This window comes from Staurois parvus, unplaced genomic scaffold, assembly GCF_062004578.1.
Source record: "Staurois parvus isolate SC_StPar_1 unplaced genomic scaffold, SC_StPar_1.0 ptg001529l, whole genome shotgun sequence".
Lineage (NCBI taxonomy): Eukaryota > Metazoa > Chordata > Amphibia > Anura > Ranidae > Staurois > Staurois parvus.
In genome coordinates, this window is record NW_028319325.1 from 124903 (window position 1) to 196991 (window position 72089).

General features: G+C 51.3%; 1 protein-coding gene across 2 annotated transcripts; it reads right to left on the reverse strand.

Annotated features, from left to right (window-relative positions):
- Window positions 1-8414: 8414 nt before the first annotated feature.
- Window positions 8415-54845, reverse strand: LOC149435359 (protein delta homolog 1-like). Of its 2 annotated transcripts, XM_089662732.1 has the most exons (6): window positions 54447-54843; window positions 50311-50399; window positions 35179-35239; window positions 25382-25512; window positions 16919-17060; window positions 8415-12746 (listed from the first exon to the last, which is right to left on the reverse strand). In XM_089662732.1, exons 2-6 carry the CDS (start codon window positions 50390-50392, stop codon window positions 12041-12043), a joined length of 1122 nt encoding a protein of 373 aa, XP_089518858.1. In that variant the 5' UTR covers window positions 50393-50399; window positions 54447-54843; the 3' UTR covers window positions 8415-12040. The 2 variants fall into 2 exon arrangements, with proteins under 2 accessions (XP_089518858.1, XP_089518859.1); XM_089662733.1 differs by lacking the exons at window positions 25382-25512; window positions 35179-35239 and having other exon boundaries at window positions 54447-54845.
- Window positions 54846-72089: the final 17244 nt, after the last annotated feature.

Consider the following 72089-nt stretch of genomic DNA (forward strand, 5'->3'; position numbering starts at 1 on the left):
CGTAAACGCACACAAACGCAGCCAGATAGGATAAACGCACACAAACGCAGCCAGACGGGCGTAAACGCACACAAACACAGCCGGACAGGCATAAACGCACACAAACGCAGCCAGACGGGCATAAACGCACACAAACACAGCCGGACAGGCGTAAACGCACACAAACACAGCCGGACAGGCGTAAACGCACACAAACGCAGCCAGACAGGCGTAAACGCACACAAACGCAGCCAGACGGACATAAACGCACACAAACACAGCCGGACAGGCGTAAACGCACACAAACGCAGCCAGACGGGCATAAACACAGACAAACAAAGCCAGACGGGGATAAACGCTGACAAACACAGCCGGACAGGCGTAAACGCACGCAAACGCATCCAGCCGGGCATAAACGCACACAAACACAGCCAGACGGGCATAAACGCACACAAACGCAGCCAGGCGGGCATAAACGCACACAAACGCAGCCAGATGGACATAAACGCACACAAACGCAGCCAGACGGGCATAAACGCACACAAACACAGCCGGACAGGCGTAAACGCAGACAAACGCAGCCAGCCGGGCATAAACGCACACAAACGCAGCCAGATGGACATAAACGCACACAAACACAGCCGGACGGGCGTAAACGCACACAAACGCAGCCAGACGGACATAAACGCACACAAATGCAGCCAGCCGGGCATAAACGCACACAAACGCAGCCAGCCGGGCATAAACGCACACAAACGCAGCCAGATGGACATAAACGCACACAAACGCAGCCAGACGGACATAAACGCAGACAAACGCAGCCAGACGGACATAAACGCACACAAACGCAGCCAGACGGGCATAAACGCACACAAACGCAGCCAGACGGACATAAACGCAGACAAACGCAGCCAGACGGACATAAACGCAGACAAACGCAGCCAGACGGACATAAACGCAGACAAACGCAGCCAGACGGGCATAAACGCACACAAACGCAGCCAGACGGGCGTAAACGCACACAAACGCAGCCAGACGGACATAAACGCACATGCAGCCAGACGGACATAAACGCACACAAACGCAGACAAACGCAGCCAGACAGGGATAAACGCTGACATTTCCGTGTATTCATGTGTGAAATTCTAAGGGCTAGAATAGGTGAATTTCCTGGCCAATAGAATCCATTGGCACCAACCACGCGGACGCACATAAATGCTTGTGAAAGTCGCGGTTTTTCCTGCGTTTTGTTTGCTGCGTTCAGCCTGTAAGGATCACATGAAGCTCCGGCTGCAATACGCACCTACAATCCTGAGATGTCCCCTGCACTACTTTTGTCCTCCACAAGATGTCCTCTGTCTTCTGTGAATCTCAGCCACTACACAACCTGGAGGACTGAGGTCATAGTGGGCGTGTACAGTGACATGGACCCGCCCCCGAGGAGACGTTCACTCTGTAGTGACTGGAAGGCTGGAATGAAGACGCTCTCTCAGGGACTGGCTGGTGCGGTAGAAGATCGGGAGAGGAAGGGCATCCATGTGACCGGCCAGAGGACATCGGTAATTCTATATATATAGTACAACCAGCATAATATACATACGGGGCCCCTGGGGGTGGGGCCCCTGGGGGTGGGGCTCACGGGGGAACACAGGGCCCAGAGTTGGACTTTTAGCGTAGCTGCAGCATTTGATGGATGGCCTTCATGGCTCACTGATCAGTTCCCCTCGGGGCCCATTCACACCAAGCCAGAACGCATGGATTGCACCCTGCCGGTGTGGGCTGTATGACGCATCACAGTTTTTTTTATTTTTTAACTTTATTAAACCTGACAACCTGACAGTTCATTTAGCAATGTGTGGCAGTGCGTCGCGTTGGATCGTGATGGCGCATTGGAGCACGATATATAAACACACAACACATCCTGTCCTCCAACGTCCTCTGATGTTCTCCAAAGTTCTCCGATGTCCTCCGATGTCCTCCGATGTCCTCCGATGTTCTCCGATGTTCTCCAAAGTTCTCCGATGTCCTCCGATGTTCTCCGATGTCCTCCGATGTTCTCCGATGTCCTCCGATGTTCTCCGATGTCCTCCAACGTCCTCCGATGTTCTCCGATGTCCTCCAATGTTCTCCGATGTCCTTTAATGTTCTCCGATGTCCTCCAATGTTCTCCGATGTCCTTTAATGTTCTACGATGTCCTCTAATGTCCTCCAATGTTCTCCGATGTCCTCCGATGTCCTCCGATGTCCTCCGATGTTCTCCGATGTCCTCCGATGTTCTCCGATGTCCTCCGATGTTCTCCGATGTTCTCCGATGTCCTCCGATGTTCTCCGATGTCCTCCGATGTTCTCCGATGTCCTTTAATGTTCTCCGATGTCCTCCAATGTTCTCCGATGTCCTTTAATGTTCTCTGATGTCCTCCAATGTTCTCCGATGTCCTTTAATGTTCTACGATGTCCTTTAATGTTCTACGATGTCCTCTAATATCCTCCGATGTCCTCCAATGTCCTCCGATGTCCTTCGATGTTCTCCGATGTCCTCCGATGTTCTCCGATGTCCTCCGATGTTCTCTGATGTTCTCCGATGTTATCCAATGCCCTCCAATGTCTTACGATGTTCTCCAATGTTCTCCAATGTCCTCCAATGTTCTCCAATGTCCTCCAACATCCTCCAACGTTCTCCAACGTCCTCCAATGTTCTCCAATGTCCTCCAATGTTCTCCAATGTCCTCCAACATCCTCCAACGTTCTCCAACGTCCTCCAATGTTCTCCAATGTCCTCCAATGTTCTCTAATGTCCTCCAATATTCTCCGGTGTCCTCCGATTTTTTCTGATGTCCTCTAATGTTCTACGATGCCCTCCAATGTTCTCCAATGTCCTCCAATGTTCTCCGATGTCCTGCAATGTTCTCCGATGTGTCTTCCATTGTTCTCCAATGTCCTGCAATGCTCTCCGATGTCCTCCAATGTTCTCCAATGTCCTGCAATGCTCTCTGATGTCCTCCAATGTTCTCCAATGTCCTGCAATGCTCTCTGATGTCCTCCAATGTTCTCCGATGTCCTCCAATGTTCTCTGATGTTCTCCAATGTTCTCCAAAGTCCTCCATTGTTCTCCAAAGTCCTCCAATGTCCTCCAATATTCTTCAATGTCCTCCAATGTTCTCTGATGTCCTCCAATGTTCCCCAATGTCCTCCAATGTTCTCCAATGTCCTCCGATGTTCTCCAATGTCCTCCGATGTTCTCCAATGTCCTCCGATGTTCTCCAATGTCCTCCGATGTTTTCCAATGTCCTCCGTTGTCCTCCAATGTTCTTTGATGTTCTCTGATGTCCTCTAATGTTCTCCAATGTCCTACAATGTTCTCCAATGTCCTCCAATGCTCTCCGATGTCCTCCAATGTTCTCCAATGTCCTCCAATGCTCTCCGATGTCCTCCAATGTTCTCTGATGTTCTCTGATGTTCTCCAATGTCCTCCAATGTCCTCCAATGTTCACCAATGTCCTCCAATGTTCACCAATGTTCTCCAATGTTGGTGTGAACCAAAGAAATACGACATGTCATCCAATGTTCTCCAATATCCTCCAGTGTTCTCCGATGTTCTCCATTGTTCTCCAAAGTCATCCATTGTTCTCCAATGTCCTCCAAAATTCTTCAATGTCCTCCGATGTCCTCCAATGTTTTCCAATGTCCTCCATTGTTCTTAAATGTCCTCTAATGTTCTCCAATGTCCTCCAACGTACACCAATGTCTTCCAATGTCCCCCAATGTTCTCCAATGTACTCCAATGTTCACCAATGTCCTCCAATGGTGGTGTGTACTGAAGAAATATGACATGTCGCCTTGTCTGTACGTTGGGATTGCACTGGTGTGAATGAGCTCTTAAATGCGTTGAACATGGCAGATTCTAGTCAGGGTTCAGGTAGACAATGGCACGGCAGCACTCACCTGGAACAGGTACAGTACCTATATGTGCGCACACCTGAACAGGTACCATGCCCGGCATGCTCTGCCAACGTTTGGCTCTCCGGTGTGATTTACGGGTGCGATTTGGGGGCCGTATATTTTGTGTTGATTCAGTGAAAATGCCAGATTTTTGTTTATTGGCTCAGAGCTTGGAATGCGTGGCTCCGAAGGTGGAAAAATCCAATGTCCTCCAATGTTCTCCTATGTCCTCCAATGTCCACCAATGTTCTCCAATGTCCTTCAATGTTCTCCTATGTCCTCCATTGTTCTCCTATGTCCTCAAATGTCCACCAATGTTCTCCTATGTCATCCAATGTCCACCAATGTTCTCCAATGTTCTCCAATGTCCTCCAATGTTCTCTGATGTCCTCCAATGTTCTACAATGTTCTCCAATGTTCTCTGATGTCCTCCAATGTTCTACAATGTTCTCCAGTGTTCTCTGATGTCCTCCAATGTCCACCAATGTCCTCCAATGTTCTCTGATGTCCTCCAATGTTCTCCAATGTCCTCCAATGTTCTCTGATGTCCTCCAATGTTCTCCAATGTCCTCCAATGTTCTCTGATGTCCTCCAATGTTCTACAATGTTCTCCAATGTTCTCTGATGTCGTCCAGTGTTCTCTGATGTCCTCCAATGTCCACCAATGTTCTCTGATGTCCTCCAATGTTCTCCAATGTCCTCCAATGTTCTCTGATGTTTTCCGATGTCCTTCGATGTCCTCCGATGTCCTCCGATGTCCTCCAATGTCCTTCAATGTTCTCCAATGTTCTCTGATGTCCTCCAATGTTCTCCAATGCCCTCCAATGTCTTACGATGTTCTCCGATATTCTCCAATGTTTTCCGATATTCTCCCATGTTCTCCGATGTTCTCCCATGTTCTCCGATGTCCTCCAATGTTCTCCGATGTCCTCCAATGTCCACCAATGTTCTCCAATGTTCTCCAATGTTCTCTGATGTCCTCCAATGTTCTCCAATGTTCTCCGATGTCGTCCAATGTTCTCCGATGTCCTCCAATGTCCACCAATGTTCTCTGATGTCCTCCAATGTTCTCCGATGTTTTCTGATGTCCTCCAATGTCCTCCAATGTTCTCCAATGCCCTCCATTGTCTTCTGATGTTCTCCAATGTTCTCCGATGTTCTCCGATGTCCTCCAATGTTCTCCAATGTCCTCCAATGTCCTCCAATGTTCTCCAATGTCCTCCAACGGTCTCCGATGTCCTCCAACATTCTCCGATGTTGTCAGATGTTCTCTAATGTCCTCCAATGTTCTCAGATGTCCTCTAATGTTCTCCGATGTTTTCCAATGTTCTCCAATGTCCTCCAATGTTCTACGATGTCCTCCAATGTCCTCCAATGTTCTCCGATGTCCTGCAATGTTCTCCAATGTTCTCCGATGTCCTGCAATGTTCTCCAATGTCCTCCAATGTCCTTCAATGTCCTCCAATGTTCTCCAAAGTCCCCCAATGTCCTCCAATGTTCTTCAATATCCCCCAATGTCCTCCAATGTTCTCCAATGTCCTCCAATGTCCTCCAATGTTCTCCAAAGTCCCCCAATGTCCTCCAATGTTCTTCAATGTCCCCCAATGTCCTCCAATGTCCTCCAATGTCCTCCAATGGTGGTGTGTACTGAAGAAATACAACATGTTGCCTTGTCTGTATGTTGGGATTGCACTGGTGTGAATGAGCCCTGAAATGCGTTGAACATAGCAGATTCTCGTCATGGTTCAGGTGCGGTGGGTTCAGGTAGACAATGGCACGGCGGCACTCTCCTGGCACAGGTACAGTACCTATATGTGCGCTCACCTGAACAGGTACCATGTCCGGCATGCTCTGCCAACGTTTGGCTCTCCGGTGTGATTTATGGGTGCAATTTTGAGGCCATATTTTTTTTGTTGATTCAGTGAAAATGCCAGATTTTTGTTTATTGCCTCAGAGCTTGGAATGCGCGGCTCCGCAGATGGAAAAATCTCTCGGCTCTGTTCTGCGAGTCTTGCGACACCGTCCGACGTCATCGCAAAAAGTTAATGACCTTCTTTCAACATCCATACAACGTGGGAGCAGAAACATATGCTGAATGTTTATTGCTCTAAGCCTATAGATTGCGTGCAGCCAATGAGACTGACGTGTCCCGGCCCCCTCCCCCACCAATGAAAGACAACCACCAGAGCAAGGAAAAATCAACCAATTTACTCTTGTCTTGGAAAAATCGGAATTGCAGAATTGTATTTTATTCTGCATCCTAAAGAGGAACTCCGAGCAGAACATACACTAAAAAAGAGATTGCCCCTCCCCCACTAAAAAAGAATCACCAGTAACCACCTGAAGAAGGATCTCCCCTACCCCCTGAAGAGGAATCACCCCTACCCAACCGAAGAAGGATCACCCCTTCTTCCCTGAAGAAGGATCACCCCTACCCTCTGAAGAAGGATCACCCCTACCCAACCGAAGAAGGATCACCCCTACCCCTCTGAAGAAGGATCACCCCTACCCCCCCTGAAAAGGGATCACCCCTTCTCCCTGAAGAAGGATCATGCCTTCCCCACTGAAGAACAATCACCCCTACCCCACTGAAGAAGGATCACCCCTACCCCACTGAGGAAGGATCACCCCTAACCCGCTGAAAAAGAATCACCCCTACCCCACTGAGGAAGGATTGCCCACACTCCACTGAAGAAGGATCACCCCAAACCCGCTGAGGAAGGATCACTCCTACCCCACTGAGGAAGGATCACCCCTACCCCACTGAAGCTGGATGACCCCTACCCCACTGAAGAACGATCACCCCTACTCCACTGAGGAAGGATCACCCCTACCCCCCTGAGGAAGGATCACTCCTACCCCCCTGAGGAAGGATCACCCCTACCCCACTGAAGAACGATCACCCCTACTCCACTGAGGAAGGATCACCCCTACCCCCCTGAGGAAGGATCACCCCTACCCCACTGAAGGATCACCCTTTCGCCCCTGAGGAAGGATCACCCCTACCCACTGAGGAAGGATCACCCCTAACTCACTGAGGAAGGATCACCCCTACCCCACTGAAGCTGGATCACCCCTACCCCACTGAAGAACGATCACTCCTACTCCACTGAGGAAGGATCACCCCTACTCCACTGAGGAAGGATCACTCCTACTCCACTGAAGAAGGATCACCCCTACCCCACTGAGGAAGCATTAAACCTACCCCACTGAGAAAGGATCACCCCTACCCCACTGAGAAAGGATCACCCCTATCCCACTGAAGAAGAATCACCCCTACTCCACTGAGGAAGGATCACCCCTACCCCACTGAAGAAGGATCACCCCTTCCCCCAAAGAAGGATCATCCCTTCCCCACTGAGGAAGGATCACTCCTACCTCCCTGAAGATGGATCACCCCTACCCCACTGAGGAAGGATCACCCCTACCCCTCTGAAGAAGGATCACCCCTACTCCCCTGAAGAAGGATCACCCCTACTCCACTGAGGAAGGATCGCCCCTACCCCACTGAAGAACGTTCACCCTACCCCACTGAAGAAGGATCATCCCAACCCCCTTGAAGAAGGATCACCCCTACTCCACTGAGGAAGGATCGCCCCTACTCCACTGAAGAACGTTCACCTCTACTCCCCTGAAGAAGGATCACCCCTACCCCTCTGAAGAATGATCACCCCTACTCCACTGAGGAAGGATCGCCCCTACTCCACTGAGGAAGGATCACCCCTACCCCCCTGAGGAAGGATCACCCCTACTCCACTGAGGAAGGATCGCCCCTACTCCACTGAAGAACGTTAACCCTACCCCACTGAAGAAGGATCACCCCAACCCCCTTGAAGAAGGATCACCCCTACTCCACTGAGGAAGGATCGCCCCTACTCCACTGAAGAACGTTAACCCCTACCCCTCTGAAGAAGGATCACCCCTACCCCCCTAAAGAAGGATCACCCCTACCCCCCTGAAGAAGGATCACCCCTACCCCCCATGAAGACACACGGGATTGTGCAATAACCTGCATGTTCTAATGTATACCAGCCCTGAAATGAATGGATTGTCAAAACTGGACCAGACGGGAAAGTGCGGGAAAGTGCGCCTTCTCTAAGAACCGCCCTTTATAAGAGAATACAAAAGACTGGGACAGCAACATTTTATAAAATGTATCAAAATGATGTCCAAATCACTCACCAATCATGTGACTTCAGTCATTCCAATGCTTTCCATTGGCGCTGATGCAGACCCTTCAGTCCTTTTCAGCGCCGTGTTGGTTGAAGAGCTCACAATCTCACCGTTTTTTTTTTGGTGGATGAGTTGGACTTCGTTTTGTACATTTGATACAATGTTGATGTCACAATGTTTTGTATTTCTGCATTGCGTCATATTCATAGATTTCTATTTATGTCTTTTTTCCTGGTGATGATTATTTCGTTTATATGAATTTCCTCATTTCATGATTTTAATATTTCTCTGACATCATAAAAGGCCAATAAACACCCCGAAAATGTATTTAAAATAGTTTTTTTATTAATATCGATTAATAAATCTGTCAGACTTCCAGGAAAGGTTTTACAATGGCGTTGTGGTCGTTGGGGACAGATCAGCACTGCGAATGTCTCTCGTCTTCCATGGAGGGATGACACTTGGTGGCACATTGTTGCATTTGTAGTCCATATATGGGGGTCACTGATCCTTTCTGGGTCTTTGGGCGGGGGGGGGGGGGCGGTAATAAATCTCAGATGTATTGATGGAGGAGCTTACAGGCAGAAATGAGAAAGAAAACACAAATAAGTTCTGTAAAGCGAATTGTCTACCTTCGTGTAGACCTGAAATTGTCTGCATGTGGAACGATCGATAGAATTCTTGTTTTGTTCGTTTTTCCAGCCAAGGATTACATTTCCACATCCAGTATATTTGTACCTTCGTTTACATCTGTATACAGGTGACCACAGACGCACATTTTCCTGGTTTTGGTCAACAGATCTGAATGCAGCTCAATTCTTCTGATCTTCACACGTTGTATAGACACCTCGGATCTGTACACCAAAAACGGGAAAATGATCTTCTGTGGTCACATGTACCTATACACGTGTAAACGCACATACATGTATATGTATCTTCATGGATAATATAGTGCTCTGCTTATAAATATACCACATTATTTAACTGGACTTGACATGGCCACCCACACAGCTTCTTTCCCTCTCCCTGGCCTCCCCTGGAGGAGGAGAAGCCATGCAGGGAGATAGTGAAGGGAGAGATAGAGAGACTGCCACAGGATGCTTTGGCAGTACTGTGATTGAAGACATTGGAAGCCAGAGGAGGGCCCCACCCAGTGCCCAGGGGTACAGAGGAGAGCAATGATTGGTTGCAGGGTTGGTAGACAAAGCCTACTGGAGCATGGGAAAGACCTCTGGGAGCCAACTGGAACTATGGTGGATGTAGTCACCAGGAGACAGCCTCTATCAAGCCAAGTACTGGATGGGACTACAAGACCAAAGAAGACGGTGCAGCAAAGGAGGAAAAATAAAGAAAAGCCAGGGGCTCGGGGCAGTCTCACCTAGGAAGTGAGAGGTGATGAATGGAGAGGGCTGGTAAGATGGAGACACTGCCTGCTGTGGGTGTTTGCCACGGTGCCAGAGAGATGCTGGAATGTCACATTTGCATGGAGGTCACAGCTGTTAGAGAGATCCAGTGAGCTGGAGGAATGGGGCAGCATTGGTTCTGTAAGAGATCACCATAACTGGGTCCCAAGACTCCACCAAGGCCATTGGTTTTGGACTCCAGTGACCAGGAGAAGGTTTATTTACAGACTGCATAATGGTGAGAGGCCGCTGGCTACAGCTGCATTACCTACTTCCCAGGGACAGTGTCACTTTACCTTTAGATATAGTTTGGGAATGTATGCCTTGTACCATGAGATCCTAAGAACTATGGGCCTAAACGGTTAAAACTACACTGGCCAGTGGGAGGGGTTTGGAGAAACGGAATGACCCTTTAGCGCCCAGTACCACCCATTTAGTTAGGGCCCCCTCCCCCAGATCCAGGGTTCAGGTGCAGAGACACTTGGTCCTCTCATTGTTTGTGGTATTGTACAAATAAATTTGTTTTATCGTTTATTGCTGTTGCCATTAATTTCCTGTTGTTGCCTCGAAGGGTGTTTATCCCAAATAAATCCTCCTTCCTCAGCCTTTGTGTTCTTCAGAATGTGTGGCATTGCCGGAAGGGTCATTGTCATCCTGAATCAGGGGACCTATCCAATCAGGGGACCCATCCAATCAGGGGACCCATCCAATCAGGGGACCCTACCAATCAGTGGACCCAACCAATCAGGGGACCCATCCAATCAGGGGAACCCATCCAATCAGGGAACCCATCCAATCAGGGGACCCATCCAATCAGGGGACCCGTCCAATCAGGGGACCCAACCAATCAGGGAACCCATCCAATTAGGGGACCCAACCAATCAGGGAACCCATCCAATCAGGGGACCCAACCAATCAGGGAACCCATCCAATCAGGGGACCCAACCAATCAGGGAACCCATCCAATCAGGGGACCCAACCAATCAGGGAACCCATCCAATCAGGGGACCGTCCAATCAGGGGACCCAACCAATCAGGGGACCCATCCAATCAGGGGACCCATCCAATCAGGGAACCCATCCAATCAGGGGACCTATCCAATCAGGGGACCCATCCAATCAGGGGACCCATCCAATCAGGGGACCCAACCAATCAGGGGACCCAACCAGTCAGGGGACCCATCCAATCAGGGGACCCATCCAATCAGTGGACCCAACCAATCAGGGGACCCAACCAGTCAGGGGACCCATCCAATCAGGGGACCCATCCAATCAGGGGACCCATCCAATCAGGGGACCCCCCATCCAATCAGGGGACCCAACCAGTCAGGGGACCCATCCAATCAGGGGACCCATCCAATCAGGGGACCCATCCAATCAGGGGACCCCCCATCCAATCAGGGGACCCATCCTTCAGAAGGTTTAGCGTAGTATAACAATTTTGGTGGTTACATAAGACATCTATAAATCCATACTAATCAAAAGGACAGCTACAAAGGAAAGAGAAAAAGAGAAAAGAAACCGAGGGATTCGATGCCAAAGAGGGGCAAATTCCGAGACAGTTGGGTGCTCCGGGGTTATGATTGTCACAGGACAGGAAGGCACAGACACCAATACACATATCGATACGAGTGGTAACTTCTCCACACTCTACTAAACTTGTGTTGTTGGTGGCCTCATGGAAGAGATTTCCTACCACTTCCCTCTTGTCCTGACAGGAAGTCAAAGGAAATCTCCTCATTAGGCTCCACGTACACTAGAACATTCTTCTGCTGGCAACAGAAAAACGCTCAATGCAGCAAAAACGTGTGTGAACGCGATACCGCGTCTATCACTTGGACGTTCTGTTCAATTCATTGGCCAGAGTTCTTGCCATTGAAATGAATAACCACCAAAGAGCTAAATGCGGTGAACGCTTAGTCGTGTTTACACGCCTTTTTGCCGCGTTTGGCGTTTTTTGGCCCCTAAACTTTGCTGCTGTTAACCTCTGATAAAAGTCTACGTGTGCATGGACCAGGGGCGGACTGACCATTTCGAAACTTGGGCACTGCCTGAGAGCCCGGGGTCAGTAGGGGGCCCCATGAGATGCCCCTGGTACCTTTTTCATAGGCTTTTTTGAGTTTGGGCAAGGACACAGGGGCCCCGTGATCCCCTATTGCCCGGGGGCTCAGTGAGTTGTCAGTCCACCCCTGGCATGGACAAACAGGCTTTTCTTGAGCTGGGTTCAGGGGTTTTGGCAACAAAAACGCCAAAAGTTCTGGAACTCACGCTTACGAGCGGCAGTGGACATGAGGCCTTGTAGTTACAGATGGCAACAGAAAGTTGTCATTGGCTCTAATCATTCTGCACTCCATCCACGATGAAGTTAAACACTGAAGAAAGTATGACATGATTTATCTCATCACACCCACTCATGTCTGAAAATATCCATTTTAGACAGCCTTGCCCTTCCCCCAATACACTATTCTTGTTCCCGGTATAAAGTACGGCAGTCACAGAGATGAAGATGAAGAACATCAAGTAACAAGAACAGGTCCATGTTCCCTTCTATATCGTAGTGTAACTCCGGCTGTAGTTTGCCATTTTCACCTTTTCAGGAAAGATTATTTTGAGCTCATTTCCGGTCTCTCGGCTCGCTTTCACGCAGAAATCTTTTTCCTTGTGAATCAAGTGCCTGTACTTGGCGTTGGCAAACCACGTTTTACATTTGGAGATGAAGACGATCCCTATGGAGATGAGGATGATGAGACAAACGATGAAGCCGAGGATGATGAAGCATATGATTTCACTTCGGCTGATGAGAAGTTCGCTCTTGTGGATGGTCTCCTTCATGATGATCTTCAGGACCTCGTGGGCAGGGTGCTGTAACCCCTTGTGGTGTGGTGGGAGGTTATAGCTGGGCTTATTATTTCTCTTTGTAGGAAAAGCACAGGTGGCGCCTGAGTATTGTGGTGGACAGGAGCATTGGAACCTGTCCGGCTTTTCATAGCATGTTCCACCATTGGTACAAGGGTTACTGTTACACCATGAAAGACGTTCAGAGCAAGAACGACCACCAAAGCCAGCTGGACAATGGCAGTGAAAGCTCGGGCCAGTGTCTGTGCAGGTTCCTCCATTAGCACAAGGGTTGGGGCTACAGTCATCCTTGTCCAATTCACAGTAGTCACCTGCGAAACCATCAAGACACCGGCATGAGGCATGTCCAGAAAAGCCATTATTGTCCATGCATGTCCCTCCATTTTGGCATGGAGACCTGGAACAATATGCAAAGAAAATAGAAAAAAATGTAAGGAAGATTATTCAACACGCTGCTAAAGGCAAAGCATGAGGAACACTTAAGTGCAAGGAAACATTTTTTCTGTGCCCCCTCTGATTTGGTTTCACCTTCCTACGAGGACCTATAAGGAGGAATGGGTTACCACAAGCATACCTGCCCTTAACTCATCCTTTGCTATATATGTTCCAGTATGGAGACTCTGAAGTATAAGGGTTAAGACTGCTCTTTATGGAGGAGCCGTGGCAAAGCAAGCTAGCTGGTAGGTGTGCTGGGAAAATGCTTGGTGGAGCCATCAAGCAAAGGAACTCTGGCCTCATGGACAGGGGGGAGGGAGTAAGTGGAGCCATCAATCAAAGGAACTCCGGCCTCATGGACAGGGGGGAGGGAGTAAGTGGAGCCATCAATCAAAGGAACTCCGGCCTCATGGGCAGGAGGAAGGGAGTTGGTAGAACCACCAAATCAAGGAAACTCCGGCCTCACTGACAACGTTGAATAAAAGCCAATGCTGATCTCAGGAAATCAGAAATTCTATTCTTATGTTTGTCGGGTTCAGTGGTATCTAGCAACAATTCTGACCTCATGGAGAGTAGAAATGGAGTAGGTGGAGCCATCAAGCCATTGAACTCTGGCTTTATGGACAAGGGAAAGGGAGTTGGTGGAGCCGCCAAGCCAAGGAAACTCCGGCCTCACGGGCAGGAGACAGTGAGTTGGTGGAGCCATCAAGACAAGGAAACTCTAGCCTCATGGAGAATAAAAATGGAGTAGGAGGAGCCATCAAGCCAAGAAAGCTCCGGCCTCATGAACAGCAGGAAGGGAATCGGGGAGTTATGAAACCATGGAACTCTGGCTTCATTTACAAGAGGAAAGGAGTTGGTGGAGCCATCAAGCCAAGGAAACTCTGGCCTCATGGACAGTAAAAATGGTGTAGGTGGAGCCATCAAGCTAAGAAAACTCCAGCCTCATGAACAGAAGGAGGGGAATTGAGGGGTTATCATACCATGGAAATCTGGCTTTATGGACAAGAGGAAGGGAATTGGTGGAGCCACCAAGCCAAGAAAACTCCGGCCTCATGGACAGGAGAAAATGAGTTGGTGGAACCATCAAGCCAAGGAAACTCTGGCCTCATGGAGACTAGAAATGGAGTAGGTGGGGCCATAAAGCCAAGAAAACTCTGGCCTCATGGAGACTAGAAATGGAGTAGGTGGGGCCATCAAGCCAAGAAAACTCCAGCCTCATAGACAGGAGGAAGGGAGCTGAGGAGCCATCAAACCAAGGAACTCTGGCTTCGTATACAAAAGGAAGAGAGTTGGTGGAGCCATTAAGCCAAGGAAACTCTAGCCTCATGGAGAATAGAAATGGAGTGGATGGAGCCATCAAGCCAAGAAACTCCAGCTTCATGGACAGGAAGAAGGGAGTTGTTGGAGCCACCAAGCCAAGGAAACTCCGGCCTCATGGACAGGAGGAAGGGAGTTGGGGAGTTATCAAACCATGGAACTCTGGCTTCATGGACAAGAGGAAAGGAGTTGGTGGAGCCATCAAGCAAAGGAAACTCTAGCCTCATGGACAGTAAAAATGGTGTAGGTGGAGCCATCAAGCAAAGGAAACTCTGGCCTCATGGACAGTAAAAATGGTGTAGGTGGAGCCATCAAGCAAAGGAAACTCTGGCCTCATGGACAGTAAAAATGGTGTAGGTGGAGCCATCAAGCTAAGAAAACTCTAGCCTCATGAACAGAAGGAGAGGAATCAGGGGGTTATCAAACCATGGAACTCTGGCTTTATGGACAAGAGGAAGGGAGTTGGTGGAGCCGCCAAGCCAAGGAAACTCCGGCCTCGTGGACAGGAGAAAGTGAGTTGGTGGAACCATCAAGCCAAGGAAACTCTGGCCTCATGGAGACTAGAATTGGAGTAGGTGGGGCCATCAAGCTAAGAAAACTCCAGCCTCATAGACAGGAGGAAGGGAGCTGAGGAGCCATCAAACCAAGGAACTCTGGCTTCGTATATTATTATTATTATTATTATTATTATACAGGATTTATGGCACCAACAGTGTGCTCAGCGCTGTACAATATAACGGGAGACAATACAGTAACAATACAGTTCAATACAAGAGGGATATGAGCAGGGGCGGACTGACAACTCATGGGGCCCCCGGGCAATAGGGGATCATGGGGCCCCTGTGTCCTTGCCCAAACTCAAAAAAGCCTATGAAAAAGGTACCAGGGGCATCTCATGGGGCCCCCTACTGACCCCGGGCCCTCGGGCAGTGCCCGAGTTTCCAAATGGTCAGTCCGCCTCTGAATTTGAGGGCCCTGCTAGTGGCAGTAACTGTGGGGGATGGACTGGTTGGAAGAGTAGAAGATTCCAGTATTAGCTGAGGGCAGGATAGGCTTTCCTGAAGAGATCGGTTTTCAGAGACCGCCTAAAAGTGAGCAGAGTAGGCGATAGTCTGATAAATTGGGGTAGAGAGTTCCAGAGGATGGGGGAAGCTCTGGAGAAGTCATGGAGACTAGCATGGGAGGAGGAGACAAGGGAGCTAGAGAGTAGGAGGTCTTGCGAAGAGCGAGAGTACGGTTTAGGTGATATTTAGAGACAAGATTGGTGATGTAATTTGGGGCGGAGTTATAAATGGCTTTATACGTTATTCTTAATGTTTTGAATTTTCTCCGTTGAGCAATTGGAGGCCACTTGAGGGATTGGCAGAGAGGGGTGGCAGATACAGAACGGTTAGTAAGGTGGATGAGTCTGGCAGCAGCATTCATGATAGACTGAAGAGGGGATAGTCTCTTGGGGAGTTGGGGAGCTATCAAACCATGGAACTCTGGCTTCATGGACAAGAGGAAAGGAGTTGGTGGAGCCATCAAGCCAAGGAAACTCCAGCTTCATGGACAGTAAAAATGGTGTAGGTGGAGCCATCAAGCTAAGAAAACTCCAGCCTCATGAACAGAAGGAGGGGAATCAGGGGGTTATCAAACCATGGAACTCTGGCTTTATGGACAAGAGGAAGGGAGTTGGTGGAGCCGCCAAGCCAAGGAAACTCCGGCCTCATGGACAGGAGAAAGTGAGCTGGTGGAACCATCAAGCCAAGGACACTCTGGCCTCATGGAGACTAGAAATGGAGTAGGTGGAGCCATCAAGCCAAGAAAACTCTGGCCTCATGGAGACTAGAAATGGAGTAGGTGGAGCCATCAAGCCAAGAAAACTCCGGCCTCATAGACAGGAGGAAGGGAGTTGAGGAGCCATCAAACCAAGGAAACTCTAGCCTCATGGAAAATAGAAATGAAGTAGGTGGAGCCATCAAGCCAAGAAAACTCTCAAGGCTCAAGGCTGCGTCGGTGCTGGTCATGTGACTCCAGACTGGCCATTCAAATCATGTGACTAAATGGCTAGGCTTTTGATCGTGTGACCATCACTGGAGGGAGTCTAGAGCAGCATTTTTCCAGGAAAAACAGGTAGATCATCGCATTCCTTTGTTCTTCATTAGATTTTCTTGATATGTACGGTGAATAGGGTAGGCGGGGGGTTAGAACCTCTGGCAGGTTTTTATTGTCCCCGGTGAAGATATTCACTCTCCTCTACTTGTTCTGGTGTCTGTGGTCACTGAGACAGAAAGTAAAGGGGAACCCAACATTTGACACCAGAACAGAAGACGAGGGTAAATTCTCCGATGAGGACGCCTGTTCTGGTGACAGTCCTCCAATGGAGTCCTTCCTTCTTGCAGCGATTTCCGCTCTCACTTCCTGTTACAGCGTCAAGTAAATGGACAGAAACAGCCAATCATAACCTGGTGGGGAACCCTTCCTTTCTCTATACTATGCCAGTTCTATACAATCACGTATAGGAATCCATTTATAATTAATTTGCTGGAAGAATGTCACAAGTATTTGCCCGGCCATGACGCCTTTTCTCTGTAATTTCTCAACGCCCTCTATTGGCCATAATGCGGTATTTTCCTGAAATACCTTTATCAGGTGATATACCATGTTGTGGCCACTAGATGGTGCAGGTGATCATAGGAAATAAACCTATTAAACAAAACAAGAAGGACATTTGTCAGATGGGAAATGTTTCGTCAGGCAAATTCTGGGGCGTAGACGTCTGTTTTAAACCTCACCAGATCTGACAAAGAGGGAAGCCAAGAAGCTGATTACCCATTGGTGATGCAGGGCCCGATTTTAACCAGACAGTTCTTTCCGGTAAAGCCCGGAGCGCAGAGACAAATATATCCGCCGTCACCGGTCTCAATGCAGGTGGAGTTGCTGGAGCACGGGTAAGCCGCACACGGGTGGATGTCTGTGGAGATACAACGCACACTTATTGTTACCGCCCCACCTTATGTCATTCTTATACAATGGAATGGGGTCACCTGGGGAACGCCCGTTTGTTCACTTACAGTCAGGTCCATAAATATTGGGACATGGACACAATTCTAACATTTTTGGCTCTATACACCACAATGGATTTGAAATGAAACAAACAAGATGTGCTTTACCTGCAGACTGTCAGCTTTAATTTGAGGGTATTTACATCCAAATCAGGTGAACGGTGTAGGAATTACAACAGTTTGCATATGTGCCTCCCACTTTTTAAGGGACCAAAAGTAATGGGACAGAATAATAATCATAAATCAAACTTTCACTTTTTAATACTTGGTTACAAATCCTTTGCAGTCAATGACATCCTGAAGTGTGGAACGCATAGACATCACCAGACGCTGGGTGTCATCCCTGGTGATGCTCTGCCAGGCCTTTACTACAACTGTCTTCAGTTCCTGCTTGTTCTTGGGGCATTTTCCCTTCAGTTTTGTCTTCAGCAAGTGAAATGCTCCATCGGATTCAGGTCAGGTGATTGGCCATTGCAGAACATTCCACTTCTTTGGTGTCTTTTGCAGTCTGCTTTGGGTCATTGTCCATCTGCACTGTGAAGCGTCCAATGAGTTGTGAAGCATTTGGCTGAATATGAGCCGATAATATTCCCGAAACACTTCACAATTCATCCGGCTGCTTCTGTCAGCCGTCACATCATCAATAAATACAAGAGAAGCAGTTCCATTGGCAGCCATACATGCCCACGCCATGACACTACCACCACCATGATCACTGATGAGGTGGTATGCTGAGGACCATGAGCAGTTCCTTCTCCATACTCTTCTCTTCCCATCACTCTGGTACAAGTTGATGTCGGTCTCATCTGTCCATAGGATGTTGTTCCAGAACTGTGAAGGCTTTTTTACATGTCGTTTGGCAAACTCTAATCTGGCCTTCCTGTGTTTGAGGCTCACCAATGGTTTCCATCTTGTGGTGAACCCTCTGTATTCACTCTGGTGAAGTCTTCTCTTGATTGGTGACTTTGACACACATACACCTACCTCCTGGAGAGTGTTCTTGATCTGGCCAACTGTTGTGAAGGGTGTTTTCTTCACCAGGGAAAGAATTCTTCGCTCATCCACCACAGTTGTTTTCCATGGTCTTCCGGGTCTTTTGGTGTTGCTGAGCTCACCGGTGCGTTCCTTCTTTTTAAGAATTCTCCAAACAGTTGTTTTGGCCACGCCTAATGTTTTTTCTATCTCTCTGATGGGTTTGTTTTGTTTTTTCAGCCTAATGATGGCTTCACTGATAGTGACAGCTCTTTGATCTCATCTTGAGAGTTGACAGCAACAGATTCCAAATGCAAATAGCACACTTGAAATGAACTCTGGACCTTTTATCTGCTCATTGTAATTGGGATAATGAGGGAATAACACACACCTGGCCATGGAACAGCTGAGAAGCCAATTGTCCCATTACTTTTGGTCCCTTAAAAAGTGGGAGGCACATATGCAAACTGTTGTAATTCCTACACCGTTCACCTGATTTGGATGTAAATACCCTCAAATTAAAGCGGACAGTCTGCAGTTAAAGCACATCTTGTTCGTTTCATTTCAAATCCATTGTGGTGTATAGAGCCAAAAATGTTAGAATTGTGTCCATGTCCCAATATTTATGGACCTGACTGTATATTCCTGATTCATTGTGACCCCCATGTGACTGCCTTGTGACCGCCATGTGTCTGCCATGTGACCGCCATGTGACTGCCTTGTGACCTCCATGTGACCACCATGTGACTGCAATGTGACCGCCATGTGACTGCAATGTGACCGCCGAGTGACTGCCATGTGACTGCAATGTGACCGCCATGTGACCGCCGAGTGACTGCCACGTGACTGCCTTGCGACCGTCATGTGACCACCATGTGACCGCCATGTGTCCACCATGTGACCGCCATGTGACCGCCTTGTGACTGCCTTGCGACTGCCATGTGACCACCATGTGACCGCCATGTGTCTGCCATGTGACCGCCTTGTGACTGCCTTGTGACCGCCATATTACTGCAATGTGACCGCCATGTGACCGCCATGTGACCGCCCTGTGACTGCCTTGTGACCGCCTTGTGACCGCCATGTGACCACCATGTGACTGCCTTGTGACCGCCATGTGACCACCATGTGACCGCCATGTGCCTGCCTTGTGACCGCCATGTGACTGCCATGTGACTTTTGACTGCCATGTGTCCACCTTGTGACCGCCATGTGTCCACCATGTGACTGCCATGTGTCCACCATGTGACTGCTCTGTCACTGCCATGTAACCACCATGTGACCGCGCTGTGACCACCATGTGACCGCCCTGTGACCGCCATGAGTCCACCATGTGACTGCCATGTGATCGCCATGTGACTGCTCTGTCACTGCCATGTAACCACCATGTGACCGCACTGTGACCACCATGTGACCGCCATGTGATCTTTGACCACCATGTGACTGCCATGTGACCTCTGACCTCCATGTGACCGCTATGTGACCTCCATGTGACCGCCATGTGACCGCCATGTGACCGCTATGTGACCTCCATGTGACCGCCATGTGACCGCCATTTGACCGCCATGTGACCGCCGAAAAACTTTCACACAAAAAACCTTCTTGAGTATTATTGCTCAGCATGTCGCTGTAATCCATTCCCTTCTGTTGATCCTGCCAGAAATCTGGTGAGCTCCTAACATCCTTAAGGCTCCATTCACACCTCAGCATTTTTGGAATTCACACAACATCGCAACACTTTTTTGCGTCTTTTGCGTGTGCGATTTTTGCCGCATGCATGGGCAGCCTATTGATTTCGATGGTCAGTCGTAGGTGCGACAAGAGATCAGTGTAGCTTTTTGAGTGTTGAGCTTCACGCATTGCGACGTGTTTGAGGATCGTTTTTCATCAAGCGGCGCCGTGAATAGCACAACCTGTTTTCTGCGTGTTTCATAAATGTGCGATTTTGTACGCTTTGACAAAATGCTGAGTTGTGAATGGAGTCTAGGTGGGAGGACATGACGTCCTGTGCTACTGAAATCCCAAGCAGTGGTGTCAGCCCTGCCTGACTCTGCCTTGCTGGTCTACAGACATCCTCCCCTTATGACGTAATGGAGATGAGGATTCTGTAATCCAGCTGGGCAGAACTCAGACTTGGGATTTCAGTGCAGCAGAGGCAGCCTTGCATCCACCGCCGGCATGAACACACTACAGGTGAAGGAAGCATTTTATATTGCAGGTATGATGTGGCCGGCGAGGTTGGGGCCCAATGTACTAAGCCCACCTTTTGTCTTTGCGCCGGACCCTCAGGTTTTTGATTTGGGGAAGAGGCAGTAATCCAATTGCCATAATAGGGGAGATTTATAAAATAGTGGAAGAATGAAATATGATTTTGTGTGGCAGCGAAACGTCTCATCCCCAAATTTATATCAAATTCACAACCAATAAGTACTGCCTGAGCTGCACCCGCAGAGCAAAACACAAAGATTGGAGAAGATAACCGATTCGTATCGGATAAGAAATATATCTGAAATATATTTTAAAAATATTCTTCCCAAATATATTGATAATTATTTGTAATGCTACAATTTTGGTCATATTCAATATATTTCACAATATATTTTAATAAATAAATAAATATATATATATACACTGTATGTTGAAATGAGTTTTTATTACAAAATATATTTTTCAAAATATATTATTTTAAAATATATTCCTCAGATTTTTTTTATACATAGAAAAAAGTAATTTTAACATATATTTGTAAATGCATTCCAAAATGTAGATTTGTATTTTTAAAGACATTCAGTATGTTTGAAAATGTATTTTTAAAAATATTTTTCATCTATTTTGTAATAAAAACTCATTTCAACATGCAGTATATATATATATATTTTTAAATATATTGAACATGGCCAAAATTGTAGCATTTCAAATATATGTCAATATATTTGGGAAGAATATTTTTTAAATATATTTCAAATCTATTTTTCTTCCATGTGGGACAACAAGAACATTTCCAGAACTGCGAGGACCAATCAGGAGAGCGGGAATTTTTCCTGGAGAAGAGAGATAATAAGGAACCGTAGGAGTCACTGTATTATCCTGTCTGCACACCGGGGGGAGCTGTTGTCATTCCTATCTTCTGGGATCCCATGAAATAAAAGGGAATAAAGCGATCGCCTCTGGATGAAACGATTGAAACGATTTTATGCCAGTCGCTCTAAGGGCCCATTCACACCGGTGCTCACAGCTACGAGACACTCGACATTAAAGGGTAACTCCACTTATTATGAAAAAACATAACAGATGAATAATATATCGTATATGATTGGTACACAAGGTGGGGGTGGGTGCGGGGCCCTGGGGGTAGGTGTGGGGCCCCGAACTTACACCGTCTGTATTCAGGGCCATGCAACCTCACAGCTGTCAAAATGGGAGCAGCAACTGTGTGTTTGCAACCGCTGCGTCCCAATGGACGTGAATGGAACTGCGTGCACAGGGATGCATGGAACACCGGAACATCCCCGTGAGGGTGAACACGCCCCTGCATGGGTGGAAGAGGAACAAACCGTGACAACTCAGTAATGGGAAATTAATGAGCTCCCTGAAGGAGTCCTGAAATCAAGGGAGAGCCAAACAAGATGGCTGAAGGTGGCAATGCTGGAAGAAGACCAAATGAAGACGACTGAGGATCTCACAGATGCTGCATCTCCGGAGTATAGAATTCTCTCGTGTTGAGTAATATTAGGATTCATCTTCTACCCCGGCCAGATCATCACCATGAGGGTACGGCTAGGATCGGTAGTGAGGGTACGGCTAGGATCGGTAGTGGGGGTACGGCTAGGATCGGTAGTGAGGGTACGGCTAGGATGGGTAGTGGGGGTACGGCTAGGATGGGTAGTGGGGGTACGGCTAGGATCGGTAGTGAGGTACGGCTAGGATCGGTAGTGAGGGTACGGCTAGGATCGGTAGTGAGGGTACGGCTAGGATCGGTAGTGAAGGTACGGCTAGGATCGGTAGTGAGGGTACAGCTAGGATCGGTAGTGAGGATTCGGCTGGGATCAGTAGTGAGGGTACGGCTAGGATCGGTAGTGAAGGTACGGCTAGGATGGGTAGTGGGGGTACGGCTAGGATCGGTAGTGAGGTACGGCTAGGATCGGTAGTGAGGGTACGGCTAGGATCGGTAGTGAGGTACGGCTAGGATCGGTGGTGAGGGTACGGCTAGGATCGGTGGTGAGGGTACGGCTAGGATCGGTAGTGAGGGTACGGCTAGGATCGGTAGTGAGGGTACGGCTAGGATCGGTAGTGAGGATTCGGCTGGGATCAGTAGTGAAGGTACGGCTAGGATCGGTAGTGAGGGTACGGCTAGGATCGGTAGTGAGGGTACGGCTAGGATCGGTAGTGGGGGTACGGCTAGGATCGGTAGTGAAGGTACGGCTAGGATCGGTAGTGAGGGTACGGCTAGGATCGGTAGTGAGGGTACGGCTAGGATCGGTAGTGAGGGTACGGCTAGGATCGGTAGTGAGGATTCGGCTGGGATCAGTAGTGAAGGTACGGCTAGGATCGGTAGTGAGGGTACGGCTAGGATCGGTAGTGAGGGTACGGCTAGGATCGGTAGTGAGGGTACGGCTAGGATCGGTAGTGAAGGTACGGCTAGGATCGGTGGTGAGGGTACGGCTAGGATCGGTAGTGAGGGTACGGCTAGGATCCGTAGTGAGGATTCGGCTGGGATCAGTAGTGAGGGTACGGCTAGGATCCGTAGTGAGGGTACGGCTAGGATCGGTAGTGAAGGTACGGCTAGGATCGGTAGTGAGGGTACGGCTAGGATCGGTAGTGAGGGTACGGCTAGGATCGGTAGTGAGGGTACGGCTAGGATCGGTAGTGAGGGTACGGCTAGGATCGGTAGTGAAGGTACGGCTAGGATCGGTGGTGAGGGTACGGCTAGGATCGGTAGTGAGGGTACGGCTAGGATCCGTAGTGAGGATTCGGCTGGGATCAGTAGTGAGGGTACGGCTAGGATCCGTAGTGAGGGTACGGCTAGGATCGGTAGTGAAGGTACGGCTAGGATCGGTAGTGGGGGTACGGCTAGGATCGGTAGTGAGGGTACGGCTAGGATCGGTAGTGAGGGTACGGCTAGGATCGGTAGTGAGGGTACGGCTAGGATCGGTAGTGAGGGTACGGCTAGGATCGGTAGTGAGGGTACGGCTAGGATCGGTAGTGAGGGTACGGCTAGGATCGGTAGTGAGGGTACGGCTAGGATCGGTAGTGAAGGTACGGCTAGGATCGGTGGTGAGGGTACGGCTAGGATCGGTAGTGAGGGTACGGCTAGGATCCGTAGTGAGGATTCGGCTGGGATCAGTAGTGAGGGTACGGCTAGGATCGGTAGTGAAGGTACGGCTAGGATCGGTAGTGGGGGTACGGCTAGGATCGGTAGTGAGGGTACGGCTAGGATCGGTAGTGAGGGTACGGCTAGGATCGGTAGTGGGGGTACGGCTAGGATCGGTAGTGAAGGTACGGCTAGGATCGGTAGTGAGGGTACGGCTAGGATCGGTAGTGAGGGTACGGCTAGGATCGGTAGTGAGGGTACGGCTAGGATCGGTAGTGAGGATTCGGCTGGGATCAGTAGTGAAGGTACGGCTAGGATCGGTAGTGAGGGTACGGCTAGGATCGGTAGTGAGGGTACGGCTAGGATCGGTAGTGAGGGTACGGCTAGGATCGGTAGTGAAGGTACGGCTAGGATCGGTGGTGAGGGTACGGCTAGGATCGGTAGTGAGGGTACGGCTAGGATCCGTAGTGAGGATTCGGCTGGGATCAGTAGTGAGGGTACGGCTAGGATCCGTAGTGAGGGTACGGCTAGGATCAGTAGTGGGGGTACGGCTAGGATCAGTAGTGGGGGTACGGCTAGGATCGGTAGTGAGGTACGGCTAGGATCGGTAGTGAGGTACGGCTAGGATCGGTAGTGAGGGTACGGCTAGGATCGGTAGTGAGGGTACGGCTAGGATCGGTAGTGAGGGTACGGCTAGGATCGGTAGTGGGGGTACGGCTAGGATCGGTAGTGGGGGTACGGCTAGGATCGGTAGTGAGGGGGTTGAGTTGCCCTCAAAAGTCCTAGCAGGCCCAAAGGGCAAACATTCTTACTGTGGGGCCCCGCTAACCTTCCTAAAGGGTCTGGATTTGTGGTGGCCCCATGCAGTGTTCTGTCAGTCCTGCTGCCGGTCCCACACACTGTACACATGGACAGCCTGGCGAGTAGTTTTGACTTTTTGATATTTGACTATTTTTTTCCCACTGATTCCTGTCCCTCTCGGCGGTCCCCGAATCCCCGAGTCCCCATCCCCGAGTCCCCATCCCCGAGTCCCCGAATCCCCGAGTCCCCATCCCCGAGTCCCCATCCCCGAGTCCCCGAATCCCCGAGTCCCCATCCCCGAGTCCCCATCCCCGAGTCCCCATCCCTGAGTCCCCATCCCCGAGTCCCCATCCCCGAGTCCCCATCCCCGAGTCCCCGAGTCCCCATCCCCGAGTCCCCGAATCCCCGAGTCCCCATCCCCGAGTCCCCGAGTCCCCATCCCCGAGTCCCCAAATCCCCGAGTCCCCATCCCCGAGTCCCCGAATCCCCGAGTCCCCATCCCCGAGTCCCCGAATCCCCGAGTCCCCATCCCCGAGTCCCCATCCCCGAGTCCCAATCCCCGAGTCCCCATCCCTGAGTCCCCATCCCCGAGTCCCCATCCCCGAGTCCCCATCCCCGAGTCCCCATCCCCGAGTCCCCGAGTCCCCATCCCCGAGTCCCCGAATCCCCAAGTCCCTATCCCCGAGTCCCCATCCCCGAGTCCCCATCCCTGAGTCCCCATCCCTGAGTCCCCATCCCCGAGTCCCCATCCCCGAGTCCCCGAATCCCCGAGTCCCCATCCCCGAGTCCCCATCCCCGAGTCCCCATCCCCTAGTCCCCATCCCCGAGTCCCCGAGTCCCCATCCCCGAGTCCCTGAATCCCCGAGTCCCCATCCTCGAGTCCCCGAATCCCCATCCCCGAGTCCCCATCCCCGAGTCCCAATCCCCGAGTCCCCATCCCCGAGTCCCCGAATCCCCATCGCCGAGTCCCCGAATCCCCGAGTCCCCATCCCCCTTCTGGGGCATAGAAGCCTTCACAATCGGCACTTCTGAATTCACAAGTTGGAGTCCCATAGACTTGCATTGAGTTCAAAGTTCGATGGTGAACCGAACACAGGAACACGGGGGGGGGGGGGGTCAGACCAACCGCCAATCACCGATACAAACCGATATTGCAGTGGCTGCCGATCCATCCGTCCTCACAGACACACTGCCAGGGCTCGCTGCAACGTCCATGAAGGCAACCCGGGAACGGGACACACTGGTCACAGGACCGACCTCTCCACCCCGGGTGACACCTACAAGACCAGGGAAATCATTTCCAGAAATCTGTCATAAAAAATGTGCATTGTAACAGCCAATCACTGCTGGGAAACAATGAGCCACTCTCAGCCCACCCCCATTCCTCCCACTGACACCAATGATGGGACACTATTCCTCCCACTGACACCAAGGATGGGGCACTATTCCTCCCACTGACACCAATGATGGGGCACTATTCCTCCCACTGACACCAATGATGGGGCACTATTCCTCCCACTGACACCAATGACGGGGCACTATTCCTCCCACTGACACCAATGATGGGGCACTATTCCTCCCACTGACACCAATGACGGGGCACTATTCCTCCCACTGACACCAATGACGGGGCACTATTCCTCCCACTGACACCAATGATGGGGCACTATTCCTCCCACTGACACCAATGATGGGGCACTATTCCTCTCACTGACACCAATGATGGGGCACTATTCCTCCCACTGACACCAATGATGGGGCACTATTCCTCCCACTGACACCAATGATGGGGCACTATTCCTCCCACTGACACCAATGATGGGGCACTATTCCTCCCACTGACACCAATGATGGGGCACTATTCCTCCCACTGACACCAATGATGGGGCACTATTCCTCCCACTGACACCAATGACGGGGCACTATTCCCCCCACTGACACCAATGATGGGACACTATTCCTCCCACTGACACCAATGATGGGGCACTATTCCTCCCACTGACACCAATGATGGGGCACTATTCCTCCCACTGACACCAATGATGGGACACTATTCCTCCCACTGACACCAATGATGGGGCACTATTCCCCCCACTGACACCAATGATGGGGCACTATTCCTCCCACTGACACCAATGATGGGGCACTATTCCTCTCACTGACACCAATGATGGGGCGCTATTCCTCCCACTGACACCAATGATGGGGCACTATTCCTCTCACTGACACCAATGATGGGGCACTATTCCCCCCACTGACACCAATGATGGGGCACTATTCCTCCCACTGACACCAATGATGGGGCACTATTCCTCCCACTGACACCAATGATGGGACACTATTCCTCCCACTGACACCAATGATGAGGCACTATTCCTCCCACTGACACCAATGATGGGGCACTATTCCTCCACTGACACCAATGATGGGGCACTATTCCTCCCACTGACACCAATGATGGGGCACTATTCCTCCCACTGACACCAATGATGGGGTACTATTCCTCCCACTGACCACCAAGCCTAAGGCATTGTTTTCTCCCACTGACTGACCCTTTGTTTAGTACATTTGGAGACCCCTACACTAAGTCACATCTACTAACTGGCCCCTAACATGTCCCCTCTGGGGGCCCCAGGCTCCCCTCCCTGCAAGTGTACAATCCCAGCACACGTTCCTGTGTTACAAGTGGCGGTGTGTATAAGTGGGTGCCGTCGGCTGGAACCAAACAGAATCAGTGAGGGATGGTGTCACCGGCACACTGAGGACCCCCAATACGGGGCAAACGATTCCATGAAAAATCACATAGTTACAGCAAGGAGTCCCGAAGGACCCCATGCCTGATGTTACATGCCTGATAAAGGGGTCCTGGGGGGGTCACACGCCTGATGAAGGGGTCCTGCGGGGGGTCGCATGCCTGATGAAGGGTCCTGCGGGGGTCACATGCCTGATAAAGGGGTCCTGGGGGGGTCACACGCCTGATGAAGGGGTCCTGCGGGGGGTCGCATGCCTGATGAAGGGTCCTGCGGGGGTCACATGCCTGATAAAGGGGTCCTGCGGGGGTCACATGCCTGATGAAGGGGTCCTGCGGGGGTCACATGCCTGATAAAGGGGTCCTGTGGGGGTCACATGCCTGATTAAGGGGTCCTGCGGGGGTCACATGCCTGATAAAGGGGTCCTGCGGGGGTCACATGCCTGATGAAGGGTCCTGCGGGGGTCACATGCCTGATAAAGGGGTCCTGCGGGGGTCACATGCCTGATGAAGGGGTCCTGCGGGGGTAACATGCCTGATGAAGGGTCCTGCGGGGGTCACATGCCTGATAAAGGGGTCCTGCAGGGGTCACATGCCTGATAAAGGGGTCCTGTGGGGGTCACATGCCTGATGAAGGGTCCTGCGGGGGTCACATGCCTGATGAAAGGGTCCTGCGGGGGTCACATGCCTGATAAAGGGGTCCTGTGGGGGTCACATGCCTGATGAAGGGGTCCTGCGGGGGTCATATGCCTGATTAAGGGGTCCCGCGGGGGTCACATGCCTGATGAAGGGGTCCTGCAAGCTCTGTATACATCCATGACACCATAGGCTGGCCTGTCCGCTCTGCATGAACTCTAACGTTTGGGGAAGACACATCTTGTATTAGGTGAAGTATATCCCCCCCCCCCCCCCAGTGTACACCTGGCTATGTCCAGGATCTATATGGGATGTACAGGATCTATATGGGATAAACAGGATCTATATGGTTGTCCAGGATCTATATGGGATGTCCAGGATCTATATGGGATGTCCAGGATCTATATGGGATGTCCAGGATCTATATGGGATGTCCAGGATCTATATGGGATGTCCAGGATCTATATGGGATGTCCAGGATCTATATGGGATATACAGGATCTATATGGGATGTTCAGGATCTATATGGGATGTCCAGGATCTATATGGGATACACAGTATCTACATGGGATGTCCAGGATCTATATGGGATGTCCAGGATCTATATGGGATACACAGTATCTATATGGGATGTGCAGGATCTATATGGGATGTCCAGGATCTATATGGGATACACAGTATCTATATGGGATGTCCAGGATCTATATGAGATGTCCAGGATCTATATGGGATGCACAGTATCTATATGGGATGTCCAGGATCTATATGGGATGTCTAGGATCTATATGGGATATACAGTATCTATATGGGATGTCCAGGATCTATATGGGATACACAGGATCTATATGGGATGTCCAGGATCTATATGGGATATCCAGGATCTATATGGGATATTCAGTGTCTATATGGGATGTCCAGGATCTATATGGGATACACAGTATCTATATGGGATGTCCAGGATCTATATGGGATGTCCAGGATCTATATGGGATGTCCAGTATCTATATGGGATATCCAGAATCTATTTGGGATGTCAAGGATCTATATGGGATGTCCAGGATCTATATGGGATATCCAAGATCTATATGGGTTATCCAGGATCTATATGGGATGTCCAGGATCTATATGGGATGTCCAGGATCTGTATGGGATGTCCAGGATCTATATGGGATATCCAAGATCTATATGGGATGTCCAGGATCTATATGGGATGCCCAGTGTCTATATGGGATACACAGGATCTATATGGGATGTACAGGATCTATATAGGATACACAGTATCTATATGGGATGTCCAGGATCTATATGGGATGTCCAGGATCTATATGGGATATCCAGGATCTATATGGGATGTCCAGGATCTATATGGGATATCCAGGATCTATATGGGATGCCCAGTGTCTATATGGGATACACAGGATCTATATGGGATGTCCAGGATCTATATGGGATGTCCAGGATCTATATGGGATGTCCAGTATCTATATGGGATTCACAGTATATATATGGGATGTCCAGGATCTATATGGGATGTGCAGTATCTATATGGTTGTCCAGGATCTATATGGGATGTACAGGATCTATATGGGATATACAGGATCTATATGGGATGTTCAGGATCTATATGGGATGTCCAGGATCTATATGAGATGTCCAGGATCTATATGGGATACACAGTATCTATATGGGATGTCCAGGATCTATATGGGATGTACAGGATCTATATGGGATGTCCAGGATCTATATGAGATGTCCAGGATCTATATGGGATGTCCAGGATCTATATGGGATACACAGTATCTACATGGGATGTCCAGGATCTATATGGGATGTCCAGGATCTATATGGGATACACAGTATCTATATGGGATGTCCAGGATCTATATGGGATGTCCAGGATCTATATGGGATACACAGTATCTACATGGGATGTCCAGGATCTATATGGGATGTCCAGGATCTATATGGGATACACAGTATCTATATGGGATGTCCAGGATCTATATGGGATGTCCAGGATCTATATGGGATAAACAGTATCTATATGGGATGTGCAGGATCTATATGGGATGTCCAGGATCTATATGGGATACACAGTATCTATATGGGATGTCCAGGATCTATATGAGATGTCCAGGATCTATATGGGATGTCCAGGATCTATATGGGATACACAGTATCTATATGGGATGTCCAGGATCTATATGGGATATCCAGGATCTATATGGGATATTCAGTGTCTATATGGGATGTCCAGGATCTATATGGGATACACAGTATCTATATGGGATGTCCAGGATCTATATGGGATGTCCAGGATCTATATGGGATGTCCAGTATCTATATGGGATATCCAGAATCTATTTGGGATGTCAAGGATCTGTATGGGATGTCCAGGATCTATATGGGATATCCAAGATCTATATGGGATGTCCAGGATCTATATGGGATGCCCAGTGTCTATATGGGATACACAGGATCTATATGGGATGTACAGGATCTATATGGGATGTCCAGGATCTATATGGGATGTCCAGGATCTATATGGGATATCCATGATCTATATGGGATATCCATGATCTATATGGGATATCCATGATCTATATGGATGTCCAGTATCTATATGGGATGTCCAGGATCTATATGGGATATCCAGGATCTATATGGGATATTCAGTGTCTATATGGGATGTCCAGGATCTATATGGGATACACAGGATCTATATGGGATGTACAGGATCTATATAGGATACACAGTATCTATATGGGATGTCCAGGATCTATATGGGATGTCCAGGATCTATATGGGATATCCATGATCTATATGGGATATCCATGATCTATATGGATGTCCAGGATCTATATGGGATGTCCAGGATCTATATGGGATATCCAGGATCTATATGGGATGCCCAGTGTCTATATGGGATACACAGGATCTATATGGGATGTCCAGGATCTATATGGGATGTCCAGGATCTATATGGGATGTCCAGTATCTATATGGGATTCACAGTATATATATGGGATGTCCAGGATCTATATGGGATGTCCAGTATCTATATGGGATGTCCAGTATCTATATGGGATGTCCAGGATCTATATGGGATACACAGTATCTATATGGGATGTCCAGGATCTATATGGGATGTACAGGATCTATATGGGATATTCAGTATCTATATGGGATGTCCAGGATCTATATAGGATACACAGTATCTATATGGGATGTCCAGGATCTATATGGGATGTCCAGGATCTATATGGGATGTCCAGGATCTATATGGGATGTCCAGGATCTATATGGGATGTACAGGATCTATATGGGATATTCAGTATCTATATGGGATGTCCAGAATCTATATGGGATGTACAGGATCTATATGGGATATTCAGTATCTATATGGGATGTCCAGGATCTATATGGGATGTCCAGGATCTATATAGGATACACAGTATCTATATGGGATGTCCAGGATCTATATAGGATACACAGGATCTATATGGGATGTGCAGGATCTATATGGGATGTCCAGGATCTATATGGGATGTGCAGGATCTATATGGGATGTCCAGGATCTATATGGGATTTCCAGTAACCAGCAACAGGCATCCATCTTTTGGAATCGGTGAAGGATGGTATTCTCAAGACTCGGGGGCGGGGTTTGGTGGGACCATCAGCTGTGCAGAGGTGCTACTTCTAATTTTTGGTTCTGTATTATCATTTCATGAACTCAGCTGATGAATATTTGATATCCATTTCTGTCTACCAGCATAGCTGAGCACACGGCCTGTACTGCCCCCATCAATCTGCCATATTCAGGGTCCCTCTTCTCCGGGCCCCGCACTGCGGGGACAATTGTGCTGATATTATCAATGTCAGGATATGTGAAGGGAAACCAATAATCAATTTATTCATCAGAGCCGAGATGACTGGCAGTGATTGCATTACTATGTGCTGGGCAGGACCTATCTATTCATGGACCTTTTTTTTCCCTAAATTGGGTTTTTTCTCTAAATCAATTGAATATTCTTCCTGATATAAATATAGAATACGAACGCCGCGCTCGTGTAGTCAACTCATCACACTTCCTCTATATTCAGGTTCTCCGAGGATTGCGAGCTTTTATCCTTCATGCTAGCAGCCTTCTTTGTCCTTTTAGTGCGCTCACTCTGATCCGGCGCGTTATTCATCATGATATGCATTCTATGCACTCTACATATCCCAGATCTTGTATATTGAACTTGGCGTCCATCCTATTCTATTCTACATTACTATTCAGCGCCATTCAAGTCAGCTCTTATCTTTGACTCCATGCCTCTCCCATATATGGTGCTCAGGGGCGGACTGACAACTCATGGGGCCCTGTGTCCTTGCCCCAACTCAAAAAAGCCTAAGAAGGAGGAGGAAGGAGGAGGAAGAAAGAGGAGGAGGAGGAAGAAGGAGGAAGGAGGAAGAAGGAGGAGGAGGAGGAAGAAGGAGGAGGAGGAGGAAGAAGGAGGAGGAGGAAGAAGGAGGAGGAGGAGGAAGAAGGAGGAGGAAGAAGGAGGAGGAGGAGGAAGAAGGAGGAGGAAGAAGGAGGAGGAGGAAGAAGGAGGAGGAAGAAGGAGGAGGAGGAAGAAGGAGGAGGAAGGAGGAGGAGGAAGAAGGAGGAGGAGGAGGAAGAAGGAGGAGGAAGAAGGAGGAGGAAGAAAGAGGAGGAGGAAAGAGGAAGGAGGAAGGAGGAGAAAGAAGGAGGAAGGAGGAGGAGGAAGAAGGAGGAGGAGGAAGAAAGAAGAAAAAAGGAAGAAGAAAGAAGAGGAAGAAAGAAGAAGAAGAAGAAGAAGAAGAAGAGGAAAGAAGAGTAAGAATTCCAGTCCGCTGTTATATTTGACATGAAAGTCTTGCGGTTGCAACAATGTATCCATTTGCATCCGAATAAAACCATCTGTATCTGAAATGGATACAAATGGATACATTGTTGCAGCCGCAATACTCTATTCATGTCACATATAATAGCGGATCTCTGCAGGGACAGAAGTAATCAAATGCTGGCTGCAGACGGGACGAAAATCAGCTGAGTTTTTTTACCGTTGGTGGTAACGTTGGCCGATTGAACGACCGATTTTTCTTTCTTTGTAAACAAACGCCCGGTTTTTGGCCCGTCTATGACCTGCAGAACTCTCTTCACCATCCAATGCTACAATATTGAGGATTATTATTAGTCTGTCTTTTGTCCTTCATCACATTATTGATTCATTTCCAGGCTTCTCACTAATTCTCTCTACATTCTCACTCCCCGCATGATCCCCGCTGGTATAGAACTCCATCTGAGGTGCCGGGACTTCTCAGCGCTGGTTGTCACCCTGGATGACCCCGTTGTCTCTCTCCTTCTGGTGGGGGCGGGGGGGGGGTCTGTAATTGCTCCATTATTGGCTGACTCTCATTATATGTTTATCATCATTTTTCAGCAATAAGATGCTTAAGATGGTCCCGAGGGCCCCGCTCCGTGCAATTCACAGGTGAGTCGGGTATAAGTGTATTAACAAATTTGGGGTTATCCTTCTGAACCCCCCCCCCCCGTATACACACCGGTATTAATGGTTTAGGGCATCCCAGGTTTTTATTTTTGTTACTAGTCCTGTGGGGGTCACATGCCTGATGAAGGGGTCCTACGGGGGTCACATGCCTGATGAAGGGTCCTATGGGGGTCACATGCCTGATGAAGGGTCATACGGGGGTCACATGCCTGATGAAGGGTCCTACGGGGGTCACATGCCTGATGAAGGGTCCTACGGGGGTCACATGCCTGATGAAAGGGTCCTACGGGGGTCACATGCCTGATGAAGGGTCCTACGGGGGTCACATGCCTGATGAAAGGGTCCTGCGGGGGTCACATGCCTGATGAAGGGTCCTACGGGGGTCACATGCCTGATGAAAGGGTCCTGCGGGGGTCTCATGCCTGATGAAGGGGTCATACGGGGGTCACATGCCTGATGAAGGGTCCTACGGGGGTCACATGCCTGATGAAGGGTCCTATGGGGGTCACATGCCTGATGAAGGGTCCTACGGGGGTCACATGCCTGATGAAGGGTCCTACGGGGGTCACATGCCTGATGAAAGGGTCCTACGGGGGTCACATGCCTGATGAAGGGTCCTACGGGGGTCACATGCCTGATGAAAGGGTCCTGCGGGGGTCACATGCCTGATGAAGGGTCCTACGGGGGTCACATGCCTGATGAAAGGGTCCTGCGGGGGTCTCATGCCTGATGAAGGGGTCATACGGGGGTCACATGCCTGATGAAGGGTCCTACGGGGGTCACATGCCTGATGAAGGGTCCTACGGGGGTCACATGCCTGATGAAGGGTCCTACGGGGGTCACATGTCTGATGAAGGGTCCTACGTGGGTCACATGCCTGATGAAGGGTCCTACGGGAGTCACATGCCTGATGAAGGGTCCTACGGGGGTCAAATGCCTGATGAAGGGTCCTACGTGGGTCACATGCCTGATGAAGGGGTCCTGTAGGGGGTCACATGCCTGATGAAGGGTCCTGTAGGGGGTCACATGCCTGATGAAGGGGTCCTGTAGGGGGTCACATGCCTGATGAAGGGTCCTGCGGAGGTCACATGCCTGATGAAGGGTCTTTCGGAGGTCACATGCCTGATGCCTGCGGGACTCCGAAACATTGCCTTGCTGGAACTATGTGATTGTTCATTATAACGTTTGGACCCGTATTGGAGATCCTCGGTGTGCCGGTGACACCCTCCCTCCAGGCTCCCCTCTCTGACACCCTCCCTCGCAGGCTCCCCTCTCTGACACCCTCCCTCGCAGGCTCCCCTCTCTGACACCCTCCCTCGCAGGCTCCCCTCTCTGACACCATCCCTCGCAGGCTCCCCTCTCTGACACCCTCCCTCCAGGCTCCCCTCTCTGACACCCTCCCTCGCAGGCTCCCCTCTCTGACACCCTCCCTCCAGGCTCCCCTCTCTGACACCCTCCCTCGCAGGCTCCCCTCTCTGACACCCTCCCTCCAGGCTCCCCTCTCTGACACCCTCCCTCGCAGGCTCCCCTCTCTGACACCCTCCCTCGCAGGCTCCCCTCTCTGACACCCTCCCTCCAGGCTCCCCTCTCTGACACCCTCCCTCCAGGCTCCCCTCTCTGACACCATCCCTCGCAGGCTCCCCTCTCTGACACCCTCCCTCGCAGGCTCCCCTCTCTGACACCCTCCCTCGCAGGCTCCCCTCTCTGACACCATCCCTCCAGGCTCCCCTCTCTGACACCCTCCCTCCAGGCTCCCCTCTCTGACACCCTCCCTCGCAGGCTCCCCTCTCTGACACCCTCCCTCGCAGGCTCCCCTCTCTGACACCTTCCCTCCAGGCTCCCCTCTCTGACACCATCCCTCGCAGGCTCCCCTCTCTGACACCCTCCCTCCAGGCTCCCCTCTCTGACACCCTCCCTCCAGGCTCCCCTCTCTGACACCATCCCTCGCAGGCTCCCCTCTCTGACACCATCCCTCGCAGGCTCCCCTCTCTGACACCAGTTCCTCCCATATTTTGGACCCCTCTAGGTGTAGGAATTACCTGCACTCCCCGGGACTCTCACAAAAGCCGTTTTCAGGATGACAGCCGGGACTGCAGACACCTGCAAGAAACATGTCGAACAATCAGCACCGTCTCTGAACCACCACAGAGCTCCTCCCACATCCCCGCAATTACAACAATCAGGTATTTAATCTTCATACAATCTTCATCTGAACGGGGGGCGTAAAAAACACATCGCTGGGCGTCACAAACCTTCACAGTTCATAAGGAATGTTCCGCCTATATTCAGATCAGCAGCTCCATCTAGTGGCTGTAATGTGGCATCTTCCTGCCGGAGGTCATTCAGGAAAGTTCTGCGTTATGGCCACTAGATGGAGATGATCATAAGAAATAAAACCTATAAGACAAATTGACATTTATTGCTGCTGGGTGAATGCCGGTGATATTCATCCGGTGATATTCATCCGGTGATAGTCGTCCGGTGATAGTCGTCCGGTGATATTCATCTGGTGATAGTCGTCCGGTGATATTCATCCGGTGATAGTCGTCCGGTGATATTCATCCGGTGATAGTCGTCCGGTGATAGTCGTCCGGTGATATTCATCCGGTGATAGTCGTCCGGTGATAGTCGTCCGGTGATATTCATCTGGTGATAGTCGTCCGGTGATAGTCGTCCGGTGATATTCATCTGGTGATAGTCGTCCGGTGATAGTCGTCCGGTGATAGTCGTCCGGTGATATTCATCTGGTGATAGTCGTCCGGTGATAGTCGTCCGGTGATAGTCGTCCGGTGATATTCATCTGGTGATAGTCGTCCGGTGATATTCATCTGGTGATAGTCGTCCGGTGATATTCATCTGGTGATAGTCGTCCGGTGATAGTCGTCCGGTGATAGTCGTCCGGTGATATTCATCTGGTGATAGTCGTCCGGTGATAGTCGTCCGGTGATAGTCGTCCGGTGATAGTCGTCCGGTGATATTCATCTGGTGATAGTCGTCCGGTGATAGTCGTCCGGTGATAGTCGTCCGGTGATAGTCGTCCGGTGATATTCATCCGGTGATAGTCGTCCGGTGATAGTCGTCCGGTGATAGTCGTCCGGTGATATTCATCTGGTGATACTTGTAAATGATACAATATATCCCATAATAATACACAATATTCTGTAACATTTCTATCATTTTATGTAAATCGCTCCCATCCTATTTCTAGCTGCCCAAAAGAAAAAAAGTACTGTTTCCAAGTAACCATGACAACCCCGGTACATTCTGTTAGCAGTTAGTCTCCTGGGGCTGATCATGTGATGAGAGGGCACTGAGGACGGAGCACTGATACCAATGATAGGGCACTATTCCTCCCACTGACACCAATGATGGGGCACTATTCCTCCCACTGATACCAATGATGGGGCACTATTCCTCCCACTGACACCAATGATGGGGCACTTTCCTCCCACTGACACCAATGATGGGGCACTATTCCCCCCACTGACACCAATGATGGGGAACTATTCCTCCCACTGATACCAATGATAGGGCACTATTCCTCCCACTGACACCAATGATGGGGCGCTATTCCTCCCACTGACACCAATGATGGGGCGCTATTCCTCCCACTGACACCAATGATGGGGCGCTATTCCTCCCACTGACACCAATGATGGGGCACTATTCCTCCCACTGATACCAATGATAGGGCACTATTCCTCCCACTGACACCAATGATGGGGAACTATTCCTCCCACTGATACCAATGATGGGGCACTATTCCTCCCACTGACACCAATGATGGGGCACTATTCCTCCCACTCACACCAATGATGGGGCACTATTCCTCCCACTGACACCAATGATGGGGCACTATTCCTCCCACTCACACCAATGATGGGGCACTATTCCTCCCACTGACACCAATGATGGGGCACTATTCCCCCCACTGACTCCAATGATAGGACACCATTCCTCCCACTGACACCAATGATGGGGCACTATTCCTCCCACTGACACCAATGATGGGGCACTATTCCTCCCACTGACACCAATGATGGGGCACTATTCCCCCCACTGACACCAATGATGGGGCACTATTCCTCCCACTGACACCAACGATGGGGCACTATTCCTCCACTGACACCAACGATGGGACACTATTCCTCCCACTGACACCAATGATGGGGCACTATTCCTCCCACTGACACCAATGATGGGGCACTATTCCCCCCACTGACACCAATGATGGGGCACTATTCCCCCCACTGACACCAATGATGGGGCGCTATTCCCCCCACTGATACCAATGATGGGGCACTATTCCCCCCACTGACACCAATGATGGGGCACTATTCCTCCCACTGACACCAATGATGGGGCACTATTCCTCCCACTGACACCAATGATGGGGCACTATTCCTCCCACTGACACCAATGATGGGGCACTATTCCTCCCACTGACACCAATGATGGGGCACTATTCCTTAGACTAATACCAATGATGGAGCACTATTCCTCCCACTGATACTAATGATGGGGCACTATTCCTCCCACTGACACCAATGATGGGGCACTATTCCTCCCACTGACACCAATGATGGGGCACTATTCCTCCCACTGACACCAATGATGGGGCACTATTCCTCCCACTGATACCAATGATGGGGCACTATTCCTCCCACTGACACCAATGATGGGGCACTATTCCTCCCACTGACACCAATGATGGGGCACTATTCCTCTTACTGACACCAATGATGGGGCACTATTCCTCCCACTGATACCAATGATGGGGCACTATTCCTCCCACTGATACCAATGATGGGGCACTATTCCTCCCACTGACACCAATGATGGGGCACTATTCCTCCCACTGATACTAATGATGGGGCACTATTCCTCCCACTGACACCAATGATGGGGCACTATTCCTCCCACTGATACTAATGATGGGGCACTATTCCTCCCACTGACACCAATGATGGGGCACTATTCCTCCCACTGATACTAATGATGGGGCACTATTCCTCCCATTGATACCAATGATGGGGCACTATTCCTCCCACTGACACCAATGATGGGGCGCTTTTCCTCCCACTGACACTGTTTTCACCCCAGGACCCCCCCATAGATACAGTACAGAGGTATGTTGGCACCCCAGGACCCCCCCCCCCCCATAGATACAGTACAGAGATATGTTGGCACCCCAGGACCCCCCCCCCCATAGATACAGTACAGAGGTATGTTGTCACCCCAGGACCCCCCCCCCCATATATACAGTTCAGAGGTATATTGTCACCCCAGGACCCCCCCCCCATAGATACAGTACAGAGGTATGTTGTCACCCCAGGACCCCCCCCATAGATACAGTACAGAGGTATGTTGTCACCCCAGGACCCCCCCATAGATACAGTACAGAGGTATGTTGTCACCCCAGGACCCCCCATAGATACAGTACAGAGGTATGTTGTCCCCCCAGGACCCCCCCATAGATACAGTACAGAGGTATGTTGTCACCCCAGGACCCCCCCATAGATACAGTACAGAGGTATGTTGTCACCCCAGGACCCCCCCATAGATACAGTACAGAGGTATGTTGTCACCCTATTACAGGAAGTGGGGTACTGGCAGGATCCTCGGGTGGAAATAGGATATAAATATATATTTCTTCTTCTTTCTGTTTTCTGCAGAACGAACCCTCTAAGGTGAGAAAATCGATTCTGGAGGAGAAGTTTCGTATAATTAGGAGAAGATCCTTCCAGCGCGGTATAGATGGAGGCGGTGCGGATACGGCGTGGGAAGAAGACGTGGACACTGTGGGGTAATACATTCATAGCAATGAGTTGTGGAGAAGATTTCTGTCCATCACCCTTCACAGAACTCCTCCGCCAGATCCTGCTTCTCTCTGTGCAGCCGCAGCACCCCCTCATCCCCACCTTCCCTGATCTCAGCATTCAGCAGCGGAGAGGACAGAACTCCTCCTACAGATCCTGCTCCTCTCTGTGCAACTGCAGCACCCCATTGTCTCTGACTCCCTTAGACTCTGGAAGCTGACTCCAGCCCTCCTCCAGACCCTGCACTTTCTGCTTCCCAGCTCCGCCCCCAACTTGTTTCCAGCAGCAGCACAAGGTAAGGGGGTGCACTGTGATGGGAGGGAGGGGGACTCTTATCTCTCCGGTGTGACTTCATATCTCTCCGGTCTAACTTCATATCTCTCCGGTCTGACTTCATATCCTTCCGGTGTGACTTCATATCCTTCCGGTGTGACTTCATATCTCTCCGGTCTGACTTCATATCTCTCCGGTCTGACTTCATATCCTTCCGGTGTGACTTCATATCTCTCCGGTCTAACTTCATATCTCTCCGATGTGACATCATATCTCTCCGGTCTGACTTCATATCTCTCCGGTCTGACTTCATATCTCTCCGATGTGACATCATATCTCTCCGGTCTGACTTCATATCTCTCCGGTCTGACTTCATATCCTTCCGGTCTGACTTCATATCTCTCCGGTCTGACTTCATATCTCTCCGGTCTGACTTCATATCTCTCCGGTCTGACTTCATATCCTTCCGGTCTGACTTCATATCTCTCCGGTGTGACTTCATATCCTTCCGGTGTGACTTCATATCTCTCCGGTGTGACTTCATATCTCTCCGGTGTGACTTCATATCTCTCCGGTGTGACTTCATATCTCTCCGGTCTGACTTCATATCTCTCCGGTCTGACTTCATATCTCTCCGGTCTGACTTCATATCTCTCTGGTGTGACTTCATATCTCTCTGGTGTGACTTCATATCTCTCCGGTCTGACTTCATATCTCTCCGGTCTGACTTCATATCTCTCTGGTGTGACTTCATATCTCTCTGGTGTGACTTCATATCTCTCCGGTGTGACTTCATATCTCTCTGGTCTGACTTCATATCTCTCCGGTCTGACTTCATATCTCTCCGGTCTGACTTCATATCTCTCCGGTCTGACTTCATATCTCTCCGGTCTGACTTCATATTTCTCTGGTAAGACTGGAGCCTCCAAGAAATTATTCCGTGTGGGTGACACCATTATGGGTCCTGGCCCTTTAACACGAGACGTTTTCCGTTTGTGGGAGACAACCGTGAGGCCGCAGTGGTTGGAAGTGACAGAACAGACGCAGAAGAACGCCGGCAGAGTCATTGTTGGGTGGGATTCTCTCAATGGCCTTTTGTGTTGGTTTTGATGTAGAATGAATCGGTATTTTTCTAGTGAAGCCCTGCAGGGGGCCTCCTAAATAGGAGCGCTATGAAATGTGATTTGTACGTGAAGTGAGTTTTATGCGGCGGGCGGGAGTGCGGGCGGGAGAGCGGGCAGGCGGTAGAGTGGGCGGGAGTGCGGGCGGGAGGGAGTGCGGGCGGGAGAGCGGGCGGGAGTGCGGGCGGGAGTGTGGGCGGGAGTGCGGGCGGAAGAGCGGGCAGGCGGTAGAGCGGGCGGGAGTGCGGGCGGGAGAGCGGGCGGGAGTGCGGGCGGGAGGGAGTGCGGGCGGGAGAGCGGGCGGGAGTGCGGGCGGAAGAGCGGGCGGGAGTGCGGGCGGGAGTGTGGGCGGGAGTGCGGGCGGAAGAGCGGGCAGGCGGTAGAGCGGGCGGGAGTGCGGGCGGGAGAGCGGGCGGGAGTGCGGGCGGGAGGGAGTGCGGGCGGGAGAGCGGGCGGGAGTGCGGGCGGAAGAGCGGGCAGGCGGTAGAGCGGGCGGGAGTGTGGGCGGGAGAGCGAGCGGGAGTGCGGGCGGGAGGGAGTGCGGGCGGGAGAGCGGGCGGGAGTGCGGGCGGAAGAGCGGGCAGGCGGTAGAGCGGGCGGGAGTGTGGGCGGGAGAGCGAGCGGGAGTGCCGCGTAAATGATTGATTTCGGTGTAGCTGAGCAAGTGGCAATTATGTCTGCAATACAGAGCCAATTAAACCGCCGGCAAACTGAACACTCCGGGGTCTATTTATAAAGGGGCGGGTCTGTTTGGCCTCATTTACCAGATTGGGCGAATCTGCATCAAATGTGCCGTACATGAGGAGCTCCTAGACAATCATTTAAGATCCATCTAGTCACAGATGGCGAATGTTCATTGACTCGTCTTTGAAATCGTTTCCATTTCCAAATAGTGACATTTACTGACCACTTTCTGACAAGAATCGGAATGTCGGGGCTCAGAGTCGGTGAATGTTCAGCAGCTGAAAGCAAATGTGTTTTATAAATTGGGCAAATGTAACCCAGGGTGAGATCTGCTGGTCGACCCTTACTAAGCCCCATAGGTAGAACATGTCCCTCATTTCAGGGTACTTCTAGAAGTCAAATTTTTCTCTTGTTATCGGGAACATCTACAGTGTGCTGTCCTATATCGTATGTCTGTGAAGGATCCCATTCCTCCAGGTCATGGTGTATCTAGAAGTATTTGGTCTCATGGATCCAGGTCATGGTGTATCTAGAAGTATTTGGTCTCATGGATCCAGGTCATGGTGTATCTAGAAGTATTTGGTCTCATGGATCCAGGTCATGGTGTATCTAGAAGTATTTGGTCTCATGGATCCAGGTCATGGTGTATCTAGAAGTATTTGGTCTCATGGATCCAGGTCATGGTGTGTCTAGAAGTAGGTGGTCTCGTGGGTCCAGGTCATGGTGTATCTAGAAGTAGGTGATCTCGTGGATCCAGGTCATGGTGCATCTAGAAGTAGGTGGTCTCGTGGGTCCAGGTCATGGTGTATCTAGAAGTAGGTGGTCTCGTGGGTCCAGGTCATGGTGTATCTAGAAGTACGTGGTCTCGTGGATCCAGGTCATGGTGTATCTAGAAGTAGGTGGTCTCGCAGGTCCAGGTCATGGTGTATCTAGAAGTAGGTGGTCTCGCAGGTCCAGGTCATGGTGTATCTAGAAGTAGGTGGTCTCGTGGATCCAGGTCATGGTGTATCTAGAAGTAGGTGGTCTCGTGGGTCCAGGTCATGGTGTATCTAGAAGTAGGTGGTCTCGTGGGTCCAGGTCATGGTGTATCTAGAAGTAGGTGGTCTCGTGGATCCAGGTCATGGTGTATCTAGAAGTAGGTGGTCTCGTGGATCCAGGTCATGGTGTATCTAGAAGTAGGTGGTCTCGTGGATCCAGGTCATGGTGTATCTAGACGTAGGTGGTCTCGTGGATCCAGGTCATGGTGTATCTAGAAGTAGGTGGTCTCGTGGATCCAGGTCATGGTGTATCTAGAAGTAGGTGGTCTCGTGGATCCAGGTCAAGGTGTATCTAGAAGTAGGTGGTCTCGTGGGTCCAGGTCATGGTGTATCTAGAAGTAGGTGGTCTCCTGGATCCAGGTCTTGGTGTATCTAGAAGTAGGTGGTCTCCTGGATCCAGGTCATGGTATATCTAAAAGTAGGTGGTCTCATGGATCCAGGTCATGGTGTATCTAAAAGTAGGTGGTCTCATGGATCCAGGTCATGGTGTATCTAGTAGCAGTTGGTCTCATGGATCCAGGCCATGGTATATCTAGTAGTAGTTGGTCTCATGGGTCCAGGTCATGGTGTATCTAGTAGTAGTTGGCCTCATGGATCCAGGTCATGGTGTATCTAGTAGTAGTTGGTCTCACGGATCCAGGTCATGGTGTATCTAGTAGTAGTTGGCCTCATGGGTCCAGGTCATGGTGTATCTAGTAGCAGTTGGCCTCATGGGTCCAGGTCATGGTGTATCTAGTAGTAGTTGGCCTCATGGGTCCAGGTCATGGTGTATCTAGTAGTAGTTGGTCTCATGGATACAGGTCATGGTGTATCTAGTAGCAGTTGGCCTCATGGGTCCAGGTCATGGTGTATCTAGTAGCAGTTGGCCTCATGGATCCAGGTCATGGTGTATCTAGTAGTAGTTGGTCTCACGGATCCAGGTCATGGTGTATCTAGTAGTAGTTGGCCTCATGGATCCAGGTCATGGTGTATCTAGTAGTAGTTGGTCTCACGGATCCAGATCATTACAGGTGCTAAGCTGACAAGGATCACAGTCATCCAAAACCTTTTACACACTTTGGAGCATATGTATAAATTGTGACATTCAGAACAGGCGAATCATCCAGGCCCATATGATTGAAATGACAGGAATTGATTCTCCAGCAGAGAATGTTGGGTGAAAGTCACATTCACTGCTTTATAAACATGAAGCATATTAAAGTGGACCTTGCACTGTGATCCTGTGGCTGCCCCCCCCCCCCCCCCCCAGCTGTCAAAACGCTGCATTATGGAGAAGAAAACATCCAAAACACGACGGTAGAATTCATAAAAGATACATTTTAACACTTCCCATGCCGGAACCCTTTCACTTCTAATCATTTCCACCAGTGGAGCCTCAGCCCTTTAATATACTCAATGATTGGCCATCATCTCCTCTATGGAATGTACAGATATGGATACTTTGTACTCAATAGAAATGTAAACACTTTGTTTTGGTGGGTAAATAGGAAATACTGCAACCTGATGCATTCTCATATCTAGCCAGTAGGTGGAGACTTCCTTTTCATCGTTTCTTCTGTCTACTTACCACCTGCTGTGAAAAAGCTTGTTGATTAGAACCCTCAACTCAATCTGAACACACAGACAAGTCAGAGACACGACCAATCCTGAGCAGATCCAAACGTTTCGATCAGAAAAACTTCAGGCGGCTGCTTTTGTGTTGCTCTTTAGCTAACTTACGGTGCTGTGGGAATCCTTACTCTGCATTTATTGTTTATCTATAGGGTAGCAATATGTACAGTCATGTGACAAATGAAGACCACCCCGTCATGCTCTTTTTGACCTTTTTGTTACATATTTGAACAGGTAAACATTAAATCTATATTGAAATATTTCCTACAGATAAAGGCGATAAAACTGGAGGAAAACACGAGAAAAAAACGGCCTTTTCAGGCTTTTAGTCAACAAAATATCAATCAGGGATTCCCTCACTTTGGAGGGTTTTCCTCTCACTTCCTGTCTTGGCTATGGGACTGTTAGGGCTCTGTCCACAGCAGAGGTACTCGGAGACCTGGCATTCCTGCCAGTACCTTGCATGGCCGCAGAAATGCACACTGGCGAAAATCTATGCGCATTGGCACACGGACGCGAGCCGGAACACGCCTGCACACTGGCGCATAGTTACGGACGCATAAGCTCAGTTTGGCACCAGACGGCCTCTATAAGGAAGCCCATCACTCCCTCAAATTGGTGGTTGATCTTCGGCACCCCACTACCTTTGTCTGTGTTCCATTGCTACTGTGATCTCCTGTTACCGATTTGGATTGTTCCTGCACCAATTTTCTCTGCCTGACTCCTGATCTGACCCCGTCTTGGCTAATAGATGTTCTCACCTGACTCCTGATCTGACCCCGGCTTGGCTAATAGATGTTCTCACCTGACTCCTGATTTGACCCCGTCTTGGCTAATAGATGTTCTCACCTGACTCCTGATCTGACCCGGCTTGGCTAACAGATATTCTCACCTGCTCTGCTGATCTGACCCCGTCTTGGCTAATAGATGTTCTCACCTGACTCCTGATCTGACCTCGGCTTGGCTAATAGATGTTCTTACCTGCTCTCCTGATCTGACCTTGGCTTGGCTAACAGATATTCTCACCTGCTCTGCTGATCTGACCCCGTCTTGGCTAATAGATGTTCTCACCTGACTCCTGATCTGACCTCGGCTTGGCTAATAGATGTTCTTACCTGCTCTCCTGATCTGACCTTGGCTTGGCTAACAGATATTCTCACCTGCTCTGCTGATCTGACCCCGGCTTGGCTAATAGATGTTCTCACCTGACTCCTGATCTGACCCCGGCTTGGCTAATAGATGTTCTCACCTGACTCCTGATCTGACCCCGTCTTGGCTAATAGATGTTCTCACCTGACTCCTGATCTGACCTCGGCTTGGCTAACAGATATTCTCACCTGCTCTGCTGATCTGACCCCGTCTTGGCTAATAGATGTTCTCACCTGACTCCTGATCTGACCTCGGCTTGGCTAATAGATGTTCTCACCTGCTCTCCTGATCTGACCTTGGCTTGGCTAACAGATATTCTCACCTGCTCTCCTGATCTGACCCCAGCTTGGCTAATGGATGTTCTCACCTGCTCTTCTGATCTGACCCCGGATTGGCTAATGGATGTTCTCACCTGCTCTTCTGATCTGACCCCGGCTTGGCTAATGGATGTTATCATGTGCTCTCCTGATCTGACCTCAGCTTGGCTAATAGATGTTCTCACCTGCTCTCCTGATCTGACCCCTGCTTGGCTAAGGGATGTTCTCACCTGACTTCTGATCTGACCTCGGCTTGGCTAATGGATATTCTCACCTGCTCTCCTGTGTATCACCCTGGCTATCCTATTGACTATGCCTGCTCCAATCTCCACCCGGCATCTGACCTTGGCTTTGAACCAACTACTTTGTGGTCCTCTGCTACCCTGAAGGCCTACATACCTCTCACAGACGCCACCTGTCTGCAGACAGCATTCCAATGCATCAGCTGTGCTCCTGGGTGTACCTCTGACAAGCACTTCTACATGCGACCCGTGCTACTTTGGGCCTGACTCCTTCTGTCCCATATCCAGGGGAGTCTGGAACTTTGTCACAAGGGAAGCCCTCTCTCCATTGGCCTCTAACACCAGGTATGTGATAGGGACAGGAAGTGAAGGAAAATCTCTACCACTCATGGCAAAAAAAAACCTGACAGGGGTTGCATCCCTCCCTTACTCTATCCAAAACGTACACTTTAACTGCCTGTTCTGAAATCCCTCTACAAAGTTTCAATGGGAATCAAATCAGGGCTTTCACAAGGGAAGTCCATCTATCTATTCTTCTGAACCATCCCCCCCCCCCCCCCCCCCGGTGGATTGGATAGTGTGCCTCAGAACATTATCATGTTAAAATGTCCCTTTCTGGTTCAACTTCAACTCTTTGACAGTTGTCCTCACATTGATATGATGCAGAATACACAGCTGATTGAATGACTACAGGCTGCTCAGACTCTGAAGCAGCAATGCAACTCCAATCCACAACATCTCTACCACCATGCTTCACAGTTGGTATGAGGATTTTCTCCTAAAATGCTGTCTTTGGTTTTTGGCAAACATGTCTATTGTTACTGCTACAAAACAACTCTATCTCTGCTGATTTCTTCAGCACATTGTTCCAGAAGGTCTGGACTTTGATGGTGAGGTCTTCAGAACATTGTTCCAGAAGGTCAAGACTTTGATGGTGAAGTCTTCAGAACATCGTTCCAGAAGGTCTGGACTATGATGGCTCAGTCCTCAGAACATTGTTCCAGAAGGTCTGGACTTTGATGGCCCAGTTTTCAGAACATTGTTCCAGCACGTGTGGACTTTGATGGGGAGGTCTTCAGAACATTGTTCCAGAAGGTCTGAACTTTGATGGGAAGGTCTTCAGAACATTGTTCCAGAAGGTCTGGAATTTGATGGGGAGGTCTTCAGAACATTGTTCCAGAAGGTCTGGACTTTGATGGGGAGGTCTTCAGAACATTGTTCCAGAAGGTCTGGACTTTGATGGGGAGGTCTTCAGAACATTGTTTCAGAAGGTCTGAACTTTGATGGGGAGGTCTTCAGAACATTGTTCCAGAAGGACTGGACTTTGATGGTGAGGTCTTCAGAACATTGTTCCAGACGGTCTGGACTTTGATGGGAAGGTCTTCAGAACATTGTTCCAGATGGCCTGGACTTTGATGGGGAGGTTTTCAGAACATTATTCCAGAAGGTCTGGACTATGATGACTCAGTCCTCAGAACATTGTTCCAGAAGGTCTGGACTATGATGACTCAGTCCTCAGAACATTGTTCCAGAAGGTCTGGACTATGATGACTCAGTCCTCAGAACATTGTTCCAGAAGGTATGGACTTTGATAGGGAGGTCTTCAGAACATTGTTCCAGAAGGGCAGGACTTTGATGGGGAGGTCTTCAGAACATTGTTCCAGAAGGTCTGGACTTTGATGGGAAGGTCTTCAGAACATTGTTCCAGAAGGTCTGGACTTTGATGGGAAGGTCTTCAGAACATTGTTCCAGAAGGTCTGGACTTTGATGGGGAGGTCTTCAGAACATTGTTTCAGAAGGTCGGAACTTTGATGGGGAGGTCTTCAGAACATTGTTCCAGAAGGTCTGGACTTTGATGGTGAGGTCTTCAGAACATTGTTCCAGAAGGTCTGGACTTTGATGGTGAGGTCTTCAGAACATTGTTCCAGAAGGTCTGGACTTTGATGGGGAGGTCTTCAGAACATTGTTCCAGATGGCCTGGACTTTGATGGGAAGGTCTTCAGATCATTGTTCCAGAAGGACTGGACTTTGATGGTGAGGTCTTCAGAACATTGTTCCGAAAGGTCTGGTCTTTTATGGACTAGTCTTCAGCACGCCATTCCAGAAGATCTAGTCTTTTACTAAATGTTCATTGCCTAACTGGAATCTTCTCTAGTGTTCTTTTGGACAGCAGTGTTTTCTTAACACATCTCTCATGTGAATTGAATCGGTGAAATTTCCTTCTGATTCTAGCAGCACTTTGACCCCAACCATTGCAAGAGTTACCTGAAAACCCCGCAATGAAATGGGGTTCTGGGAGACTTTTAGCATCCAACAGTCAGCTCTTGGGTTGAATTTGCTCGGTAGGCCAGTTCTGGACTAATTAGCCGTTTGAAATCTATGCCACTTGTAGATCATTTTCCATACCAAGGAATGATTGATTTCAAATCTCTTTAAATCCCTTCAAAGACTCTTAGACATGTACAAATTTTTTTCTGAGGACCTTAGAGAGCTCTATTGATCTCGGCATGATGACACCACATACGTCAACAGCAAAGAGAACAGCAGACCAGAGATGTCTGAGAGTTCAAAAAGAAAGGTTTCACCTGCACACTCCTTAAATAGGTTCTAATTAATGCCACCTAATCTGGAACATCGGAACATTATACATATTATAACCTGGAACACAGGATGGTAATTCCATGGCCAGAATGGAGGTAACAAGAATGGAGGTAACAGCTGGGGCGTACTTCTTCTATGGAACAAATCGACATTTTCCTTCATTTAGGGATACACAGTGTCAGCTTTATGGTCCTTCATTGACCTTTATCTGTGAGCAATATTGGGATGAAGATCTCACATTCGTCTGTTCGCATGAAATGAAATGGTCAGCAGTTCCCATGGGGATGGACTTACATGTCCACATGACTCTCGATATAAAGGTAAATCATTGCAAGACATTTCATAAAAATAGAATTAACCCAAACCTTTACAGTTTCTTATTAGTTTGACCCCAACACTTGACCCCAACATTTGATTCCATCACTTGACCCCCAACACTTGACCCTAACACTTGATTCCATCACTTGACTCCATAACACCCATCAAATCTCAAACGCTAAAGCAACCTTCGATCTGATGAGCCCTTATGGTGTCTCCAGCAGCCCCCAGGTGCCAATAAATAACAAATGGGCTCCTTTATTTTATACATTTACAGACAATGTGACTTATGGAGCCATCTACACGGAGAAGAGATATAGGAACAATACTACATGTATGTATATATATTGGTCTGGGGGGGAGGGGGGGGAGGTGATGTCTCTGGAAATCAGCTGAAAACCAGCCAGGAACGAAGACATTTTGAAAGAATGCCAGAAACGGAGACAATGAATTTAAGTTAGCAGACATTTTCTGATGCAACACGACAGAACAACAAATGTGAGATGTTCAGACAGATGGCAGCCTTCCATCTGCAGAGGAACTACATTTCCCAGCAAGCACTGCAAGACTTGATTCTCCATCTAGAGGAACCAAAGTCCAACAAAGTGCTTGGGCATCCTCTAGGACCATGGCTGTGAAGGATCTGCAAGTTCTGTCCGGCACAAAACTATTAGCCTTGCAAGACGCTGGCATCCCGATGGACTACATGCCTTCAGCCTTCGCAGAGTCCTTGTAGGATCCGAATATTGACACGGGATCCAGGAACTGAAAGCTCTTTACAATTGCTGGAACATGTAGTTCATCCAGAGTTGCAGAACCAAATGCTGCTGAGACTCGATGAAGGCGGTAGTTCCAGAACTGCTTCTTGGATACTGAAATTCTGTCCATGGTTGGTGGCTATGAGGAGACTTGTGGTTCTATTGCAGCTACATGAAACCTGACTTATCCTCCTATAGAAGAGTCCCTCCAGTACTCGGGCTATAGGGTGCAAGTCCCACCACTACAAGAGGTGCCGAGTCCCACCGCTACAAGAGGTGCCGAGTCCCACCGCTACAAGAGGTGCCAAGTCCCACCGCTACAAGAGGTGCCGAGTCCCACCGCTACAAGAGGTGCCGAGTCCCACCGCTACAAGAGGTGCCGAGTCCCACCGCTACAAGAGGTGCCGAGTCCCACCGCTACAAGAGGTGCCCAGTCCCACCGCTACAAGAGGTGCCGAGTCCCACCGCTACAAGAGGTGCCGAGTCCCACCGCTACAAGAGTTGCCGAGTCCCACCGCTACAAGAGTTGCCGAGTCCCACCGCTACAAGAGGTGCCGAGTCCCACCGCTACAAGAGGTGCCGAGTCCCACCGCTACAAGAGGTGCCGAGTCCCACCGCTACAAGAGGTGCCGAGTCCCACCGCTACAAGAGGTGCCGAGTCCCACCGCTACACGAGGTGCCGAGTCCCACCGCTACACGAGGTGCCGAGTCCCACCGCTACAAGAGGTGCCCAGTCCCACCGCTACACGAGGTGCCGAGTCCCACCACTACAAGAGGTGCCGAGTCCCACCACTACAAGAGGTGCCGAGTCCCACCGCTACACAAGGTGCCGAGTCCCACCGCTACAAGAGGTGCCGAGTCCCACCGCTACACGAGGTGCCGAGTCCCACCGCTACACGAGGTGCCGAGTCCCACCGCTACAAGAGGTGCCGAGTCCCACCACTACAAGAGGTGCCGAGTCCCACCGCTACACGAGGTGCCGAGTCCCACCACTACAAGAGGTGCCGAGTCCCACCAGCCAAAGGGTACCAAGGCATGCTGGCATTTGTAGTTTACAGCTAGCCAGGACCCCATATTCCCAGCATGGCTGCGGGGCAGAGGACATGCTGTTGAACCAAATCCTATCACTAGATGCCTTCTGGGATTTGTAGTTCACCAGCTGGGACCACTGATGACTGGTAGCTGGCCGTGCTGTAGGGACTGGTGATGGATTGAACACAGTGAGATAATTCAGTCCTTACCGTGAGTCGCTGACACCATGAACTGCGAGAAGATGAATGGCAGAGCCCAGACCATCGGAGAATCCATCCTCAGCCTCTCCATGGGGTGCCTGAAAGAGAAATGCACGTGCCGTAATCCTCCCAGATCTCATCCTCGGCACACCGTGCCCCTCACCGACAAAGAAGGAGGAGTTCAGCGTGCCGCTGGGAGCAATCCTACATCCACTCTTACCTTCCAGACTTCTCCTTCTTCCCTGGAGCTCCCTTCCACAATCACTGACCCCCCTCCCCCCCCCAGAACACTCTTTTATAACTCCCCTATTCCAGCATACGATGAGATTCCGCTTCCCCTACTCTCTGCCGGAGCGCCTACCGTCACCCCGAGCGCCTACCGTCACCCCGAGAGCCCACCCCCCCCCCCCCGAGAGCCTACCGTCACCCCGAGAGCGTACCGTCACCCCGAGCGCCTACCATCACCCCGAGAGCCTACCGTCACCCTGAGATCCTACCGTCACCCTGAGATCCTACCGTCACCCCGAGAGCCTACCGTCACCCTGAGATCCTACCGTCACCCCGAGAGCCTACCGTCACCCCGAGCGCCTACCGTCACCCCGAGATCCTACCGTCACCCCGAGAGCCTACCGTCACCCCGAGATCCTACCGTCACCCCGAGCGCCTACCGTCACCCTGAGATCCTACCGTCACCCCGAGAGCCTACCGTCACCCCGAGATCCTACCGTCACCCTGAGATCCTACCGTCACCCTGAGATCCTACCGTCACCCCGAGAGCCTACCGTCACCCCGAGCGCCTACCGTCACCCCGAGCGCCTACCGTCACCCCGAGCGCCTACCGTCACCCCGAGAGCCTACCGTCACCCCGAGAGCGTACCATCACCCTGAGCGCCTACCGTCACCCTGAGATCCTACCGTCACCCCGAGAGCCTACCGTCACCCCGAGAGCCTACCGTCACCCCGAGCGCGTACCGTCACCCCGAGAGCCTACCGTCACCCCGAGAGCCTACCGTCACCCGAGCGCCTACCGTCACCCCGAGAGCGTACCGTCACCCCGAGCGCCTACCGTCACCCCGAGAGCCTACCGTCACCCCGAGAGCGTACCGTCACCCCGAGCGCGTACCGTCACCCCGAGAGCCTACCGTCACCCCGAGAGCCTACCGTCACCCTGAGATCCTACCGTCACCCCGAGAGCCTACCGTCACCCCGAGAGCCTACCGTCACCCTGAGATCCTACCGTCACCCCGAGCGCCTACCGTCACCCCGAGAGCGTACCGTCACCCCGAGCGCCTACCGTCACCCCGAGAGCCTACCGTCACCCCGAGCGCGTACCGTCACCCCGAGCGCCTACCGTCACCCGGAGATCCTACCGTCACCCCGAGAGCCTACCGTCACCCCGAGAGCCTACCATCACCCCGAGAGCGTACCGTCACCCCGAGCGCCTACCGTCACCCTGAGATCCTACCGTCACCCCGAGAGCCTACCGTCACCCCGAGAGCCTACCTTCACCCCGAGAGCCTACCGTCACCCCGAGAGCCTACCGTCACCCCGAGAGCGTACCGTCACCCCGAGCGCCTACCGTCACCCTGAGATCCTACCGTCACCCCGAGAGCCTACCGTCACCCCGAGAGCGTACCGTCACCCCGAGAGCGTACCGTCACCTTGAGAGCCTACCGTCACCTCGAGCGCCTACCGTCACCCCGAGAGCCTACCGTCACCCCGAGAGCGTACCGTCACCCCGAGCGCCTACCGTCACCCCGAGAGCCTATCGTCACCCCGAGAGCGTACCGTCACCCCGAGCACCTACCGTCACCCCGAGAGCCTACCGTCACCCCGAGAGCGTACCGTCACCCCGAGCGCCTACCGTCACCCTGAGATCCTACCGTCACCCCGAGAGCCTACCGTCACCCCGAGCGCTTACCCCCCCCTCCCGAGAGCCTACCGTTACCCCGAGAGCCTACTGTCACCCCGAGCGCCTACCGTCACCCCGAGAGCGTACCGTCACCCCGAGAGCCTACCGTCACCCTGAGAGCGTACCGTTACCCCGAGAGCGTACCGTCACCCTGAGAGCTTACCGTCACCCCGAGAGCCTACCGTCACCCCGAGAGCCTACCGTCACCCCGAGAGCGTACCGTCACCCCGAGCGCCTACCGTCACCCCGAGAGCCTATCGTCACCCCGAGAGCGTACCGTCACCCCGAGCGCCTACCGTCACCCCGAGAGCCTACCGTCACCCCGAGAGCGTACCGTCACCCCGAGCGCCTACCGTCACCCTGAGATCCTACCGTCACCCCGAGAGCCTACCGTCACCCCGAGCGCTTACCCCCCCCTCCCGAGAGCGTACCGTCACCCCGAGAGCCTACTGTCACCCCGAGCGCCTACCGTTACCCCGAGAGCCTACTGTCACCCCGAGCGCCTACCGTCACCCCGAGAGCGTACCGTCACCCCGAGAGCCTACCGTCACCCTGAGAGCGTACCGTTACCCCGAGAGCGTACCGTCACCCTGAGAGCTTACCGTCACCCCGAGAGCCTACCGTCACCCTGAGCTCCTACCGTCACCCCGAGAGCGTTCCATCACCCTGAGCGCCTACCGTCACCCCGAGAGCCTACCATCACCCCAAGAGCGTACCGTCACCCCGAGAGCGTACCGTCACCCCGAGAGCGTTCCATCACCCTGAGCGCCTACCGTCACCCTGAGAGCCTACCGTCACCCCGAGAGCGTACCGTTACCCCGAGAGCGTACCATCGCCCTGAGAGCGTACCGTCACCCCGAGAGCCTACCGTCACCCCGAGAGCGTTCCATCACCCTGAGCGCCTACTGTCACCCCGAGAGCGTTCCATCACCCTGAGCGCCTACTGTCACCCCGAGAGTGTTCCATCACCCTGAGCTCCTACCGTCACCCTGAGAGCGTACCGTCACCCTGAGAGCGTACCGTCACCCTGAGCATCGCATACCCATCCCCATCCTTCCTGTCTATATCCCCACTCCTCTCACTTGTGTTCTCGCTCCGCTCGGCTCACGCTGCTGCTGCGTTCTGCATCTCGGTGTTCTCTGTGATTTGCAGTTTATGGTTTTGTTTCCAGAACTTTTATCTGCAATGTAGCACTTCGTACAGAACGCGGGGTGACGGGTTCAAGGATGAGCTGCGGGATGTATTATTTATTATATTATAGCGCCAAAGTCATTTGTAGTGCCAAAGGGACCACATACCCGGGTTCTACCAACGTTACCGACAAAAAACACAAACCGCCTCATAATACTGCTCAAAAGGGATCATCATCATCATCATCATCATCATCATCATTATTATTGTTATTATTATTGTTATTATTACTATTATTATTGTTATTATTACTATTATCATCATCATCATTATTATTGTTATTATTATTGTTATTATTATTGTTATTATTATTATTATTATTATTATTAATTGTGATACTGTATAATAATATTTGTTGTGTTTTATTATTAGTCATATTTTATATATTATTATTTCTTATTTTTATTTATTATTTCTTACTATTAATTTGTATTTTATTATCATTAGTTATATTGCATTACTATATTTGCTATTATTATCATCATCATCATTATTGTTATTATTACTATTATCGTTATCATTATTATTATTGTTATTATTATTACTATTATCGTTGTTATTATTAATATTATTAGTAATAATAACAATAATAATAATGATAACGATAATAGTAATAATAACAATAATGATGATGATGATAATAATAGCAAATATAGTAATGCAATATAACTAATGATAATAAAATACAAATTAATAGTAAGAAATAATAAATAAAAATAAGAAATAATATATAAAATATGACTAATAATAAAACACAACAAATATTATTATACAGTATCACAATTAATAATAACAATAATTATAATAATATATTATTATTGTAAATAAGAAATAACATAAGATTGTATAATAATAATAATAATAGCAACTATAGTAACACTAAACAAAACAAACAGTTATAAAATCTAACTAAATATATTTAAAATAAAATAAATTAAAATAAAAAATATATACATTTCTAATAAAAAAAAAAATAACTAGTAATAATTACAAATAATAATTATAATACTGCCACAGCAAAGCCCGTGACCATCGCACTCACCTTGACTGCTCCCCCTACAAAGGACGGGTCGGGGGGTTCGTTATTCCTTTCGAAGTTCTGCTTTCAGATCCGATCCCGACGTGTGAATGGGAAGCAGATTGTCAGACCAGAAGACGCCCAGATATTGCAGACGGGTCCCCCAGGACGTAGGTGGCTCTATTCTGATGAGGAGGTGTTGGCAGCCTCCAGACGAGGAGGAATCGGTCTCCGGGGATTGGGGGGAACAAGCCGACAGGCAGGTCTGTGATGCCGCCTGACTCCGTCTCCATCCGCTCTCCTGCAGCCAGGAATCATTCCCAACAAATGTACGAAATCCTCAGCCTGCTGCATCTACGCCTCCAACATCGCTGACAGACATTCACAAAGCAGCTCAGAAAACATGAAGTGGATTGTAAATGTATGTAAAACAGCAACAATAATAATAATAATAATAACAATAATAATAATAATAATAATAATAATAACAATAAAAATAATCATAATAATAATAATAATAATGATGATAATAATAATAATGATAATAATAAAAAATAATGATAATAATAATAATATTAATAATATTAATAATGATAATAATAATGATGATAATAATGATAATAATAATGATAATAATAATGATAATAATGATGATAATAATAATGATAATAATAATGATAATAATAAAAAATAATGATAATAATAATAATATTAATAATGATAATAATGATAATAATGATGATAATAATAATGATAATAATAATAATAATAATAATAATAACAATAATAAATAATGATAATAATAATAATATTAATAATAATAATAATAATGATAATAATAATGATGATAATAATCATAATAATAATAATAATCATAATAATAATCATAATAATAATAATAATAACAATAAAAATAATAATATTAATAATGATAATAATAATGATAATAAATAATAATAACAATAATAATAACAATAATAATAATAATGATGATAATAATAATAATAATAACGATAATAATGATGATAATAATAATAATGATAATAATAATATTAATAATAATAATGATGATAATAATAATAATGATAATAATAACAATAATAAATAATGATAATAATACTAATAATAAATCTACCTGTAAATCTCCCGCGTGGCGCCCTCACCATGGAAATGAGGCGTTTTTTCTGCTCGCACAGTCGGGGAGAAGGATCCACGGATTGATGACGATCATACATGTCACCAGAGCTGCCCAACCAAACGCTGGAATCATCTCTGTGCCGGCAAATAATTAAACATTTAATGGACGGCGGTAGTTAGTGGCTCTCGGGGTAAGAGCGCCGTGGCTGTGCGTTCGCAGTGTTCTATCCAATACGGCTCGGCCACACGTGGCGGCAAACTCCGTGTTGTAGAGCCAAAAGGGAATAGCGTGCAGGACACTTTTTTTGCTTCACAGTTGCTGAGCAGTTAGAAGTGGAAAATGAATTTTTTTGGGGCGGTTGTTTTATTTTAGGGTCGGTGTCGGGGCGGTCAGGGAGGACATGGCAGTCAGGGCAGTCAGGGCAGTAAGGGTTTCAGGGCAGTCTGGGCGGTCAGGGTGATCAGGGCGATCAGGGAGGTCAGGGCGGCTAGGTCGTTCAGGGCAGTCAGGGTGATCAGGGAGGTCAGGGCAGTCAGGGCGGTCAGGGTGTCAGGGCAGTCAGGGCAATTAGGGAGGTCAGGGCAGTCAGGGAGTCAGGGCGGCCAGGGTGTCAGGGCGGTCAGGGTGTCAGGGTGTCAGGGCAGTCAGGGTGTCGGGGTGGTCAGGGTGTCAGGGCGGTCAGGGTGTCGGGGCGGTCAGGGTGTCAGGGGCGGTCAGGGTGTCGGGCGGTCAGGGTGTCGGGGTGGTCAGGGTGTCAGGGTGTCGGGGCGGTCAGGGTGTCGGGGTGTCGGGGCGGTCAGGGTGTTGGGGCGGTCAGGGTGTCAGGGTGTCGGGGCGGTCAGGGTGTTGGGCGGTCAGGGTGTCAGGGTGTCGGGGCGGTCAGGGTGTTGGGCGGTCAGGGTGTCAGGGTATCGGGGCGGTCAGGGTGTTGGGCGGTCAGGGTGTCGGGCGGTCAGGGTGTCAGGGTGTCGGGGCGGTCAGGGTGTTGGGCGGTCAGGGTGTCAGGGTATCGGGGCGGTCAGGGTGTTGGGCGGTCAGGGTGTCGGGCGGTCAGGGTGTCGGGGCGGTCAGGGCAGTCAGGGCGATCACGGAGGTCAGGGCAGTCAGGGTGTCAGGGCGGTTAGGGTGTCAGGGTGGTCAGGGTGGCGGGGCGGCCAGGGTGTCAGGGCGCTTAGGGTGTCAGGGTGGTCAGGGTGGCGGGGCGGTCAGGGTGTTGGGGGCGGTCAGGGTGTCAGGGTGGCGGGGCGGCCAGGGTGTCAGGGCGGTTAGGGTGTCAGGGTGTTGGGGCGGTTAGGGTGTCAGGGTGGTCAGGGTGTCGGGGCGGTCAGGGTGTTGGGGGCGGTCAGGGTGTCAGGGTGTCGGGGCGGTCAGGGTGTTGGGGGCGGCCAGGGTGTCAGGGCGGTTAGGGTGTCAGGGTGGTCAGGGTGTCGGGGCGGTCAGGGTGTTGGGGGCGGTCAGGGCGGTCAGGGTGTCAGGGCGGTTAGGGTGTCAGGGTGGTCAGGGTGTTGGGGGCGGTCAGGGCGGTCAGGGTGTCAGGGCGGTTAGGGTGTCAGGGTGGTCAGGGTGTTGGGGGCGGTCAGGGTGTTGGGGGCGGTCAGGGTGGCGGGGCGGTCAGGGTGTTGGGGGCGGTCAGGGTGTCGGGGCGGTCAGGGCAGTCAGGGCGATCACGGAGGTCAGGGCAGTCAGGGTGTCAGGGCGGTTAGGGTGTCAGGGTGGTCAGGGTGGCGGGGCGGCCAGGGTGTCAGGGCGCTTAGGGTGTCAGGGTGGTCAGGGTGGCGGGGCGGTCAGGGTGTTGGGGGCGGTCAGGGTGTCAGGGTGGCGGGGCGGCCAGGGTGTCAGGGCGGTTAGGGTGTCAGGGTGTCGGGGCGGTTAGGGTGTCAGGGTGGTCAGGGTGTCGGGGCGGTCAGGGTGTTGGGGGCGGTCAGGGTGTCGGGGCGGTCAGGGTGTTGGGGGCGGCCAGGGTGTCAGGGCGGTTAGGGTGTCAGGGTGGTCAGGGTGTCGGGGCGGTCAGGGTGTTGGGGGCGGTCAGGGCGGTCAGGGTGTCAGGGCGGTTAGGGTGTCAGGGTGGTCAGGGTGTTGGGGGCGGTCAGGGCGGTCAGGGTGTCAGGGCGGTTAGGGTGTCAGGGTGGTCAGGGTGTTGGGGGCGGTCAGGGTGTTGGGGGCGGTCAGGGTGGCGGGGGCGGTCAGGGTGGCGGGGCGGTCAGGGTGTTGGGGGCGGTCAGGGTGTTGGGGGCGGTCAGGGTGGCGGGGGCGGTCAGGGTGGCGGGGCGGTCAGGGTGTTGGGGGCGGTCAGGGTGTCGGGGCGGTCAGGGTGTTGGGGGCGGTCAGGGTGTCGGGGCGGTCAGGGTGTCGGGGCGGTTAGGGTGTCAGGGTGGTCAGGGTGGCGGGGCGGTCAGGGTGTTGGGGGCGGTCAGGGTGTCGGGGCGGTCAGGCCGATGGCAATCAACCCCATAATGGAATAAATAATGGAAGGACAGCGCCCCCCCCCCCCCGACATTGATAAGGGGCGGAGCCTCCTGAGCTGTCACTGAACCCGCAATCACAGGCGAGGATAATTATTGGGACTGAAAGCTGCTATTTGCACTGCCGGGGTGGAGGAGATAAATGCCGCTTCCCCGGCAGCAGCACTGAGTGCAGAATATCAGGTTCAAGTACAGAAAACACTGAGGACGGGGATACGGTGCCCCGGAGTATATGTTCCATGTGCTGTGTGTGTTGTGTGTGTTGTGTGTGTGCTGTGTGTGTGTGTTGTGTGTGCGCTGTGTTGTGTGCGCTGTGTGCGTGTGCCCTGTGTGTGCGCTCTGTGTGTGTGTGTGTGCGCTGCATGTGTGCTGTGTGTGTGCGCGTGTTGTGTGTGCGCTGTGTGTGTGTGCGCTGTGTGTGCACTCTGTGCGTGTGTGTGCGCTCTGTGTGTGTGCGCTGTGTGTGTGTGCGCTGTGTGTGCGCTCTGTGTGTGTGTGTGCGCTGTGTGTGCACTCTGTGCGTGTGTGTGCGCTGTGTGTGCGCTCTGTGTGTGTGCGCTGTGTGTGTGTGCGTGCGCTGTGTGTGTGTGCGCTGTGTGTGCGCTGTGTGTGCTGTGTGTGTGTGCGCTGTGTGTGCGCTGTGTGTGCGCTGTGTGTGTGTGTGTGTGCTGTGTGTGTGTGCGCTGTGTGTGCGCTGTGTGTGCTGTGTGTGTGTGTGCTGTGTGTGTGTGCGCTGTGTGTGCGCTGTGTGTGCTGTGTGTGTGTGCGCTGTGTGTGCGCTGTGTGTGTGCTGTGTTGTGTGTGTGTGCTGTGTGTGTGCTGTGTGTGCGCTGTGTTGTGTGCGCTGTGTGTGTGCGCTGTGTGCGTGCGCTGTGTGTGCGCTGTGTGTGCGCTGTGTGTGTGTGTGCGCGTGTTGTGTGTGCGCTGTGTGTGTGTGTGTGCGCTGTGTGTGTGTGCGCTGTGTGTGCGCTCTGTGTGTGTGCGCTCTGTGTGTGTGCGTGCGCTGTGTGTGTGTGCTGTGTGTGTGTGCGCTGTGTGTGCTGTGTGTGTGTGTGCTGTGTGTGTGTGCTGTGTGTGTGCTGTGTGTGTGTGCGCTGTGTGTGCTGTGTGTGTGTGCGCTGTGTGTGCGCTGTGTGTGTGTGCTGTGTGTGTGCTGTGTGTGTGCTGTGTGTGTGTGCTGTGTGTGTGTGCGCTGTGTGTGTGTGTGTGCGCTGTGTGCGCTGTGTTGTGTGTGTGTGCGCTGTGTGTGCGCTGTGTGTGCTGTGTGTGTGTGTGCTGTGTGTGTGTGTGCTGTGTGTGTGTGCGCTGTGTGTGCTGTGTGTGTGTGTGCTGTGTGTGTGTGTGCTGTGTGTGTGTGTGTGTGTGCTGTGTGTGTGTGTGCTGTGTGTGTGTGCGCTGTGTGTGCGCTGTGTGTGCTGTGTGTGTGTGCGCTGTGTGTGCGCTGTGTGTGCGCTGTGTTGTGTGTGTGTGCTGTGTGTGTGTGCGCTGTGTGTGCGCTGTGTGTGCTGTGTGTGTGTGCGCTGTGTGTGCGCTGTGTGTGCGCTGTGTTGTGTGTGTGTGCTGTGTGTGTGTGTGCTGTGTGTGCGCTGTGTGTGCTGTGTGTGCTGTGTGTGTGTGCGCTGTGTGTGCGCTGTGTGTGCTGTGTGTGTGTGTGCTGTGTGTGTGTGTGCTGTGTGTGTGTGCGCTGTGTGTGCGCTGTGTGTGCTGTGTGTGTGTGTGCTGTGTGTGTGTGTGCTGTGTGTGTGCTGTGTGTGCTGTGTGTGTGTGCGCTGTGTTGTGTGTGCGCTGTGTGTGTGCGCTGTGTGCTGTGTGTTGTGTGGCCCTCATTCAGACAGATGTAGGAACCCGAGGTAGAAGCACGACCCCCGTGTGGGAATAGATGAGGAACTCTCCAGGCCGACGTCACGAGGGGACAGGACAGATCGCCGAGAACCTCCATCACCTCCCGGAGTGTCTGCCACAGAAATCACAGAGCAGCTATAATGGGAGCCAAACTCTGCATCATGGATCCCGCACACGTGATCATAGTTAGCGTGTACACATGTACATTTATTATTTCAGGTACTTATATATCGCCATCAATGTACTCCGCACTTTACATATATATTGTACATTCACATCAGGCCCCGCCCCCGAGGAGCGTACAGTCTAAGGTCCCTAACTCCCATCCATACATACACATACTAGGGACACTATAGACCGGAGTCAATTATCCTCTCAGCATGTCTTTGGAGTGTGGGAGGAAACCGGAGTACCTGGAGGAAACCCACACAGGCACAGGGAGAACATGCAAACTCCAGGCAGGTGGTGCCGTGGTTGGGATTGAACCAACGACCCGAGTACTGCCAGGGGGGAGTGCTGACCACTCAGCCACTGTGCTGCCCTCTATCTGTAGCGTTCTGTACTGTATTCCTATATCTCGTGTAGCAGAATCGCACTCCCCGGGGCCCGTCTCCTCAGCTTTACTGCAAGAATTGGGCCCCTTGCACACAGGCGTCACATTTTACTGATGTTTGCTCAAGGTCTTGTGGTGCCCGTGTGCAAGGGGCCACAACCTGCGTGTGCAGACCCGAGTAACGTTGAGTAATGGTGTGTAGGATGGATATAGACGAGTACAATTCTTCATTGCCGGTATTGTGGCCCCTTGAAAAGTTCCAGAATAAACACGTCAGTAAATGACGACGCCCATGTGCAAGGGGCCACAACGAGTAAACATGTCAGTAAATGACGACTCCCATGTGCAAGGGGCCACAACGAGTAAACATGTCAGTAAATGACGACGCCCATGTGCAAGGGGCCACAACGAGTAAACATGTCAGTAAATGACGACTCCCATGTGCAAGGGGCCACAAGGAGTAAATACGTCAGTAAATGAAGACTCCCATGTGCAAGGGGCCACAAGGAGTAAACACGTCAGTAAATGATGACTCCCATGTGCAAGGGGCCACAACGAGTAAACATGTCAGTAAATGACGACGCCCATGTGCAAGGGGCCACAAGGAGTAAATACGTCAGTAAATGATGACGCCCATGTGCAAGGGGCCACAAGGAGTAAACACGTCAGTAAATGACGACGCCCATGTGCAAGGGGACACAAGCAGTAAATACGTCAGTAAATGACGACGCCCATGTGCAAGGGGCCACAAGGAGTAAATACGTCAGTAAATGATGACGCCCATGTGCAAGGGGCCACAAGGAGTAAATACGTCAGTAAATGATGACGCCCATGTGCAAGGGGCCACAAGGAGTAAATACGTCAGTAAATGACGACGCCCATGTGCAAGGGGCCACAAGGAGTAAATACGTCAGTAAATGACGACTCCCATGTGCAAGGGGCCACAACAAGTAAACACGTCAGTAAATGACGACGCCCATGTGCAAGGGGCCACAAGGAGTAAATACGTCAGTAAATGACGACGCCCATGTGCAAGAGGCCACAAGGAGTAAATACGTCAGTAAATGACGACTCCCATGTGCAAGGGGCCACAACGAGTAAACACGTCAGTAAATGACGACGCCCATGTGCAAGGGGCCACAAGGAGTAAACACGTCAGTAAATGACGACGCCCATGTGCAAGGGGCCACAACGAGTAAACACGTCAGTAAATGACGACGCCCATGTGCAAGGGGCCACAACGAGTAAACACGTCAGTAAATGACGACTCCCATGTGCATGAGACCACAATGAGTAAACACGTCAGTAAATGACGACGCCCATGTGCAAGGGGCCACAAGCAGTAAATACGTCAGTAAATGACGACGCCCATGTGCAAGGGGCCACAAGGAGTAAACACGTCAGTAAATGGCGACTCCCATGTGCAAGGGGCCACAAGGAGTAAACACGTCAGTAAATGGCGACTCCCATGTGCAAGGGGCCACAAGCAGTAAACACGTCAGTAAATGACGACTCCCATGTGCAAGGGGCCACAAGCAGTAAACACGTCAGTAAATGATGACTCCCATGTGCAAGGGGCCACAAGCAGTAAACACGTCAGTAAATGACGACTCCCATGTGCAAGGGGCCACAAGGAGTAAACACATCAGTAAATGGCGACTCCCATGTGCAAGGGGCCACAACGAGTAAACACGTCAGTAAATGACGACTCCCATGTGCAAGGGGCCACAACGAGTAAACACGTCAGTAAATGACGACTCCCATGTGCATGAGACCACAATGAGTAAACACGTCAGTAAATGACGACGCCCATGTGCAAGGGGCCACAAGCAGTAAATACGTCAGTAAATGACGACGCCCATGTGCAAGGGGCCACAAGGAGTAAACACGTCAGTAAATGGCGACTCCCATGTGCAAGGGGCCACAAGGAGTAAACACGTCAGTAAATGGCGACTCCCATGTGCAAGGGGCCACAAGCAGTAAACACGTCAGTAAATGACGACTCCCATGTGCAAGGGGCCACAAGCAGTAAACACGTCAGTAAATGATGACTCCCATGTGCAAGGGGCCACAAGCAGTAAACACGTCAGTAAATGACGACTCCCATGTGCAAGGGGCCACAAGCAGTAAATACGTCAGTAAATGACGACTCCCATGTGCAAGGGGACACAACAAGTAAACACGTCAGTAAATGATGACTCCCATGTGCAAGGGGCCACAACGAGTAAACATGTCAGTAAATGACGACTCCCATGTGCATGAGACCACAATGAGTAAACACGTCAGTAAATGACGACGCCCATGTGCAAGGGGCCACAAGGAGTAAACAGGTCAGTAAATGACGACTCCCATGTGCAAGGGGACTTAACAAGTAAACATGTCAGTAAATGATGACTCCCATGTGCAAGGGGCCACAACGAGTAAACATGTCAGTAAATGATGACTCCCATGTGCAAGGGGCCACAAGCAGTAAACATGTCAGTAAATGATGACTCCCATGTGCAAGGGGCCACAAGCAGTAAACATGTCAGTAAATGATGACTCCCATGTGCAAGGGGCAACAAGCAGTAAATACGTCAGTAAAAGACGACGCCCATGTGCAAGAGGCCACAACGAGTAAACATGTCAGTAAATGATGACGCCCATGTGCAAGGGGCCACAAGGAGTAAATACGTCAGTAAATGATGACGCCCATGTGCAAGGGGCCACAAGGAGTAAATACGTCAGTAAATGACGACGCCCATGTGCAAGAGGCCACAAGGAGTAAATACGTCAGTAAATGACGACTCCCATGTGCAAGGGGCCACAACGAGTAAACACGTCAGTAAATGACGACGCCCATGTGCAAGGGGCCACAAGGAGTAAATACGTCAGTAAATGACGACTCCCATGTGCAAGGGGCCACAACGAGTAAATACGTCAGTAAATGACGACGCCCATGTGCAAGGGGCCACAAGGAGTAAATACGTCAGTAAATGACGACGCCCATGTGCAAGAGGCCACAACGAGTAAATACGTCAGTAAATGGCGACGCCCATGTGCAAGGGGCCACAACGAGTAAACATGTCAGTAAATGATGACGCCCATGTGCAAGAGGCCACAACGAGTAAACACGTCAGTAAACGACGACGCCCATGTGCAAGGGGCCACAACGAGTAAACACGTCAGTAAATGACGACGCCCATGTGCAAGGGGCCACAACGATTAAACACGTCAGTAAATGACGACGCCCATGTGCAAGGGGCCACAACGAGTAAACACGTCAGTAAATGGCGACTCCCATGTGCAAGGGGCCACAAGGAGTAAACACGTCAGTAAATGACGACGCCCATGTGCAAGGGGCCACAAGGAGTAAACACGTCAGTAAATGACGACGCCCATGTGCAAGGGGCCACAAGGAGTAAACACATCAGTAAATGGCGACTCCCATGTGCAAGGGGCCACAACGAGTAAACACGTCAGTAAATGACGACTCCCATGTGCATGAGACCACAATGAGTAAACACGTCAGTAAATGACGACGCCCATGTGCAAGGGGCCACAAGCAGTAAATACGTCAGTAAATGACGACGCCCATGTGCAAGGGGCCACAAGGAGTAAACACGTCAGTAAATGGCGACTCCCATGTGCAAGGGGCCACAAGGAGTAAACACGTCAGTAAATGGCGACTCCCATGTGCAAGGGGCCACAAGCAGTAAACACGTCAGTAAATGACGACTCCCATGTGCAAGGGGCCACAAGCAGTAAACACGTCAGTAAATGATGACTCCCATGTGCAAGGGGCCACAAGCAGTAAACACGTCAGTAAATGACGACTCCCATGTGCAAGGGGCCACAAGCAGTAAATACGTCAGTAAATGACGACTCCCATGTGCAAGGGGACACAACAAGTAAACACGTCAGTAAATGATGACTCCCATGTGCAAGGGGCCACAAGCAGTAAACATGTCAGTAAATGGCGACTCCCATGTGCAAGGGGCCACAACGAGTAAACACGTCAGTAAATGACGACTCCCATGTGCATGAGACCACAATGAGTAAACACGTCAGTAAATGACGACGCCCATGTGCAAGGGGCCACAAGGAGTAAACAGGTCAGTAAATGACGACTCCCATGTGCAAGGGGACTTAACAAGTAAACATGTCAGTAAATGATGACTCCCATGTGCAAGGGGCCACAACGAGTAAACATGTCAGTAAATGATGACTCCCATGTGCAAGGGGCCACAAGCAGTAAACATGTCAGTAAATGATGACTCCCATGTGCAAGGGGCCACAAGCAGTAAACATGTCAGTAAATGATGACTCCCATGTGCAAGGGGCAACAAGCAGTAAATACGTCAGTAAAAGACGACTCCCATGTGCAAGAGGCCACAAGGAGTAAACACGTCAGTAAATGGCGACTCCCATGTGCAAGGGGCCACAAGCAGTAAATACGTCAGTAAAAGACGACGCCCATGTGCAAGGGGACACAACAAGTAAACATGTCAGTAAATGATGACTCCCATGTGCAAGGGGCCACAACGAGTAAACATGTCAGTAAATGACGACTCCCATGTGCAAGGGGCCACAAGCAGTAAACATGTCAGTAAATGACGACGCCCATGTGCAAGGGGCCACAACGAGTAAATACGTCAGTAAATGACGACGCCCATGTGCAAGGGGACACAACAAGTAAACACGTCAGTAAATGACGACGCCCCTGTGCAAGGGGCCACAAGGAGTAAACAGGTCAGTAAATGACGACTCCCATGTGCAAGGGGCCACAAGCAGTAAACATGTCAGTAAATGGCGACTCCCATGTGCAAGGGGACACAACAAGTAAACATGTCAGTAAATGATGACTCCCATGTGCAAGGGGCCACAACGAGTAAACATGTCAGTAAATGATGACTCCCATGTGCAAGGGGCCACAAGCAGTAAACATGTCAGTAAATGATGGCTCCCATGTGCAAGGGGCCACAAGCAGTAAACATGTCAGTAAATGATGGCTCCCATGTGCAAGGGGCCACAAGCAGTAAACATGTCAGTAAATGATGACTCCCATGTGCAAGGGGCCACAAGCAGTAAACATGTCAGTAAATGATGGCTCCCATGTGCAAGGGGCCACAAGCAGTAAACATGTCAGTAAATGATGGCTCCCATGTGCAAGGGGCCACAAGCAGTAAACATGTCAGTAAATGATGACTCCCATGTGCAAGGGGCCACAAGCAGTAAACATGTCAGTAAATGATGACTCCCATGTGCAAGGGGACACAACAAGTAAACATGTCAGTAAATGACGACGCCCATGTGCAAGGGGCCACAAGGAGTAAACATGTCAGTAAATGACGACTCCCATGTGCAAAGGGCCACAACGAGTAAACATGTCAGTAAATGATGACTCCCATGTGCAAGGGGCCACAACGAGTAAACACGTCAGTAAATGAATACGGCCATGTGCAAGGGGCCACAACAAGTAAACACGTCAGTAAATGACAACGCCCATGTGCAAGGGGCCACAAGGAGTAAACACGTCAGTAAATGACTGCACTCCAATGAAACATTTTCTCTTTTTGTTTCGCAGGTTTTCGCTGAGCTGTGTGCACTGCCCATAGACAACAATGCACCTCATTCCAGATCGGAAACGTTTACTCCCGAAACAGGAAAAATCGGCAAAATGGTTGGGGGCTCATCCGGGATTTCCATTCATTTCAATCTGAGAACAATCGGGGTCCTCCAGACAGGATTTGCACTCATTTCCAATCTGAATGAATTTCCATCACATGATAACGGCGCCCTGACGTGTTGGGTCCAAAGTCACATGTTATGCACGTCGGCAAATGAGCCGGAATCCATCTGTCTTTCTACACAACCATGAAGACAGTTGCTCGTGTCATTTACTCTTCATGTCCCAGGAACTTTTTATTTCTGCGATTATTTAGAATGATATCGGCGTAATAAATGATGTTTATGAGGAATTTTTGAGGTTTTTATTATTGAAGACGATTCCAATGTTGGCACCAAACCGTCCTCACAGACCTCCCCCGACCTCACAGACCTCCCCCGTCCTCACAGACCTCCCCCGACCTCACAGACCTCCCCCGACCTCACAGACCTCCCCCGACCTCACAGACCTCCCCCGTCCTCACAGACCTCCCCCGTCCTCACAGACTTCCCCCGTCCTCACAGACCTCCCCCGACCTCACAGACCTCCCCCGTCCTCACAGACCTCCCCCGACTTCAACGACCTCCACCATCCTCACAGACCTCCCCCGACTTCAACGACCTCCCCCGTCCTCACAGACCTCCCCCGACCTCACAGACCTCCCCCGTCCTCACAGACCTCCCCCGACTTCAACGACCTCCCCTGTCCTCACAGAACTCCCTCGACCTCACAGACCTCCCCCAACTTCACAGAACTCCCCCGTCCTCACAGCCCTCCCTCGACTTCACAGACCTCCCCCAACTTCACAGACCTCCCCCGTCCTCACAGACCTCCCCCGACCTCACAGACCTCCCCCGACCTCACAGACTTCCCTCGTCCTCACAGACTTCCCCCGTCCTCACAGACCTCCCCCGACCCCACAGACCTCCCCCGTCCTCACAGACCTCCCCCGACCTCACAGACCTCCCCCGTCCTCACAGACCTCCCCCGACTTCAACGACCTCCCCCGTCCTCACAGAACTCCCTCGACCTCACAGACCTCCCCCAACTTCACAGAACTCCCCCGTCCTCACAGCCCTCCCTCGACTTCACAGACCTCCCCCGACTTCACAGACCTCCCCCGACTTCACAGACCTCCCCCAACTTCACAGACCTCCCCCGTCCTCACAGACCACCCCCGACTTCACAGACCTCCCCCGACCTCACAGACGTCCCTTGACCTCACAGACCTCCCCCGTCCTCACAGACCTCCCCCGTCTTCACAGACCTCCCCCGACTTCAAAGACCTCCCCCATCCTCACAGACCTCCCCCGACCTCACAAACCTCCCCCGACTTCACAGACCTCCCCCATCCTCACAGATCTCCCCCGACTTCACAGACCTCCCCCGACTTCACAGACCTCCCCCGTCCTCACAGACCTCCCCTGACTTCACAGACCTCCCCCGACTTTACAGACCTCCCCCGACCTCACGGATTCTGCATTTTATCGACACGTCCTTCAATGTGAGAACGACTTATCATTTCCCACAAACTGGCCGGTGACTTGGCTTCTCCTTCCACTGCAAATTGACCAATCGGAGCCATGACCGATCACCACAGACCCGTGACCGATCACCACAGACCCGTGACCGATCACCACAGACCCATGACCCATCACCACAGACCCGTGACCGATCACCACAGACCCATGACCCATCACCACAGAGCCGTGACCGATCACCACAGACCCGTGACCGATCACCACAGACCCGTGACCGATCACCACAGACCCGTGACCGATCACCACAGACCCATGACCCATCACCACTGAGCCGTGACCGATCACCACAGACCCGTGACCCATCACCACTGAGCCGTGACCGATCACCACAGACCCGAGACCGATCACCACAGAGCCGTGACCCATCACCACTGAGCCGTGACCCATCACCACTGAGCCGTGACCAATCACCACAGACCCGGGACCGATCATCACAGAGCCGTGACCGATCACCACAGAGCCGTGACCGATCACCACAGACCCGTGACCCATCACCACTGAGCCGTGACCGATCACCACAGACCCGGGACCGATCACCACAGAGCCGTGACCGATCACCACAGAGCCGTGACCGATCACCACAGACCCGGGACCGATCACCACAGAGCCGTGACCGATCACCACAGAGCCCAGACCGATCACCACAGACCCGTGACCAATCATCACAGAGCCGTGACCCATCACCACAGAGCCATGACCGATCACCACAGACCCGTGACCCATCACCACACCACAGACACGTGACCCATCACCACAGAGCCGTGACCGATCACAGAGCTATGACCGATCACCACACCACAGAGCCGTGACCGATCACCACAGAGCCCAGACCGATCACCACAGACCCGTGACCAATCATCACAGAGCCGTGACCCATCACCACAGAGCCATGACCGATCACCACAGACCCGTGACCCATCACCACACCACAGACACGTGACCCATCACCACAGAGCCGTGACCGATTACCACAGAGCCATGACCGATCACCACAGACCCGTGACCGATCACCACAGACCCGTGACCGATCACCACAGACCCGTGACCCATCACCACTGAGCCGTGACCGATCACCACAGACCCGTGACCCATCACCACTGAGCCGTGACCGATCACCACAGGCCCGGGACCGATCACCACAGAGCCGTGACCGATCACCACAGACCCGTGACCCATCACCACAGACCCGTGACCCATCACCACTGAGCCGTGACCGATCACCACAGAGCCATGACCGATCACCACAGAGCCATGACCGATCACCACAGACCCGTGACCGATCACCACAGACCCGTGACCGATCACCACAGACCCATGACCCATCACCACAGACCCGTGACCGATCACCACAGACCCATGACCCATCACCACAGAGCCGTGACCGATCACCACAGACCCGTGACCGATCACCACAGACCCGTGACCGATCACCACAAAGCCGTGACCGATCACCACAGACCCATGACCCATCACCACTGAGCCGTGACCGATCACCACAGACCCGTGACCCATCACCACTGAGCCGTGACCGATCACCACAGACCCGGGACCGATCACCACAGAGCCGTGACCCATCACCACTGAGCCGTGACCCATCACCACTGAGCCGTGACCAATCACCACAGACCCGGGACCGATCATCACAGAGCCGTGACCGATCACCACAGAGCCGTGACCGATCACCACAGACCCGTGACCCATCACCACTGAGCCGTGACCGATCACCACAGACCCGGGACCGATCACCACAGAGCCGTGACCGATCACCACAGAGCCGTGACCGATCACCACAGACCCGGGACCGATCACCACAGAGCCGTGACCGATCACCACAGAGCCCAGACCGATCACCACAGACCCGTGACCAATCATCACAGAGCCGTGACCCATCACCACAGAGCCATGACCGATCACCACAGACCCGTGACCCATCACCACACCACAGACACGTGACCCATCACCACAGAGCCGTGACCGATCACAGAGCTATGACCGATCACCACACCACAGAGCCGTGACCGATCACCACAGAGCCCAGACCGATCACCACAGACCCGTGACCAATCATCACAGAGCCGTGACCCATCACCACAGAGCCATGACCGATCACCACAGACCCGTGACCCATCACCACACCACAGACACGTGACCCATCACCACAGAGCCGTGACCGATTACCACAGAGCCATGACCGATCACCACAGACCCGTGACCGATCACCACAGACCCGTGACCGATCACCACAGACCCGTGACCCATCACCACTGAGCCGTGACCGATCACCACAGACCCGTGACCCATCACCACTGAGCCGTGACCGATCACCACAGGCCCGGGACCGATCACCACAGAGCCGTGACCGATCACCACAGACCCGTGACCCATCACCACAGACCCGTGACCCATCACCACTGAGCCGTGACCGATCACCACAGAGCCATGACCGATCACCACAGAGCCATGACCGATCACCACAGACCCGGGAACAATCACCACAGAGCCGTGACCGATCACCACAGAGCCGTGACCGATCACCATAGACCCATGACCCATCACCACACCACAGAGCCATGACCGATCACCACACCACAGAGCCGTGACCGATCACCACAGAGCCATGACCGATCACCACAGAGCCGTGACCGATCATCACAGAGCCGTGACCCATCACCACAGAGCCATGACCGATCACCACAGACCCGTGACCCATCACCACACCACAGAGCCGTGACCCATCACCACACCACAGAGCCATGACCGATCACCACAGAGCCGTGACCGATCACCACAGAGCCGTGACCGATCACCACAGACCCAGGACCGATCACCACAGAGCCGTGACCGATCATCACAGACCTGTGACCCATCACCACAGACACGTGACCCATCACCACACAGCCGTGACCGATCACCACAGAGCCGTGACCGATCACCACAGACCCGGAACCGATCACCACAGACCCGTGACCCATCACCACAGAGCCGTGACCGATCACCACAGACCCGGGACCGATCACCACAGAGCCGTGACCGATCACCACAGACCCGGGACCCATCACCACAGACCCGTGACCCATCACCACAGAGCCGTGACCGATCACCACAGACCCGGGACCGATCACCACAGAGCCGTGACCGATCACCACACCACAGAGCCGTGACCGATCACAGAGCCATGACCGATCACCACACCACAGAGCCGTGACCGATCACCACAGAGCCGTGACCGATCATCACAGAGCCGTGACCCATCACCACAGACCCGTGACCGATCACCACAGACCCGTGACCGATCACCACAGACCCGTGACCCATCACCACTGAGCCGTGACCGATCACCACAGACCCGTGACCCATCACCACTGAGCCGTGACCGATCACCACAGGCCCGGGACCGATCACCACAGAGCCGTGACCGATCACCACAGACCCGTGACCCATCACCACAGACCCGTGACCCATCACCACTGAGCCGTGACCGATCACCACAGAGCCATGACCGATCACCACAGAGCCATGACCGATCACCACAGACCCGGGACCGATCACCACAGAGCCGTGACCGATCACCACAGAGCCGTGACCGATCACCATAGACCCATGACCCATCACCACACCACAGAGCCATGACCGATCACCACACCACAGAGCCGTGACCGATCACCACAGAGCCATGACCGATCACCACAGAGCCGTGACCGATCATCACAGAGCCGTGACCCATCACCACAGAGCCATGACCGATCACCACAGACCCGTGACCCATCACCACACCACAGAGCCGTGACCCATCACCACACCACAGAGCCATGACCGATCACCACAGAGCCGTGACCGATCACCACAGAGCCGTGACCGATCACCACAGACCCAGGACCGATCACCACAGAGCCGTGACCGATCATCACAGACCTGTGACCCATCACCACAGACACGTGACCCATCACCACACAGCCGTGACCGATCACCACAGAGCCGTGACCGATCACCACAGACCCGGAACCGATCACCACAGACCCGTGACCCATCACCACAGAGCCGTGACCGATCACCACAGACCCGGGACCGATCACCACAGAGCCGTGACCGATCACCACAGACCCGGGACCCATCACCACAGACCCGTGACCCATCACCACTGAGCCGTGACCCATCACCACTGAGCCGTGACCAATCACCACAGACCCGGGACCGATCATCACAGAGCCGTGACCGATCACCACAGAGCCGTGACCGATCACCACAGACCCGTGACCCATCACCACTGAGCCGTGACCGATCACCACAGACCCGGGACCGATCACCACAGAGCCGTGACCGATCACCACAGAGCCGTGACCGATCACCACAGACCCGGGACCGATCACCACAGAGCCGTGACCGATCACCACAGAGCCCAGACCGATCACCACAGAGCCGTGACCGATCACCACAGAGCCCAGACCGATCACCACAGACCCGTGACCAATCATCACAGAGCCGTG

Bases quoted from the DNA above. Each gene is read 5' to 3' on its own strand.
- LOC149435359 (XM_089662732.1), bottom strand. From the start codon at position 50,392: ATGGAGAGGCTGAGGATGGATTCTCCGATGGTCTGGGCTCTGCCATTC. The intron at 35,240-50,310 runs GTAAGGACTGAA...TGTTTCTTGCAG, and splicing joins CATGGTGTCAGCGACTCACG to GTGTCTGCAGTCCCGGCTGT. The intron at 25,513-35,178 runs GTAATTCCTACA...CTGGTCTTGTAG, and splicing joins GAGAGTCCCGGGGAGTGCAG to GTGTCACCCGGGGTGGAGAG.